Source organism: Lissotriton helveticus, chromosome 7 (genome assembly GCF_964261635.1).
Source record: "Lissotriton helveticus chromosome 7, aLisHel1.1, whole genome shotgun sequence".
NCBI lineage: Eukaryota > Metazoa > Chordata > Amphibia > Caudata > Salamandridae > Lissotriton > Lissotriton helveticus.
The window spans coordinates 1185929064-1186001152 of record NC_136068.1 but is presented as its reverse complement, the minus strand read 5'-3'; the positions used below and the strand labels follow the sequence as shown (position 1 = coordinate 1186001152).

Sequence of the window (72089 nt, the reverse complement as noted above, 5' to 3'; positions counted from 1 at the left end):
AAGGCAACCCCACCTCCCTTCTTTTTCTCCCTGTTTAGGTTGAGTATTTTATAATTATCAGGGAGAGCTGTAGCAATGTCCGGGGTACTGTGTTTGTCTAGCCATGTCTCGGTCAAGAAGGCTAGGTCAGGTTGATCGTTTTTGAGGATGTCCCAGATTTCTATGGCATGTTTGGGGAGGGACCTGACATTTAGCAAAAGACATTTTAAGGTCACGTTAGGGGTAGTTGGTTTGCTGGGGCCGTGCCAGGGATCGCTCAGCCAGTGACAATTCCGACAACTAACTGGTCCCATGGTGTTCGAAGGGCCCAGTTGTGCACACCTGCCGAAATGTGGTGTGCCAGTGGTATTTAGTAGCCTTAGTTCGCTGGCTGTGTATGTCGTGACGCTATTCCTCTGGGGGACGTGGTGGCCAGAGGAAGGACCAGGAGTTGTGGCCCCGTGCCCCGGACTGTCATGGACGGGCACAGACGGGCTTGCCTTTGGCGCGCCTTCGGCGCGCTGACGGCGCGCCCGCTGCGCCCGTCCGCTGCGCTTCCGGGGTAGTGGCTTCATTTGTACTAAAAATGGCGGGAGGGTGGGAGGGGCCGAGCAGTCATCTGCTCGCCCTTCTCGTGCCCTCACCCAAGATGGCGGGGGCCCCAGCAGCGTTCACTCAGCTGTGGGGGGAGAGCGGGGGAGCCTGGAGAGCCCTGCACCCCTGGGCTTCTGAGAGGCGGTGGCAGCGATCACACAGGTAATTTTATCACACAATAAAAATATTTTAGCTAACTCTAAAATCAGTCAGCGCAATATTCAGGAGATAAAAACACAGAATACAATTCTTAAAAAATGCACTCGCAATGTAGCGTTTTTAAAATACAAGCGGTCCCGGCTTTTCGCCTCAGGACAGTTCTCACCACTTCCAATCACACTAGCATTCAGTGGGGAAGTGTCAATTATGGCCTTTTGTACTAAAAATGGCGGGAGGGTGGGAGGGGCCGAGCAGTCGTCTGCTCGCCCTTCTCGTGCCCTCACCCAAGATGGCGGAGGCCCCAGCAGCGTTCACTCAGCTGTGGGGGGAGAGCGGGGGAGCCTGGAGAGCCCTGCACCCCTGGGCTTCTGAGAGGCGGTGGCAGCGATCACACAGGTAATTTTATCACACAATAAAAATATTTTAGCTAACTCTAAAATCAGTCAGCGCAATATTCAGGAGATAAAAACACAGAATACAATTCTTAAAAAATGCACTCGCAATGTAGCGTTTTTAAAATACAAGCGGTCCCGGCTTTTCGCCTCAGGACAGTTCTCACCACTTCCAATCACACTAGCATTCAGTGGGGAAGTGTCAATTATGGCCTTTTGTACTAAAAATGGCGGGAGGGTGGGAGGGGCCGAGCAGTCGTCTGCTCGCCCTTCTCGTGCCCTCACCCAAGATGGCGGGGGCCCCAGCAGCGTTCACTCAGCTGTGGGGGGAGAGCGGGGGAGCCTGGAGAGCCCTGCACCCCTGGGCTTCTGAGAGGCGGTGGCAGCGATCACACAGGTAATTTTATCACACAATAAAAATATTTTAGCTAACTCTAAAATCAGTCAGCGCAATATTCAGGAGATAAAAACACAGAATACAATTCTTAAAAAATGCACTCGCAATGTAGCGTTTTTAAAATACAAGCGGTCCCGGCTTTTCGCCTCAGGATGTTGTGACGTCTTCTCTTACCTTTGCTTCTGTCGTCTTTTGTCGTGTCTTGAAAGGCTGCGGTTTCACTGAGTCTGGCAGTCTGTCTGGCAAAAGAGAGCGTGCTCACGTCAGTGCCCGCATTATATGGGAGCCGCGGGGGCTGACCAAACCAAGCCCAGGGCCGTCATTGGTAGCGTTTTCGCGGTCTGCAAGAATGATGGCCCTGGGGGACATGTCATTGGGTAATGTATTGGTTTCCAGGCTAAATGATAGCATGCATGCTAGGTGGTGGCATGTGGGTAGTGTGGGCGGGCGTGCACCGCGCGTGTGCAAGTATGAGTGTGTGAACTAACAATTAACAACAGAGAGAGATGGGGGCGGTGTTATAATGTACGCAGAGGCAGGCCCAGAATCGGATCTGCAATGAGTCAGCACTTCTCCGAGGTTCCAGTGCATGAATACTATGCCTGGCTGCTAGTTTTACTTTGTGACTGCCTTGCTGCTATTTTTATCGTACTTGCTGCTATTCAGGGAAACCTGGGGAAATTAGTTCTTTAAATTTCGTCGTGTTTTTAGAATCACTTGCACTTTATTTGCTTTTTAAACTGTAGTTTGTACCTTACTCTCCTGGGTGCTACCTTCACTGCCTGTGCCCCGTTCCACCGCGGGTTCTCCCGTTTGAGTGGAAGGCACGTCGGCAGAGAGCTGGTCCCGTTCTCATTGGCCGGTGCTGGTCAGCTGGGGCGCTAGACTCGTGACCGGATACATTTAACCGGGATGATTAGAATCCTCCGGTTGATCCGAGGTTCCAGTGCATGAATACTAAGCCTGGCTGCTAGTTTTACTTTGTGACTGCCTTGCTGCTATTTGTATCGTACTTGCTGCTATTCAGGGAAACCTGGGGAAATTAGTTCTTTAAATTTCGTCGTGTTTTTAGAATCACTTGCACTTTATTTGCTTTTTAAACTGTAGTTTGTACCTTACTCTCCTGGGTGCTACCTTCACTGCCTGTGCCCCGTTCCACCGCGGGTTCTCCCGTTTGAGTGGAGGGCACGTCAGCAGAGAGCTGGTCCCGTTCTCATTGGCCGGTGCTGGTCAGCTCGGGCGCTAGACTCGTGACCGGATACATTTAACCGGGATGATTAGAATCCTCCGGTTGATCCGAGGTTCCAGTGCATGAATACTATGCCTGGCTGCTAGTTTTACTTTGTGACTGCCTTGCTGCTATTTTTATCGTACTTGCTGCTATTCAGGGAAACCTGGGGAAATTAGTTCTTTAAATTTCGTCGTGTTTTTAGAACCACTTGCACTTTATTTGCTTTTTAAACTGTAGTTTATACCTTACTCTTCTGGGTGCTACCTTCACTGCCTGTGCCCCGTTCAACCGCGGGTTCTCCCGTTTGAGTGGAGGGCACGTCGGCAGAGAGCTGGTCCCGTTCTCATTGGCCGGTGCTGGTCAGCTGGGGCGCTAGACTCGTGACCGGATACATTTAACCGGGATGAATATCTCCGCGTAGAGCGGACGCGCACAGCGGTCGTGCGCCGAAGTTGCGCCAAAGTTAAGCCCGTCTGCGCCCGTCCGCGCTGAGGACGGGCTGCAGGACGGGCTGCGCAGAAAAGATATTGCCACATTGGCGACTAGCCAGGTAACCTGGTCCTATGCTTATAATGATATTGTTAAACAGAACAAAGTGGCTAGTCAGGTTTGTTATATGATAAATTAGGACTCACACAGCCAATTTGTGCTGCGTGACCCAGACGTTTTGTATTACAAAGCAATTTTTTATTTTCATTTATAGTTGAGTTTCATTAATTCATCCATATGTCTTCAAAGGAAATTCCTGTCAAAACAGTCGAATCAATAACATACAATTGTGTGCGCAATATATACAGATGTACAAAAGTTCACAATGGATACTCAAAATTCACGACACCAAAATGCAACTTATTACATAGTTATAACATTCAAAACAAATTACAACATAAAGAACATTTAAACAACGAAAAATGCTACGCAAAATGAACCAGTCCTTTAACTTAAATACCAGTGGACAGGCAGATGGAATAAGACTACCTGCCTATCTCACAAGACCTGTGATAAAGTGTTTTTAAGGTTGCCAACAAGGGCCCACGACAGTGGTATTGGTTATTCCCTGGCTGCACCCTTCTTTCTTGACACAGGCTGGGGGTCAACGCGTTTCGAACTGTAGAAATTGAAGGTTCTCCTCAGGACGGGGACTGGGTATGATCTTCTCTGCACAGCGCGCACAAAGGCTGCAGGAGTGGAGATTAACTGCAAATCAGATGACGTTATCTGTACTGAGTTGTAAAGGCAGGTTAGGGAAGACTCATGGAACGAGACACCCGCGGAACAGTGCGCGGTTGGACAGTGGAGCGGCTCACCTTCTTTGATAGGGTTTAGATGCAGGTTGACGGAAGCACCCGGGAGGGGTCCGGGAGTAGCAGAGGGTAAGGTTCTTCTGTGAGAGACCGTCGCGCGTTTACCGGATTCAATCCATTCCACTGGCACAGACATCAAGCGTGTCATGCATCTAAACCCTATTAAAGAAGGTGAGCCGCTCCAACGTCATCTGATTTGCAGTTAATCTCCACTCCTGCAGCCTTTGTGTGCGCTGTGCAGAGAAGATCATACCCAGTCCCCGTCCTGAGGAGAACCTTCAATTTCTACGGTCGAAACGCGTTGACCCCCAGCCTGTGTCAAGAAAGAAGGGTGCAGCCAGGGAATAACCAATACCACTGTCGTGGGCCCTTGCTGGCAACCTTAAAACACTTTATCACAGGTCTTGTGAGATAGGCAGGTAGTCTTATTCCATCCTTAGTTCCGCCTGTCCACTGGTATTTAAGTTAAAGGACTGGTTCATTTTGCGTAGCATTTTTCTTTGTTTAAATGTTCTTTATGTTGTAATTTGTTTTGAATGTTATAACTATGTAATAAGTTGCATTTTGGTGTCGTGAATTTTGAGTATCCATTGTGAACTTTTGTACATCTGTATATATTGCGCACACAATTGTATGTTATTGATTCAACTGTTTTGACAGGAATTTCCTTTGAAGACATATGGATGAATTAATGAAACTCAACTATAAATGAAAATAAAAAATTGCTTTGTAATACAATACGTCTGGATCACGCAGCACAAATTGGCTGTGTGAGTCCTAATTTATCATATAACAAACCTGACTAGCCACTTTGTTCTGTTTAGCAATTGTTGTGGTCCAGGCTGGTCAGTTGTAGGACCCAATACCTTCTTTTGTGCACAGTATAATGATATTGTAGCATTAAAGCCCACCTTTCTACCCTGCCACTATAGTTTTACCCCGGAGGCTTTTCTTTGCTCACCTCTATGCTGCTGTTATACTGCTCATATAGAGCCCTCTCTTCCTGATCCCTCTGATAGGCAGACCTCGGGTAAAGTCTTTACTACGCCTACCGCCTATACGGAAGGGGGCTATCTCATCAATGCTAGATCATTGATTAAAAACAATATCACGTTCCACGATTTCGTTACAGCCAGGAACCCTTCGTAGGTTTTTGTTACTGAAACATGGGCGTCTGAAGCCTCTGCCCCTGACCTTCTGAACGCTATTCCCGAGGGCTATGCGTTAGACAGGTTGGATAGAGTGGGTCGCAGGGGCGTAGGTTTGGCAATCTTATAAAGTTTCATCCATTTGCCACATTAAAACTCTCTCTGCTCCTTCAGATCTCTTTCAGTCTGTTCACTTTTTCATATCCTCCTCGCCCTCAGTATCCTTTACTGGTCTTCTCATTAAAGACCTCCTGGTCCTAGATCCAGTTTTAGTCATAATTTACTCAAAATCCTAGAACCCTACTTTGGCAAACCCCACCTTACGGTTATGGGGGACCTAAATTTCCATCTAGATGACCTTGGCTCTAATGATACTCTTTCCTTGGTGGACACCCTGGCTGCATGTGGCCTGCGCCAGCTGGTAATTAGTCCCACCCATCTGGCTGGTCAAATTCTGGACGGGGTGTTTTCCAACGACCCTAGACTCTCTACGGGTCCTCCTATTCCCCTGGTCTGGTCAGACCATTTTGCAGTCCCCCTGGAACTTAAATCCTCCCTCTCTTCCCCACCGTCCCTCGGCCCCACCAACAAAGAACTTAGGCGGAATTATAGGGGTATCACAAATGACTCTCTTGCCCCCCTCATGGCACAAGTCACTATCTCTTCTGTGAAGGACGCCAGTGATGCCGCACTGGAACTTTCTAACTCTATCTCTAGAGCAATAGATCTCTTAGCCCCTGCCTCTTTTCGCTATTCAGCTAGGCGGAAACCTTCAGCCCCCTGGTTTATAGAGCCTCTTAGGCTCTTAAGGCAGAGTTGCAGGAAACAGGAGAGACTATGGCGAAAAACTTGGGATCCCACAGACAGAGAAAAACATAAGTCTTTGCTTGGAGAATATAAGGCCATGGTCATTAAAGAAAAGCAGGCCTATTTCTCTAAGCTAACTACGTCCCTCACCTCCTCTAGGGAGCTATTTAAGATCGTTGATTCTTTGTGTTCTCTACAAACTCCTGATCCCATCTTAGGTTCCCAAGAGCTGTGTGACAAGATCTCGCAGTTTTTCCATACTAAAATCGCCGATATATATTCCACTCTTGAAGTTCAGAGAGATCTAATGAGCTCTCATCCTGTTTCGGCTCAGCCTGCTTTAGAGTGCTGGGCAAAGGATCCCTCCAAGAGTCTGACTAACTTCCCTCTCCACACTCTCGATCATCTTGATTTGCTTTTGAATAGAACTAAATCAGGATCTCCACTGGACCCTTGCCCTTTGAGGGTCCTGAAAGAGTGTAGGGAAACGCTGCTGCCCCCTCTTCTTGAGGTGATGAATCGTGCCATGACTGAGGGCCTGTTTCCAGCAGCATGGAAAAAGGCTATAGTCAAGCCTCTACTTAAAAAGCCGACTCCGGATCCGGAAACCCTCAAAAATTTTCGACCAATATCTCTGCTGCCTGCCCCAGCTAAAATGCTTGAATTCCATCTTAATCAGCATTTGACTACCTTTCTTGATGCGTCTGGGTTCCTGGATCAATCTCAGCATGGGTTCCGGAAATTTCACAGCACCGAGTCGGCCCTTACGGTAGTGGTAGACAACATCCGATCAAAGGTCGACTGAGGCCAGACGACTTTTCTAGTCCTGCTCGATCTGACTGCAGCCTTTGATACCCTATCTCCCTCAACTTTAACAGCTCGTCTGAGGGAGATAGGGGTGAAGGGCCTAGCATTGAGCCTTCTGACCTCCTTCCTTAACCAGAGAGAGCAGAGGGTCAAGCTAGGAGAGTACCTCTCCCCTGCTACACCTGTGCAATGTGGGGTCCCACAGGGGTCGGCCTTGAGTCCGACCCTTTTTAACATCTATGTGGCCCCACTTGCCAGGCTAGTAAGATCGCATGGGATGGAGGTGGTGTCATACGCCGATGACACCCAGATCATGGTGTCCTTCTCCCACTCGGTGAGTACCTCTGCGTTCAGTTTCAGGAACTGCATGCAAGCAGTCTCTGAGTGGATGATCTTAAACTCACTGAAGCTGAACGGAGAGAAAACCAAGGTCCTGATCTTTGGTAAGGATCAAGACACATGGTCAAGCGACTGGTGGCCCCCTTCCCTTGGAGCCTGTCCTCTGCCTTCGAAATCCGCCCGAAATCTGGGCGTGATTATTGACACCTCGCTTGCCATGACACAGCAGATCAATAGAACTGTGTCCACCTGCTGGGGAGTCATTAAGATTCTTAGAAAAATCTCCCATTACCTCTCCCCCCAAGCCCGCAAACAGACTGTGGTTGCTTTAGTTGCATCACGATTGGATTACTGCAACGCGCTTTATGCAGACATCAATAAAGGCCTTATCCGACGTCTTCAAACCATCCAGAACGCGGCTGCTAGATTTGTCCTGGATGTTCCTAACATCTCCTCAGCCACTCTCGCCAGGAAGAGTCTGCATTGGCTCCCGATCCAGGCCAGGATCTCTTTTAAAATCCTGTGTCTGGTTTTCAGCGCTCTGTCTGGCGGCTGTGCTGAAGCTGTAAGTTCCCTTCTGGTTCCTTACACACCCAGTAGAAACTTACGCTCCGCCAGCAAGAACCTTCTATCCGTCCCTCGGACAAACAGAGTCAGAAGGGGTGGAAGGGCCTTTTCCTCTGTGGCCCCTAAACTGTGGAATGTCCTCCCCTCCGAGCTAAAAACACAATCTTCCATGGCGCTTTTTAAGAAATCATTAAAAACGCGGCTCTTCATCGAGGCCTACCCATAGACATGCTCTCGGACCTAGGATTTTGTTTTTTGATTATGTTTTTGGTTAGGCGCCTTGACGCCTGATGGGCTAAGTTGCACTATATACGTTTTTTTCATTCATTCATTCATTCATTCATTCTAATCATTCTCCTTAGCGCGCCCTGAGCTCTGATTTGTCACTGAAAGGTGATCGCACCATAGTTTGTACTGCTTATCATACTCAGCGTGTACCCGCGCATACGGTACGAATATGCTTTGCTATTACGCGTCGCATTAAAGCTTCGGTGTGACGTCATGTACGGCGTTCTGTCCGCGAAAGGGTGCAATGTTTCTACTTGGTTTAAAACATGTATGTTTTTAATGTACATACTAAGGGTAGACATTTGGGATAACTATGAATTTTTTTAATACTTGCAATAATCATATATTACTTTAAAAAAAATTACACAAATCGCGTACTCTTATTGAAAGAGCTGCGCAAGCGCATCATAAGCGTACGCAAAACCATGTGACCTAAAAAGTAGAGATTTGATTGGTTCATAACTTTTCCTATTGCGACTGTTGAAAGTTCCGTCCCATTATATTTATTCGACTTTGACTTTCAAAGAAGAAGCATTTGTTCTGAGAATCTTCTCAAATAGAAGGAAGATCACAATAATAAGAGCAATGGAGTCATCTTGCAGCAGTTCTTCAGAGGGAGATTTAATTCCTGAAGAACGTCCAAAGAAGAGGAAAGAAGCTCTAATTTGGAAGTTTTTCACTTTTCCAGAAGGTCAAAAAAAGGTTAATGCTCCAAAAGTAACCTGTAAAATTTGCGAAACAACTCTTTCAAGGGCTGATCCATGTAAAAAATACTCCTTTGGCACAGCAAATATGGTGCGACACGTGAAGAATTTGCACCCCAAGAACTTTGCTCGAGCTGCAAGACGGAGGTTGCACGAGAACCCACCTGCTGCTACACCAAGCACATCAACTGCGGCAGCAGGATTTTCAGCAAGCAGTCCACACCCACATATTGATTCTGACTTTGCTAAAGTTAAAATTCTATGAATTTATTGCGATAAACTTTTGTGTTATGGGGAACAGTCTATAGACTTGATGAAACGCAGGATGCAGGATCATTGCTGTCCTCGACATTAGTTGTTATTTTTTCATTCTTTTGTCCCGCTTGGAATTTGTTGAGAAAACACATAAAAAATTTAAAACAAAAAAAACCAGTTATTTTTAGAACTACTTTCACTGGTAAAAGAAAGAACTATATTTCTATGTTAGTGTGTAAAAGTTTGTCAGAATGAATATGTAGTTCATGAATGAATGAATGAATATGTTACTAGTGTATGGAGAATGTGAAAGTGCAGAACTATAAGGAACTGCTACAGCATAAATCTATAAGGTGTTTATCTATAGTATACGGTAGTATGTCCGAAGCACTTGAATGTAACATATGTACATAAATATGTTACAAATCTATGCTTCAATTTGCGCTGCTGGTGAAACTGCCTGGGTGAATTTGTATGTGTTAGGGGCGGATTTACAATCCCCTTGTGCCTCTTATACACAGCCGTTGCGTCACTTTTGTGACACAGCGGTGGTGCAAAAGATGTGCCATGGTGTGTGCTACTAACAATGTGATGTATATGGAGGGTGTATTACATTATAAAGCGCTACGCCAGAAGAGGCTTTGTTGTGCAGAAAGGGGTGCAACAACGCCTCCTAAAAGTGAGAGCTAGCAACCTTTGTGGCATTTTTGGGACACTTCTCACCCATCATACTGCTGATAGCGGCTCTTCACCGGACCTTCCTGCCGCGAGTCCTCCCGCCGCCGCTTGCTTGTCATCTGCGGCTGCCGAGTGGAGGACTCGCCTACCCAGGATCCCTAGCGGCGCTCTCTGACCCCGTCATCACCGCGACCGGAGGCGCCATAGAGACCTTGCAGCCTCTGAGGAGCGGGTGGTGCTAGCAACCTTTGTGGCATTTTTGGGACACTTCTCACCCATCATACTGCTGATAGCGGCTCTTCACCGGACCTTCCTGCCGCGAGTCCTCCCGCCGCCGCTTGATTGTCATCAGCGGCTGCCCAGTGGAGGACTCGCCTACCCAGGATCCCTAGCGGCGCTCTCTGACCCCGTCATCACCGCGACCAGAGGCGCCATAAAGACCTTGCAGCCTCTGAGGAGCGGGTGGTGCTAGCAACCTTTGTGGCATTTTTGGGACACTTCTCACCCATCATACTGCTGATAGCGGCTCTTCACCGGACCTTCCTGCCGCAAGTCCTCCCGCCGCCGCTTGCTTGTCATCTGCGGCTGCCGAGTGGAGGACTCGCCTAGCCAGGATCCCTAGCGGCGCTCTCTGACCCCGTCATCACCGCGACCGGAGGCGCCATAAAGACCTTGCAGCCCCCGTGCCGCGGGACACGCCGGGCTAAGCCCGGGCAAAGGGCGGGCCCTCTGTGGCCCTCAGAGGCACGTGGAGGCTGGGCTGGGCCGGGCCATTTCCCTTTTCTTCGCGCCCCCTGGAACCGTGATCAAGGTGACTTTTATTAACCCATACTTTATATATTTGATTCAGGACTTGGCAATTGCACAATAGCTCCAATTAAGGGGGGTACGGTATAGTATATTCATAGCTGTACCAAGGTAAAACAACATGAACAAGACCAAAAGTACACCAATGTCGACTAGATCTACCTCAAGGAAAAAGGCACAAGTCACCACACCACTACCAAGCCTTACCGCTATAGACAGAATGCTCCAAAAGACCATAGAAGTTGTGGTTAATGCGATAGAGAGCACGGAGAGGCGCCTTTCTTTACCCCCAAGTATGTGCCTATCTAATCAGTCAACCCAGGGCACTAATATGCACGCAAACACTTCTACTACTACAGCGTACTCACAGGATTCTATCCTTATGCAATCATTTGCAGGTTTCCCAGACAAAGATACCAATCAGATAATTCCACTAGACCAAACCCCACCATCTGATTTTGACTAGCATGCAGATAAATGTAGAACCCCCAAATCTCATCAATGTGTTAGACGGAGCAGAAGGGATGGATGTCTGCACCACTAATGAAGTTAGTATACTATCTGATAAAGTGACCCCCTCAAATAGGTGCTTGAGAGGGAAAGGGCACACAGGTAAATTGTTATCTAGAAGAATTGTGAGGGTTGTTAACAAACCCAGGGCAAAATCAAAAGATGTAAGGCACAAATTTAGATCCAGGCAGAGGAGAAATTCGAGCCACACACAGAGGATCACTTATAGGGCAGTATAACCTATTACATCAGCAGACCAAACACAGACAATAGCCACTCAGGGAATCACAGGACATGATATTATTGAACTAACTAATCTGGTGAGTGATAACACCATTTGTGTGGAGACCCTCATGTTAAGAATTAAACACCTAATGAGGTCTTTTATGCTCCCCATGTGTGAAAGGGTGAAAGCGATAGGGGTGAAATTAGAGAAAATAGAAGAAGTGCAATAGAAAAATAACGAAATCCTGATAAAATTTGCTTAATCCCACGAAACACAGACTCAACATAAACCTAACGATAAGCCAGCGAACCCATTAAAAAATAAAAATACCCAAGAACCTGTTTTAGTCACATGTAAATCGGCCAAACAGTTACAGCTACCGACACCATTAGATAAAGGGCATAAGGAACCATCTAAGGAGTCTCAAAAGAATACAGGTGGGAGTAGGGATGAGACTCCTCCTCCTAGGTCACAGCCTAGGGATGTAGGATCGGAAAATACAAATGGGAGGGACGAGAGCGAGTGGGCAGCAGAGGGTCTGAACAATAATGATAGCAATAGCCAGCTGGAGCAATCTAAAAGACCAAGGCCATTTAACAAGAATGTACGCATTGATTTGCCACTTGAATCCCACCCTTTTATTGTGGTCATGATAGGTGTACCAACTCTAGGAGAGGGGAAGACAGAAAATATTGCGAATTAAAAAATAAGGTTAGCCATTGGCTAACCAGATATAGGCCCATTCCCCCATCACTAAATGGCCAAATACTTCATGTCAGAAGACTACATTGGGTGGGTCAGAGGAAAAAGGACCTAGAAGGCGATTGCATCATTATAAATTTCAAAGACAGGCGTATAGTAAACTATATCAGCGGTTGGAGGGAAGGTGATTTAGAAAGTAGGATCCAAACAGTTGAACTTAGTTACTTCTATCCACCGCCCCTCATGGCCCAAAGAAATATGTTTTCAAACTATACAAAAGGAAGTAGGTATTACGATCATCATGATAACCAACACATGGCCCATGGTAATATGCATTCAAATTATACCCAAGAAAGTAGATACTATGATCATTATGATAACCAATATAGGGTTCCTATTTTCAATCGATTTGATGCCTTCCACTTCCAGGAAGGCCTTGAGGGAGTGGACTGACTTTGCGAAAAAAACGCGATACCAGCAAGATATAATTCCCCTGAATCACGAAGTAGGGTAGTAAACAGGGATCAGGCGCAGGTAGCTCTGGATCCTTTATCTGCCTCAAGTTATAGTTAAAAAATAATGACAGTTGACATTGCTAGGGTAATAGATGAGGCTGAGAATCATCCAGGGCAATTGGTGGTAGATAACGAACCACTGAATCATAAAGGTCTAGATAAAGTTTATCCCGTAGAAACCTGCGAACCTACTCAAGCGCAAACAACTGTGCAGAGTAATGACATTAAATCGAATATAGTCACAGGAGACAGTATTGAAGCCAGTCCTGTCGTTCCCCCAGGAAAAGATATAGGGGGACGAATTTCAGCCCCAGCAGAATTGACGGCCTCTAGTTTTAATGTAATCTCTTGGAATATCGCCGGGCTAGCGGGCAAAATTAGTGACCCGACCTGGTTAACTTTTATAAGATCCTTTCCGGTGGTATGCCTTCAAGAGACATGGCTGGTTGGGAACAATGTATTCGTAGAAGGGTATAAAAGTTTTTTTGTACCAGCCGTTCCGTCACGAAGCGGTAGAGCCAAAGGGGGATTGGCTGTGTACATCGATTTAGCACTAACATGCACAGTTAAAAGATATCCCTTTTGTAACACTGACATTCAAGTGCTGATGGTCGAGAGGGAAAGAATCATTAACCCTGATCAATTTTTATAATGCTGTAAACCAAAAAGGGGAGTGTAGGCTTGTGGACCTAGGCCATTTTCTTAGGAATAACCTGGAGAGCCTTTCACATCATATTCTTATTGCAGGGGACCTCAATGTACATCCCTGCGGGAACTCAGTGAATACTGTAACGGGTTTACTGGGTTGCCACAGACTGAGAGGCTTCCACTTTGATCACACTCGCCGAGGTAACTTGCTGAATGATCTCTTGAATGAATTTGACCTAACCTCGGCCATGTCTTTGATGGATGACCACACTCTTCATGATGTACCTACATATAAAAGCCAGACAGGGGGATCCTATATTGACCATATACTTCTTTCTGGTATCCTTGGTACTTCTATATTAGGTTTTAAAATTCAGGAGAACCAATTCAGCGATCACAATCCAGTTTGTATTCAACTCGGTGGTAAGATGCTAGAACCTCGTGGGAAGAGCTTAGATGGTCGGGTTCTAAAATGCACAGATGGTAAACGACGTTTAAAGTGGGCAATGGTAAATTCGGACCAATTGTACGAAACAATTAATAACACGTGTGGCACTGAATTGACACTTTGTGTGTCTTCGGTACCTGCAGCCCAGGAGATCCTGTCAGCTTTTGATGGTATTGTATCAAAAGTTGGGGCAATGTTAACTGTACCTTTTGTGGGGCAGGCTCGTAGTGGCCCAAAGCGGTTTGATCACTCTTGCTCTAAGGCAAGTCGTGATTTAAAGGCGGCCCTAAAAGCCAGGCCTAGAGACCCGTCACAAATTAGGGCATCATGCCTTTATTATAAAAAAGGCCTTAGTTAAACGTAAAACAGAAGTGAAGGCCTCTATTTGGGAAAACTTGTTAGACCCCCAAATTCTTGGAAATAGTGCGAAGTTTTGGGAAATTATAAACAAACCGCTATTTGAATCACCAGGCTATTCCTCTATGGGCACTAATATATCAGAAGAAGAGTGGGTCTCTCATTTTAGCTCTATTTTTAATAGTAAAATGCCACAACCAGAATTCAAAAAAGGTGTTTCAGAAGATAACCCTCTGTGCTTTTCTATTTGTGAGGTTGAAAAGGGAATTAAGGGCTTATCAAGTAATAAAGCTCCAGGGCCTGATGGTCTGCCCCCAGACCTTTTTAAATCATGTGTATCTTTGTGGGCGCCTGTTCTTACCGCTGTGCTCAACGCAGCCATTGTACATGGATGCCCTAGGTCATGGGGGTCTCCACGATAGTCCCAGTGTTTAAGAAAGGGGAGCGTAACAACACCTCCTGTTATAGACCAATATCTTTAATTGACTCCGTGGTTAAAGTAGCGGGGGAGTAATTCTGAATAGATTAACAGCCTGGGCGAAAGAGCATAACATAATCTCCCCGATTCAATACGGTTTCAGGCCCGGTCACTCCACCATCTCACAGTGTCTCAATTTGTACATGGTACTGGGAAAATACACTTTAGCACGTCAGGGTACAATTCACATGGCCTTTATGGACCTCTCATCAGCCTTTGATTGTGTCCATCGGGCTAAGCTTTGGGAGGCCATGGGCAACATGGGCGTGGAGCAAAATCTTGTTAATTTGCTGGCGGACCTACACCAGGACACGAGGGCCAATGTACGCTACTCCCAGGAGTTAAATGTAACAAGGGATTTCAGAGTGTATCGGGGAGTCAGACAGGGCTGTATTTTGGCCCCGTTTCTTTTTAATTTATATATTAATAATCTGGAGGAGAACCTTTTAAACACTGGTGCAGATTACCCCTATGTTGGGCGTAAAGGGTTACCTGTTTTACTTTATGCGGATGACGCCGTTTTGTTGGCAAGGACCGCAAAAGGGCTTCAATCGCTACTTGACACCGTTAATAGTTTTATGAAATCCCGAGATCTCGCCATTAACAACACAAAATCCTTTGTAATGAACGTAGGGAAAGGTTATAAGAAGACGTTCTTATTTCATGTTAATGGGGAGAAGATTCCCACCACAAAAACCTTTTCATACCTGGGTGTCCTGTTTGACAACCAGTTGAAATGGGACCCTGCAGTCCAGAGGAAAAGGGGGGAGATAACCCGGGCAAATGTGGCCATTTTTAACTTTGCTAGGAAAATAGGCAAACGCCCAATTGCTGCATTGTTAAAAATGTATCAGGCTAAGAGTGTGGCGATAGGTTGCTATGGAAGCGAGTTATGGGGGCATACGGCAGTCAACGATCTTGTGGTGGCAGAAAATAGTTTTCTGAAACAGCTGCTGGGGGTCCCAAGGGGAATGGCCAGCTTTATAGTGCATGAAGAACTAGGCATTCCCTTTTTAAGTGATACCATAGCACTACGGCCATTAACTTGCTGGTTAAAATGCTGGTTAAATAAAGATCTGCCACTTAATCAGCAACTTCTGAGAGAAGCACTATCCTGGGATAATATGCTTAAAATCCCGTGGTTAAAATATCTGAAAGATTGCTTCTCAGAACTGGGGCGCCCGGAGCTCTTTGTAAGTCCAGATTCTATCAGCAGAGCTGATGTTGAGTATGTGAGGAAAACCTTTTCCCTCTCACGGTATCTGCATCGTGAGGAGGTGGAACTGAATAAAAGTAGTGTCCGGAAATATGTTGTTCTGAAATCTACACCAAACATGGAACCTTATTTGTCCTGGCCGATGTCTGGCTTTGATCGCTTCCTGTTAATCAGGTTTCGTCTGGACCTCTTCCACCTATTGCTTGCTGTCCCAAAGGGTAACCACCGAGGTCAAGTGCTACCGTCCTGCGGCTGCGACAATGTGTCTCCGCAGGACTTGGTGCACTTTTTATTTGTTTGTCCTTTTTATGATATACCTCGGATGTTTTATCTAAAGCCTCTTCTTAAAAAATTGAACTTTACCCAGATTAGACCTGCACTTTGTTACTTACAGTTGCTAACTTCCGATTGCACTTTATTTGTAACTGGCTTTTTAAAACTAGCCCTAAGATTTAGAAATAGCATGGAGGGCTAATTGTCTAGAATTGTCGTTTTTAACATTGCACTGTACATGATCAATCGTGATTGATAATTCTGGATGTGGTTTTTAGATTGATTTAATTTTAACTGTGTTTTTATTGAACTGTGCTTTTATGGTTGTTTGTATGAATAACCGAATAAAGATTTTTTTAAATTTGACTGAGTGAAATGTATAACATTTCATTCAGTCACTTTTGAGCTTATGCTGCATCAAAAACCTTGCATATGCTTGAAGCAGGTGTAAGGATTGATACAGCATTGTGAGCATAGGGCCCCAAGAGCATTGGTGGAGCTGTGTTATACTTGCAACCGACGTCATGCAATTATTAATCCAAACATTCCTTTGCAATTTAGTTTTGCTATTATTTTATAATAAGAATATGAAATATAATCTAAAAAATAAAATAAATATAAATATGTATATTAAAAATATAAGAAATTAGTATAAAAAGAAAGACATAATGATTAATACATTTATAAATTATCATTTACAAAACCTTTGAAATTCACTGAAAAAACCATAGGTTTCACACGTTATAGTGAGGAATTAGCATTTAAAAAACCTTGTAAATTCATTGAAAAAACCATAGGTTTCACACACGTTATAGTTAGGAATTCGCATTTAAAAAACCTTAGAAATTCATTAAAAAACCATAGGTTTCACACGTTATAGTTAGCTGAACATTTCTCTCATACAAAACCTTTGAAATTCCTCCGTTATAGTTAGCTCAGCTAACTACAACTTGCGCGCCCGCAATGCACTGCTGATAACAACACATATTGCAGACCTCCTCTCACTGTAATATAACCTTTGATACACACGATCAAAATAAGAAACTAACATTTTCCAAAAAATGGAGATACCAATTCCAGTTAGAATAACCTATTCAGTAATTCCAAAATCTACATACACATCCACTCTTTCACCAACAATTCTATATAGTCACTCATACATGTACTCACTTATCATATGTACTCATACACCTATACATCCTGTTATACACCGACACTCATCTAGAGTTACTCACACATGCAAATAAACTATCAAATATCCATTTCCTTGCATGTACAGCTATACACCCACCACTACACTAACTTCTACAGATTTGTGCACATACTTACTCTCTTAAACAATCACTTATAGAAACTCATACTTATTTATACAGGAAGTCTTAGAATCTCTCGCTCTGACATATACTCACTTATATACATCAATACTCACATATACTAGTTTAAAACATTTGTAGTTACTCATAAAGATACTATTGAGACAGTCATTCACTCACTAACACGCCCATACACACACTCATCCACCCATACAGTCCTGCACACATGCTGTCTTCAAAACACACACACACAGCGAGTCAGTCATTCATGCATCTGTGCGCTAAGTAATACTCCCCACCGAACCATACAGACACTCATTTTGGTACTCAAAAAAGCTACTAATAACCCATATACACACTGATGTAGCTACTCACCAACCCATGCAACCACTTATATACAAAGTGAGACACTGATACAGATATTTAAATATCTAAAGATTACTCGATAATACACCTATTCACTTAAATATACTTAATAAGTCAGTTATACAATCAATTTTACAAAAGAAACCATCATTTAGATACTTATTTACCCATTTATTCTTCCATCGATGTTTAGATATACATATATAAAAAATATTTATTTTTCAGAAAGACACACATTCACTGGATGATGTCATCAGTGATGTCATCAGGGATGTCATTTGAGATGTCATCAGTGATGTCATGAGTGATGTCACTGACCATGTCATGAGTGATGTAATATGTGACGTCATCAGCAGTGCATTGCGGGCGCGCAAGTTATAGTTAGCTGAGCTAACTATAACAGAGGAATTTCAAAGGTTTTGTATGAGAGAAATGTTCAGCTAACTATAACGTGTGAAACCTATGGTTTTTTCAATTAATTTATAAGGTTTTTTAAATGCTAATTCCTAACTATAACGTGTATGAAACCTATGTTTTTTTCAATGAATTTGCAAGATTTTTTAAATGCTAATTCCTAACTATAACGTGTGTGAAACCTATGGTTTTTTCAGTGAATATATACATATATACATATATATATATATATATATATATATATATATATATATATATATATATATATATATGGTATATGCGTGGTAAAACGTATGGTATAGATGTGTGATAAGGAACATTTGGTAAACCACAATACTTTCCCAGATCAGCATAATACCCTAGATACAATGTGCTTGATTCCACTCAAACTGATTACATATTTGTACAACATAGGATGTTACCCCTATTTGGGGTGCTTCAATATAATAGAAACCCGCAGAACTTCTGTGTCAATATTACTTTCTAGTCCACCTCGAATTTGCTAATAAAAACTGTGAACAAGCAAACCAACAAATAAATATACCCACCTCCCTCTCCCTACCCACCTAGTCATGGGTAGCACTGTTCATTTCGGGGTTTGAGAGCCATCTATTCAATCCTGTGCTTCAACTATCCGTATTTTCCATTATTGTATCCTGGCCCTCTTGCATGGGCAACGGTCACATCCCTTCCTGGGTGGATTGGGAGAGAGTCTCTTCTGTCTCTGGGGGATCCTTCTCTTTAGACAGAACTGCAATTCTTAAGTGCCAGGCCTTCACGTTTCTCGTCTTTTCTCAACTTTTTCATCCGCTCTGACTCTGCAATGGCCCTCTCTATCATATCTTTAATCCATCTCCAATGTTGGGGTGGATCTGTACTCAGCCAGTGAATCGCAATCCGCCTCTTTGCTAACACGAGCGCGAGCTGCACGAACCTTCTGGTGAGTTTCTTATTTTTGGGCGAGGGCAATAATCCCAACACCACTGTTTTAATGGTGACAGATATGACCCATGTCGGGACAGTCCCATATCATGTGGACAAAGTGTGCGTCCGGTCCTCTACACCTGGGACACGTATCCGCTCTTTCTGGCTATATTTTATGCAGCATATGAGGCATGAGATATGCCTGGTGTACCACATTATATTGGATTAATTTAAAGCATGTGTTGAAACGTATTTATTTGACCCCTTCATGTACCTTCTGCCATTGCGTCTCTGTAAGTGACTCGCCCATTACATTATCCCATTTCGTCTGTAGTGTAAGGGGAGCTGTAGGGACATTCTCCCATAGAGCTCTGTAAATGTGTGAGACCAGTCTCCTCCCCCTGCTAGCGTGGTTATCCTCTGCAACACTGCCGTGCCCTGCGGCTCTTGTGGGAAAGATGGCCAGATCTCTCTGGCTACCACGGAGATTTTAGCATACTGCAGACATTGTCCCCTGCCCAGTTGAAAAATATAATTTGATTCCTCTCTGGGTATGAACCCCTCCGCAGTATAGAAGTCCCCCATTAAAAGGCAGCCACCCTCCTTCCACTTGGGAACGTTCATTACCTGCTCTATCCGCTTGAAGGGGGTCACCGCCCATAGCAGAGTCTCGGGAGCACATGGTGCTTTGTGGACTACTGTCCGTATCGCCATCTCCCATATTGATGCCACGTGACGTATAACATAAGGGAAAGATCTCGGTAACCTCTATCCCATCATAAAAAGTTCTGGAAGAGACAAGTCAAGATGCATGCCTGCCAATAAATGACTCTCCCAATTGTCCTGCTCATTGAACCAGTGCACCACATGTTGCAAATGCGCTGCCATATAAATAATAAAGGTTCAAACGAGGAACCTCCAGACCCCCCACCCCCCATCGTCTCTGCTGGGTGCTCAGTTTAATCCTTTTCCATTTGGATCACCATAATAACTCTGTGATCAGGCTATCGAGTTGTGAGAAGAACCGTTGTGGGATCAAATATAAGGAGTTCTGTAAGGTATACAAAAATCTCAGCAACACGACCATTTTAGTCAAGGCTACTCTCCCCATTAGGGATAACTGGAGTCCCTTCCAGAAGGCAACCGATCCCCTAATCCTGTCTATCATCTGCCCTATATTGTCCGCTAGGTATGCCGTGCTAGTGTGCGTCAATGTGATCCCCAGCTATTGAACTCCTTCCATTACCCATCTCATCCCCACATTAGGTAAGTCGTTCAGTTTTCCCTACTAGGGTCCCATGGGAAACAATTTGGATTTTCCATGGTTAAGACATAGGCCAGACCATATGCCAAACTCGTCCAGCTCATCTATAAGTACCGGACTGCCTCGTCTGGGCAGCGCAAGTACACCAGAGTGTCATCGGCATACATGGAAACCACGTGAAGCGTCTCCCCCAGTGGTATCCCCTAACCTTCCATTTTCGTTCTTAATATAATAGCCAGTGGCTCCATCGCGAAAGCGAACAGTAGCAGGGACAGGGGGCACCCCTGTCAAGTACCCCGCCTCAGGGCAAAACTCTCTGAAACATGTCCTCTCACACACACCCGTGCAGTTGGTCTACTATATATGGTCTGCATCCAATTTATAAACGGTTGTCCTACGCCCATTTTGATCAACACAGCCCACATATAGTCCCACTCGACCAAGTCAAAGGCTTGTTGGATATCTAGCAGCCCTGAGGCCCAATCAACATACTCCAGGCTTAAGTCATGCCACACGTGCGGCAAGTGTGCAGGTTATGTGTGGTATTACGTTTAGGAATAAACCAGCCGGATCTGGATGGATCACATGGATCGGGTAGGGTAATAACCGAGATGCCAGTATCCCACTCAAAATGTTTGCATCTACATTGAGAAGAGAGATTGGTCTATAAGAACTCAGCAAAAGATGTTCCCTATCCGCCTTGAGGAGCTTAGAGACAATTGCCTCCGACATGGTATTTGGTAGCGTTTCCTATCTAGGTCCTCGTTAAATACCTCCAGCAAATGATCAACCAATAAGGCCCTGATGAAATTGCCGTGAGTTCCCCCTGGCAATGAAACATGTCGGTTTTTAAGTGAGTAGACACACAGCACGGTATAAAGCAACATATCCAGTGTTGTCTAGCTCGGTCTTAGATTAGGAATGACGGCGTTTCAGTTTAGATCCCACCACTCCTTACAGGGTTGATATTGCCGCTTGCCCGGATAAGCCACGGGTGCACTGGCAACACATGATACCACACTTCGCACTGTGTCTTCTTTCTTTTTCCTACTTTATCACAATTTTTGTTATGGGTTGTCAGTTGCTGATGATGAGAACCTGAGGACGCAGGCGAGTACCAGTCTGCAGACTCCCATGGTGTTACTCCCGTGAGGCACTGCCAACCGTTTCTCACCTTTTTTCCTTTTCTACTTATGTTTGGTCATTTCACACTGGAGGGTGGGATAGACCATAGGAGGCAGAGCTCACAGACACAATTGTGTTTTTTATTAACTAGCAGGTGATCCAGGTCCCTCCTGAACAGATGGTATAAGGATAACCGCTGTTCCGTCACACAAAGTTGGGTGACTGTACATGTTTGGAGAGGTCACTGAGCAGCATTTTCACCTTCTGAACAGGTCCACTGTTGTTTATGGTGTTGAGGCCCAGTGTTATCCAATGAGGGATAGGGGGCCTCCGGTTGGTGGCTGCTGGCAAGCAGGCCACGGGGTTGTGGGAGCAAAGCTCCTGGACTTTACCTCAGAGCAAATGGGGAAACAAATGCGCATCAAAGGTACACCCTGAGCGGCACTAGGGCAGCCGGGTGCAGGGTGCTGTTTCGACGTTGGATGCCCTGTTGTTTCCAATGGAGAACATCTGGTTTGCAAAAGCACTGCAGGCAGGGAGACGGAGGAATTCTGGGTGCAACCACCACTTCGAGAGGTAAGTTGGGAAGTTAGGGGTTGGTTAGGAACCGTTGGTTTGGACACAGGCGGTCGTGGGGCGTCGGTTGCAGGGGTGCCTTTTGGGGTTGGATCTTCTTACCAGCTTCTGGTCGCGGTAAGGGGGGCCTTCTGGAGTTAGACTGTAGGCATCTGCTGGAGGCAGATCAGGGGTCACCAGGTCTCGGGTCAGGATCGCCGGGGTGACCTCTTCGTGGTGTTTGCCCACTGGAGCTCGGGCCGTGGACGGTGGGTGCAGAGTAGGGCGGAATCGTGGTGTTCCGCTGCTGCCAGAGGTTGCAGTTGAACAAATCCGGTGTTCACGGCAGAAGCAGTCTTTGGAAGTAAGGCAGGCAGGTTCTCTGGGGTTTTTGAGGTTGCTGGCTGCAGGACACACTGGGATTTATCAGGAGCAGGTTCGAGGGAGAGACAGGCCGGTAGGGCTGGGGTCAAGTCACTGAGTGTCTTCCTCTTGTTAGCTGCTGCACGGCTGTTCGGTCCTTCTCACTGTTCCCAATAAGGTGCTAGCATGCGCGCTCCTATATTACCGGTAGGGCGCACTGATGTGTGTGGAGCGCGCACACACAGCACATCCAGCGAGAACGTTCGCGCCGCTGCTTTTAAAAAGTGAGCGACATGAAAAACGGGTGTTTCCTGGCAGAGCGGCGGAATAGACTGACGTCAATAGAAGGTGAGGGAGCGGCAGGTAAGTCTTGGGCACTTGGTTTCTTCTTTTATATGTAGAGCCCGGCTGCGGTGCCTACTGTGTGCTTTTGTTTAAGTATTCATGTTAATTGCAGCGCTGTCACGAACTGCGATTAACATGAATACTTTAACAAAAGCACACAATCTTTAACAAATGCCCACAATCACCCCACAGCCCAGCTCTGTTAAGAAAGGAAATTCAGCAAGTCTACAAACACGGCGTGAAAAGCACACGTCATGTTTGTAGACTTGCTGAATTTCTCTTCTTAACAGAGCTGGGCTACGGGGTGATTGTCCGACTTTGTGAAAGTTTTCAGGTTTATTGCAGCTCCAGACGGGCACTGCGATTCACCTGAAATCTTAAACAAAGGCCCACAATCACCTCTCAGCTGTTCTCTATTAAAAAAAAGAAATGCCGCAACTCTACAAACACAGCATGTAAAGCACATGTCGTGTTTGTAGACTTGCTGAATTTCTCTTCTTAATAGAGCGCAGCTGTGGTGTGATTTACCCTTTTCTGAGCTTGGCATAGTGTGCCACCCGACTTGTATTTCCCTGTTTCCGTCATTGCATCCAGATATATGATACAACAAGTAACATCATACCCAGGGCTTTAAGCGGGATGAAAAAACTGGAGGGGTCTCGCAAAGGGGATGGCCAGTGTAATCAAGGGCGTGGCTTTAAGACACATAAACTAAAAATCTGTACTTAGCATAGTGTACCGCCTGACTTGTAGTTTGCTGTTTCTGTCATTGCAACCAGATATATGATACAAGTAGTAACATCATACCTACAAGTCAGGACTATAGGCTTTGTCAATGGTTGTTAGTTACATAAAATAAATAAGCAGCAACTATGGCTTGTATGTAATATTGAAAAGGCTTGAACTTAAAGCCCTGGTGACACCACAACAATGTTGCTGCGCCTGAGGGAATTTAATAGTTGGCTTGCTTCTAAATATTGTTCAAATTGTAGGGTGATTATTCTTTCGAGGTTTATTGGGGTTAGAGGAAGGAAGAAAGGGGAAATGTATGTGGTATTTCTCTATTGTTTTTAATGTAGGTGCTCTTTAAGGCAAGTCGGAAGAATAGACTAGATGAACCTTGACCCAGTTAGACACTGATGATGGTAACAGTAGTCTCGGCAGTGAAGGAGCAGAGTCTTTTTTAAGGTCTTAACTACTGTTCTATTATTGTCTTGAGAAACTGACATCTAGAAAGAGTGTGTTTTTTATGCATGATGAGCTGTGACCTGAACATTCTACGGGACTAGGTGATTTACCCATGCAGTGCTGGTGCAGGTTTTCACAGATCTCTTGTCAGCGTTGTAATATTGGTCTAAGCATGTTTTTTTTTCAAGGATTTGAAAGTTGCATAGCAGTTCAGTGATCACTTTTCTCACCTATAAAAGCCTCTAAGCGCACTGCCCACTCTAAGTCATCCCATTTCACTTCATCTGAAAGTTTTCTTGTTAATTGCAGCTCCAGACGGGCGCTGCGATTAACCTGAAAACTTTAACAAAGGCACACAATCACCCTGTAGCTGCGCTCTATTAAGAAAAAAAATCAGCAACTCTACAAACATGGCATGTAAAGCACACACGATGTTTGAAGACTTTCTGTATTTCTCTTCTTCATAGAGCTGGGCTGTGGGGTGATTGTGTAACTTTTTTTTACTTTTCTGGGCTTGGCATAGTGTGCCCCCGACTTGTATTTTCCTGTTTCCGTCATTGGATCCAGATATATGATACATCAAGTAACATCGTACCTACAACAAGTCGGACTGTTGGCTTTGTCAGTGGTTGTTTGTTGCTTAAGATAAATAAGCAGTGACTATGGCTTGTATATAATATTGAAAAAGCTTCCACTTAAAGCCTTGGTGACACCACAACAATGTTGCTGCCCCTGAGTTTCAAAAAGAGAAGGGAGGCAAGTGTTAGTTAAAATGAAAACTCCCGACAGATGGATCAGTCATTTTCACACTTGCAGCTGCCATTTGCTCAGACCTGCATCTTGGCAAGATTAAAAATCTTGGCAAGGCCTAACCAGGCTTCCACCCTTCTTAGTTCGTTCGGGTGAGAACGGTTACATAGAGCAAGCATTTAGAAATGACAAGAGGGTGAAAAAGGCTCCTTATAGAACCCCCCCAACGTCGATATGCAGAGATGCTACTTCTGAAGCATTTCCATACCACACTCGCTGTCTTCTCTGAAATATCTTTTGTCCTTTTTTTCTTGCACTCCCCAGCTGCTCTCACTATCTCCTTCTCTTCTTTTTCATCTTCCTCATATCAGTCCCGCTCCACGTTTACCCACTTTCCTCTTTTCCCCCATCCCATTCTTGTCCTCATTTCCCTCTCGCTGCCTGTTCTTTGCTTTCTCTCTTACCGGTTTTCAATTCTCCGTTCTCCAAAGCCTCTGGCTGCCTTTCTCTTTCCGTCCCTCTCTTACAAATTTCTTCGTTACTCCATTATTGTCCTGGCGTGTGTATCCAAACTGCAAATCTGCCTCAAGCCCTTTAACGTGAGTTCTATGTGTGGAAATGCACTGTCTTTTCAGTTTTATAAGCAAAAGTTTGGAGTGATATTTGGCACTGCGCACAAGCGGAGTCTGGTTCCTGGCGACATAGCCATGGCTGCAGTGCACAAAGACCCTACATTGCTGCACACAGAGGAAACAATTTGAGGGAACATTGGTCCTTCTTATTTTCTTCTTGTTTCTTATCTGGATCTGAGGAAGCAAGGTTCAGGGTTGCCCTAAATACTAGATTTAGGGGTGTTACGGGTAGGTAAAAGGCAGGGACCAATGGGTCCCTTCCTTTGGGTGGGTACACCCCCTATTATGCCACCCTCCAATGGGAGGGGGCATGTGCCTGTCCCTGGTTGGCTGAGTCCCTCCATCTTTAAGAGGGGTGGAGTTGGTAGAGGTGGGCAAACCTCTTTTCCTCACTTGTTTTTTCCGCGGGTTCTCCCGTCCAAAGTGGGGGTCCGAACCAGTGGGGACCAGTTGCTATAAGCAACAATTGGCGAGGGGAAGCTCACAAAGGAGTCAAGCCTTTGAAGCTTCCCCTACATGAACTCTGCCCATCCTGGGGGAGGAGGCTTGGCACCTCGTCCCAGGATGTGCATTGTTTCAGGCCCCAGAGAGCGCCAGGCCTACCGGCCCAGGGGTCCAGAAACATGTCTGGTGGTGGTAGCTGAAAGCAGCCACTCAGCCTGGACACGAGTGGTGGGTTTGATTTCAAGGGGCATCTCTAAGATGCCCTCTGTGTGGATTTTTCATTAAATACCACACTGGCACTTGTTTAATGTGCCTAGAAGTTTGATACCAAGCTTCTCAGTTTTCAGTGAAGCCATTATGGTGCTGTGGAGCTCATAATGACAAACCCCCAGCACCATATACTCTTAATGGCAGCACTGCACTTACAATGTCTAAGAATGGACTTAGACACTGTATGGGGTACAGGGCTCATGCAACTGTACCCTCACCACTGGTATATGGCACCCAGCTAGAGGGATGACTGACCTATTCACTTTGTTCTGCACCAAGACACGCAGTCTGCAAAGGCAGTTTGTGTAAGTGTGAGGGTACGGGACCTCGAAGGGTGGCACAATAAGTGCTGCAGCCCTTGGAGGCCTTTCTAGTCACAGTGCCCTGGGTACCCATGCTACCATTTACCAGGGGCTGACCTGTGGCCAGAGATGCAAATTGGGTTTAGGCTACAATGCCGTTTTAGGGAAAGAACATAGGCCCTAGGTACCTGATTAGCAGGAGCCCAGGGCACACTCAGTCAAATACATCGGCAATTCAGCAAAAAGGGCGGGCAACCAGGCAGAAAGAGGACACTTTTTCACAGGTGGAATAAATCTTTTTAGCCCCTCCATTAACGTTTTAGTCTCTAAAATACTAAACAGTGACATATGTTGTCTGTTTTGCATATAAGCAGCCATGGCTGCCAAGTGTAACCTGATAGATGTATAAGCTAGTCCTGCTTGCTATAGATGGAAGAGATAACCAATGAAATCTTGCACTGTTGGCGATAGAGGTTTGATTTGATTTGATTATTTAGACAGTAACGTATACATCTTTTATACTTTGCTGCATAGCATGCTCTTGCAGTTGGTCTATATGCTTATTTGAGAATATCCATACGTTTATGTAGTAGATTGCAGTGTCTAAATTCTAGGATCTCAGGAGCCAGATAGTTGGATTGAGCTTTTTGGGATTTGGGTGCATTACCCTCCCTTGATCTCAAGTTAGAAGATGTGGCCAAAGAGGTAACTTCTTGTGTGGCACTATTGATAGTTGCAGTTGGGTTGTGAACCATGCTTGACGTGCTCATGTTGGGGCTATTAGGCTACTTCTGTTAGCTTTTGTACCTCATATGGAATTAGTGGGAGAAGGGGGAAAAACATAAGAAAATATCCCTGACCAGTTCATTCATAGGACATGGTCTTTGTATTGGGGGTGAGAAAACCTGGAGGTGGAGCTTTCGCATTTTGCATTGTGGGGGTTGCAAATAGGTCTATCTCAGAGGTTCCCCACCGTTTGAAGGAGTGTACGAGGGTTATATCAATTTCCCACTTGTTGATGTGTTCTATTGAGATTTCTGCGCAGTTGCTGTCCACCCCAGATGGGTATTCTGCTAGGAGGTAGATTTTGTGATATATTGCTCAGTGCTAAAATCGCTCTGCTGGGACAGCCAGCTGCAATGTGTGCCCCCCTACCCCTGTTTTTTTAACATAGTGGATTGCAGTTGTATTGTATGTACGTATCACGACTACTTTTGTTGTGAAGATGACTGAAACGCTTTCAGAGCTAGTTGAATTGTTAGAATCTCCAGATGATTTATGTGGAGGAAAGCCTAATTATATTACATGAGTGGACACAACTGCATGAGCAGATATGCTCCTGTGATGACGAAGTTGATTCTTAGCTTGCTTGTTTACTTGAAACGTCTATCTTAAGTATATGTAATGGACACTGGTGATTAAGAGTTCCCCAGCTACATGATGGCTTCACGGAAACCAAAAGGTGTTTAGTATCAAACACCTCCTATTAATAAACACACACCATTTCCAGTGAATCCCTCTGAACCCTACTAGTCTTCTAGTGTGCTGGTTGATTGGTACAGTCCAGCCTACCACCACACATGCTTCAGACCCTCGAGGAGGTGAGAGCCACACTCTGAGGTCAGGAGCAATGCCGCTCTGGCAGGAGGTGTTTACATCATCTCCAGCAGGATGGCTAGTAAATCAGCATACCAAGTAAAGGGCATGGCTAGTAAATAGGCATACCAAGGCCTCTGCCACCTTTGATATGCAGCCCTGGCATTCCCAGGCCTGAGAGATGCCACCCCCTGCCCTGAAGTCCATTTGGAACCAGGACAGGTGGAAACTTAATTATGCAATGAGGCATGGAGCACCCCTAAGTCAGATACACCCCTAAGGTGAGCTGCATGATATCCCTCACTCTAGGAAAATGTCACCATCTTAGTGACAGAAGGATTAGGAACACTGGGACAAAGTTATGCCCACTTCCCACAGGAAGTGGCCATATAAGGGGCATAGTGGCCCCAAAGTTAAGCAGGCCATTGGCTACTACTCTACAGTCCCCATACACCCTTATATTGAATATTTAGGTGGCCCCCTTACACCAGAACTTGAGATTCACCAGACTATAGAAGAAAGGTACACTGAAGAGCCGATCAATGAGAGAACTGATGATTGCTGTGGACTTCCGGCGCCAAACCCTGCCTGCCCGCTCCAGACTCAACAATTGCAAAGACCCAACTCATCCTGCAGCTGTGCATCCTCCAAAAGCCTCTGAGGGTTGCCAGTACTTTGAAAACCAGCCAGACTCTGCCTTGGAGTGGAGGGGCCAGACCGCGACATCCAGTTCAAATAAGCTGCTGACCACTGGGTCCACAGACACAGTAGCAGCCCTGGAAGAGGACAGTGTACTCAGGGGTCAGATCAGTCTCCCTACAAGTTTGGACAACAAGAATTCAACGAGCCTGCACCAATACCCAGTGTACTCGACCCCTGGTCGCAACCAATTCTTGTTTAGAGTTCAATCCGAACTCCAACGACCTGAATACCGACCAGCCAATGAGGGATATCAGCTCCACAGAGTCCAGCTAAGAGAGTGTCCCAGCTGTCCCGTTTTGAACCCCTTTACTAGTCCAGACCAAGAACTTCGACCGCATAAGACGCACAAGGGCCAGTCGACCAAAACCATCTGCATCTGAGCTTCCTGGCCAAGGTCCACAAACACAGACTACTCCCCCTTGCTGCCAGGTCCATCATGAACTAGCACCTCTGCACCTGGACACACCAGTAAGTAATATTTTATTTGTATATGATTAATTAAAATCTTTGCAAAATTGTAAAACCTCCAATAATCGTTACTTAAACATAACAAAATTGGAATGCATAAAATTACAGTATTGTTGAAAACAGTTTTATGATTATCCTCGAGGGATTTAAAAAGTTCATCCGGCATGGTTAAGGCTCTTTCTTATTAGGTCAAAGAACTTCACAACTTGGCAGTTCAATTTGATGTCGCTAGTAGAGAAGCACAGTTTGACTGCCTGCCTACAGGTCCGAACGGCATGTAGATTGAAGAATGGACGTAGGAGATTGTACCTTAAGTCCTTTAAGCTAGGACAGATGCAAATCACATGAACTATGTCCTCCTTGCCAGTTTTGCACATGCAACACTGTTGTTAAGGGTTGTTTCTCTCCCAAGGCGGAAGATGTGGGAGTATAGAAACTACCCCGAGGCGTAATTTTAAGAATTGTTCTTTAAAATGTTATTTTCATGCCGATGTTGAGATACGCTTGTGACCGCAATTTTTCATAATCACCCACCGTTAGCCATCCATGTGTTCTATTTGCTAGGTCCTTCTTGTCCTCTATCGCTGAAACGATACTTGCCGACACACCAGGACAGGTAAAACTAAACTGCTGGTGGAACTTGAGACTGTGGACCCCCTCGCACATCGTGGGTCCCTCACACTACACAACCCAAAAAAGAGCCCATGAAATGAAAGAAACTTTTATAAAGCGCATGGCTACCCTAAGGCATCCCAGCGCTGTTTGCAGACGCGGACCAAGATGGCACCTTTACTGCGCAGTGACTTTGAACAGCCAGGTTTTGACTAGTTTCCAAAATGACCGATTATTAGGTTCCTGTCGAATGGAGGTGGGGGTTCCACAGCCATGCTGCATTATAGGAGAAATAGCGTCCACCGCTTCTTGCTCTCTTTGTTGGTACTGTGGCGTGCAACATGTTAGCTGAGTGGAGGATTCTCTTAGGGAGGTACGGATGATCATAGATTGAATGATCACGGGTCCCTTTCCCCTGAAGGACTTATGGGTAATACACAGTCCTTTGAATTTGATTCGCTCCACTATCGGCAGCCAGTGTAGAGTTCTCAAAGTGGGTTTAGATGATTGCAGATAAGGGAGATCTAGGAGCAAACAGGCTGTGCAAATCTGAATGATCTGTAGTCTGGTTGCAGTGGCCTTAGGAGCTCCTAGATAAAGGGCATTCCCATAGTACATGCATGAGAGAATCAGAGCCTGGACCATTATCCTTCTTGGGAGTAAAGTAAGAACTTTCCGAAGCATCCTCATAATGCAATAGCATGTTGCAGACAGTTTAGCTGTTTGGTATCCAAAGGTCAGGGAGCGATCCAGCCACATGCAAAGACTTTTAATCAGATTCTTAGGTGGAGGGGCAGGGCCAAAACAGTTTGGCCACCGTAACCCTAAATTGACTGTTGGAGAGTTCCCTATCAGCATGAGCTCAGTCTGGTCACCGTTCAATTTTAAACATGAGAGTTCCATCCATTCAGCAACCTCCTCTAAGCACAGGCCTAAACTCGCTGAGGAGTTTTCTGGGTGGTTTAAGGCCATGACCAGTTGTGTATCATCGGCATAAGTCACAATTTTGATGCCAAATGGCTGGACTATCTCAGCCAGCGGCCTCATGTATATATTAAATGACATGGGGCCTTTCCTCTTATTTCTGGCAAGGCATGTCTGCTTACCATGACCACACAGGGTGTGTGGACACTGCTGGCTGAAGCTTAAATTTGTTAATCCTGGTGCTAGCAGCTGCTAGGGTTATGGGTCACCTTTTAGCCATGTGGGAGATAGTAAGCAGTGCGCTTTGGTGCCGCATAGATCAGGCGTCAGAAGATATATGATTAGTCCTCCTGGGGCCACCCTGGCAGACAATGGTTGCAGCCTGGTGAAAATAGGAAGAGCACTGACTTGAGCCCTCATTAAAAGACTCCTCTGCAACCACCATAGACCTGCACTGCAGGCACCATGAAATCTGTGCACTCTCCTGAGCCCCAGACCCAGTCAAGAGAAGTCTCTTCAGCTCCTGTCTAGCGTGAAGCCATAAGCAGAGTATCAGCATGGACTACTGCCACAGAGGGATGACTGATGCCTGCAGTTAGCAGTGTCCTTGAATGATGCCAGTCGACTTGCACAAGGCTCCTTCTGAGAGAGCCTCTGCCCGCCGTAAGCACAAGCCAGCAGAGCAGCACAGCGAGCACCGGGAGTAAGACAAAGTTACAGTAAGCCTACAAATAATCATCTAGGTGCACTTTGTGGGGAACCAAATATGGATGGGAGATGTTCAGGAAATAAGTCTTAGGACAGGTAATTTGAAATCCCTTGACCATGAAGTGCAGCCTACATGTGTAATCCTTTCTGATTTACACTTGGCCTGAGAACAAATATAGAATGGTCTACTGTTGCACAGAAAGGGAATATTTATCTATAAAACATTGTATAGTTAGGAACAGCTAGCACACAGACCAAAAAAAATCAATCATACCACTTGTATAGCGCGCTACTCACCCGGGACGGTCTCAAGGCGCTTGGGGGAGGGGGTCCGCTACTGCTCGAACAGTCAGGTCTTGAGTGGTCTCCTGAAGGCGAGATGGTCCTGGGTCAGCCGAAGGTGGATGGGGAGGGAGTTCTATGTCTTGGCCGCCAGGTAGGAGAAGGATCTGCCTCCGGCGGTTGCTCTTCGGATACGTGGTATGGCGGCGAGGCTAGTAAACCGTAGCTGGCGGGTAGGCGTGTAGGTGGTCAGGCGGTCGTTGAGGTACTTCGGGCCCAGGTCGTGGAGAGACTTGTGCGTGGGTGAGGAGCCTGAACGTGATCCTCTTGTTGACGGGGAGCCAGTGCAGGTCCTTCAGGTGGCCGGAGATGTGGCTGCGTCGGGGGATGTCCAGGATGAGTCGGCGGAGGCGTTCTGGATGCGCTGGAGTCTTTTTTGTAGCTTGCCTGTGGTTCCGGCGTAGAGGGCGTTTCCTTAGTCCAGTCGGCTGGTGACGAGGGCCTGGGTGACAGTCTTCCTGGTTTCGGTCGGGATCCATCGGAAGATCTTGCAAAGGGTGTGAAAGCATGATGAGGAGACGGCGTTGACTTGTCTGGTCATCGAGAGGGAGGAGTCCAGGATGAAGCCTAGGTTGCGTGCGTAGTCTGTTGGCTTGGGAGCGGTGCCCAAGGCTGGGGCCACCAGGAGTCGTCAAATCTGTCAAATGTGTTAATGAGAATATTTGTCCAATTTGAGCCCTACAGGCCCGTCTGCAGCTTCCAGAGATCCTGCGCCAAAAGTCACCATGTCCTGTAGCCAGCGACCTCCAGAACCCCTGGAAGGATGGACTGCCTTCAACGAAGACCGGATATCCTGTGAACAGCAGCTCCGTTCTAAAGAATCACCACAGAAGGACTCCGAGCCTCCTGAGGACAAAGAAACCAGACACCTGGAACCTCCACTGCACCAGACGCCTATGGCAGAGTCAGTGGCCCACCGGACCCAGCGAGATCCCCCAGCACACCAGTGTGAGTACACCATGGGTTGACCCCTCCAGGACTCCCAGACATCGCCTGCAGCACCTGAACGGAGACTCCCCCAATAGCGAGTGGTCCGGTAAGGTGAAATCTGATCAAGACACCCCTGCGTCCTAGAGAAGAGGACCTGAGGTGCACCTACGCCCCAGAGCCCTCCAACTTACCTGCCCAGCTGTTGGTTCCTATTGGAAGACTTCCTGGACTGAACCTTGCGCCCCAAACCGGCAACTCCCATTGAAAACAGGGCACCGAACACCAAAAACAGCACCCAGCTACCCCTGCGCTGCTGTGGGTGCACTTTGTGTGCTAAATCAGATCCCCATTTGCCCTGAGCTTAAGTCAAAGAGCTTAGCTCCCACAACCTTGTGGCCTGCTCGTGAGCAGTCACCAACCGGAGGCCCTCTTATTCCCCCACTGGTTAGAAGGGGGAGCCAACCTCTATGCACTACCCACTCTGCATTGGACTGCAGAAAGCATTTGTTCTTAATCCCCTTCTATGGCACAGATTGTCTGCACCTTAGTCCGTTTCATGTGTCAAGTGTGCTGCCAGCAAAAAGAGAAATCAAACTGGTCACCATGGATGGCTTTAAATGGGATGAAAAATTGGGAGTCTCTAAAAGGGGTGCAGCAAAATAGAAGTTGAACTGTTACTAGGAGTAGTGGTCTGTGTCACAATCACTTTTAAGGACTGCATTTACTTTCATCTTGTTTTTCATGGCTATATACGCATTACATAGACTTTTGCCCCTACTCCATCTTGTCGGATTTCACCCCACAATCAATTCACAAGTAGAGGCTGGGTCTTACGCAGACTGAATTAGAGCAACCCAATTTTAGCTTCAAGGATTCCAAGCAAAGGTTCTCAGTGTCACAGTCTGAGCCCAGTACCTGTTTGAACTCTACTTTGATAGCCGGAGTCAAACAGTTCTCAAATTATTTAAAATCAGACACTTTGCCCTATTTGGTTTTCATCAGTATGATGAGAAAAATACTCACTTAAGCTTCTAGCGTCATGATAGACCAGCAGGTCTCAATGCAACCGAGTAGTGGTATAGCTGGCCTGTCCAGGAGTAAGGGGACACTGATAATGTTGCTAGATAGATTTAGTGATAAGATAATGTGGAATTCAAAGTCCACAGACTGAACACCCGTGGACGTCCTGGATTCTGTGAAGGAGAGCCTGGGAAGGAGAGCTCAGGCGTTGAAGGGGAAGATACTCTGGGGTAGCAAGGTGAGAATGTATAGCAGAAGAAAAACAGATGTCATGCCAAAACCCCATACTCCTACTGGGCCATGATCACCCTGATGATGCAGAGCATCAAGGAGAGGGCTCACACTTTTGCAGGTAAGACTACAACGACTCTGTTAGTTACTTAGGACTTGATCGTCATTAGGAGTGCTTTAGAGGATGTTTTCTAATCATATGCAGTAACATACCACCTACCTCAACCCCTTCTTGGTCCATAAAGGTTGCATTAACCCTTTGCCTGGCGACAATGACCTTTACAGTCATTGTCGCCAGGCCACCACTATACCTTCAGCAACATCTTATTAATTGTCCTATCCTTTTCTAAACCTGGGGTGCAGGTGCCACTAGATTAAACACCATGTCATGACGAAGTGTATAGTCATTACAAAATGGTCTCAAAACCTTATTAAAATGTAGGTGTATGTATGAGCTGCACCATTTTCTGCTATAGTTATGAACATAAGTGGAGAGCCGATTGCTATAGATTTACATAGCGGAGTACTCGCATTAGTTATAGGATCCTTGGTGCACAAAGATGTCTGCAGCGCACATCTTACACTGCTGCACAGTCAAATAAGGGTTCTGTTAAGATACACCCCCCCCGTTTAAAAACTGTACCTACTCTTCCCTGATCCAGCGATCTTCCTCAACCTATCCAGGCAATAGTTGTACCACTTCAAAAGAAAACCAGTGAGGACACAAGACATAAACGTTTTATTTCACTACTACAAAAAAAATATTAGAACGTTGCTTGTAACCTCTGCTCTTTTCTAGAGGAATCCGGTTTCTTCACCCCCTGCCAAGGAGGCTTCCGCCCGGCTCTCCACGTAAGCAGTCGTCCTCTTGGTAGTGGACAACATGCGGGAGGGAGGAAGTGGACATTGGTTTAACTCAAGCTCTAGTTCTACTTGACCTCTGAGCTGCTCTTGGATAGTGGACCATAATCTCTTGGTGGACAGTATCAGGGTTGAAGGAGACTGCAATCAAATGGATCTCTTCCTTTCTATTAAAAAAAAAAAAGGAATCACAATCGGTCTGATTAACTCCCTTTAGTACATCTAATGGGAAATAAGCAGGGCACCCCAAGGTTCCTCAGTTTCCACACTTGCATGCTCAAAAAAAACAACCAAAAAATGAAGTTAAAATATATAATTATGCAGACTATGTGCAACTTCTTTTTTAAACTGACACCTCGGTATCAAAGTTCGTCCACGACGCAATGTTGTTCATCCAGGACTGGATGAATAGCAACCACTTAAACTGAACTTTTGATAAAAACAGATGGTCATCAAAAATAAGCTAGTCCCTTGAAGGCCCTCTGTGATAGGTGCTCCTCGCCCACGAAAGTCTTGTGGTCCTTCTAGACTAGAAACTCTGAAACCTCAACTTGGATCGGTGATTTCTTCCAGTTTAGTACTAGTACAACCCTACAGAATTAGGATGATTCCTTACTGCAGAGGCACCAATTCGTGTCATTTGCCTTGGTTATATCAAGAATAGATGCCTATTGTCTCTACCTGGGCCTCCCCATTTGCCTTACTCACAGGTTCCAAATGGTCCAGATTATCAGCACAACTTTTTCCAACTTCCCAGACACGGTCACATCTCCCCAGTGATCAGAAAACTCCACTGGTTCCGGTTGCAGTCATCTACTTTTAAAAAAAGGGCTGCATTATATTTAAATCCCTCAACATGAAAAGCCCAGCCTTCATAAAAACTCGAATCCAAAAAGCACACTCCTAAATGAAATCCAAGCTGTACCCTTTTGTACTATCAATCCTTCACTAAAAACACAGGACATGTGGATCCATAGTTTATTGCCCCAGCATCTGGAACTCAGTCTCTAGAAGTTAGGAGTACCACCCCCCCCCCAGCTCCCTCAACTTCAGGAATTTGGGACAAAACATAACTAGTAAGAACTTCTTTAAAAATGATTCTGCTGAGGGAATATATTCACAGGTGGATAGTTGCTGAAGCAAGGATGGTTTAAGAAAGAGAAAAAGTGGGTTTCACCCATTTGTATTTCTTTAGTTTAGTTACATTAATCTATGCATTTGGATAATGATTTTTAAATCAAAATGTGTTCAACTAGTTTTTAAATCAGCAAATTCTAAAAACAGATTGATAGTCCAATTGCAAATCCAAAGTAAATGTTATACATTAGGCCCAGTACAGTTCCAGACTCATTAACTGCAGTATAAAGTATTTCTTTCAATATCGGTAGGATCTGGAGTATTAGTACTTGAAGCTGCATTAGGAATAGTACTGCCATATAGCCATTTTCCTTTATACCCTTTCTATGCAGGTATGCATCTATGAGGGGAAAATGAATCAAGTATTAAGTTCTCTTCCAGCATTTTGCTAGAATAGAGAACTAGTGAAAGACAAGTAATGCAAGCACCAATGACTACTAAGTGGTAGCAGGTGGCTTGGTGACTAGCAGGGAAAGAGACAAAGGGTACTCCCCCCCCCCCCCCTCTTCTCACCATAATAAAGGAGAAGCAAGCAGAAAAAGACAGGAGCCTGGATCGAAGAGACAACCTATTCAGCAGAAAGACAACATGTGCCCTCCTTTATTAGGTCTTGCCTGGCGTACGCAGCGCATGCGCTGCTCTCGCTAGAGAGGACCTTTTGAAATAGATTCTCCCAGTGGGCTCATGCATGGACAAAGATGGCTGCTCTCGCCATCTGTCCAATGCAGACAGCATGCATATGTCCGTGGGACAGTGGACAGTCCCAGGCCATTTTGTTGTAGCTCAGGTCAACCCGTTGCACACGCGCCTTTAAGCGCGCCGCCATACGCATGCTTGCTGCAACCCTGTGTAATCTGAAAGTCATGTGAAAATACTGAGAGACAGCACACACATCAAAACTCTGAAAAATAAAAGTAAAACAAGAGCTACATTAAAAAAAAGTCAATAGCATGTCTGGGAAAGGGTTCTCAGTAAGGGACCGTGGTAGCTTTGCTAAGGATCAGGTCATAGTGTACAGAGGACTGATTGGGCATTACTACTGTTTTCAAAACAGAGTTTGTATATAAAGACAAGATTTTTATTTCACAGCTGTTTCCATGTATTTAATGCTGAAATGTCGCCTTTGAAGTGGTAGCATACAAGACTGATGAAACATTTTAAAAAATTCTCCCGTTGGTGCAGTCCGGTCGCTCTATGGCAACCGGACTGCACCAGCAGCCTGAGCCAGAGTTTCTCTTCACTTACCACTATGAACTAGGAGCGGTTAGAAGCAGGTAAAACTGCCAGCATGTGATTGACAACTGCATTGTGTTGGTATTATACTATGGTCATTCGAGCCAGCTGCCTAGGGAGACTTTTTAAAGGGTGGCAGATTGTATCTAAAACCTTCACATGCACTAGTTTGTTAAATGATGGGTGTTTGAAATGTCACCACCAATGGCGCTAAAATTCCTGCGCCGCTCCACACCTCATTTACTCCTAAGCGCTCTGAGCAGACTTTGACCTAAACAACTTTGCGCTTCGTGCCAGCAAACTGATGTGGGGTGCTGGCATGCATGCAGGACAGTGAAGTCCCCCACTCTTTTCCTAGCGATTGGATGCCGATCAAATGAGCATTGTGCATCCAGCGTGGACTCAGAATGTCGAGCCAGGGTCCTCCTGGCCCGCTTTAGAACACCACTGGAGACGTGGCACTGTGGGAGCCCTTTTCTTTTAGAGCTGCTGTCCTGAAGCACTGACACATGTCCCTCAGAGACCGAGGCGTGGTTTCTTCTTCAGAGCCTGTCTCTACCCCACCCCACCCCACCCCCCCCCCCCTTACTACTCTCTCCTCGCGCGCATATATATACCTGCATCTATATAAATGCATACATAGATGAGCAGGTTATGTACATGAAAGTTTGAAAAACACTAGTAAAAGCAAAGCTAAAAAGCCACCTAATTACAAACAGAATTGCTTTAACTTAAAGGAAACCTATTGGATTTTCAATGCTTGTTAGCTAGGGCCAGTACTAGCAGGAATACCCAGAGAAGTGATTCAATGGTGACGTAAACACCGATATCTTCCACACCGCACATAGATCTCAATGGAGAAAAACGTTCCTCTCTCTACTCACCGTATCCAAGTCCAGGAAATCCGCTCATGGCCAAACACTCTCCATCACACCATCCCTACTCTTCCCAGGCAGAACCTCCATCACTATCTATAACAACGGGATTGTCCTAATCCAATCCATAGACAGGAACCTGGAACTACTGGACAACCTGTTCTCCACTTTCGCACAGCACCTTTCCAATCCACGGACCCCACTCAGTCCGGTCACCCTTGACCTCGCAGCCCCCAACCATTACGATGCCAACACAACTCAGTCCCTAAACGACACGCACCTCTGCTCCACCACCGGCACCGCCGTCATCCACCCACCTACTGCAACCACTTCACACTCCTCAATCACAGACTCAGATCTTCCCCGACATACACCAGCAGCACCCCCTCCCGTCCCACCAACACCATGACCTCCATTCATTCCACCCCCATTCCTCTCTCTCCTGTCAACACAGCCCCCAATCACAACGCCTCTAACCTACCTCAGCCCCATAAGAACACGCACCTCTCCCCTACCACCGGCACCTTAGTCATACACCCACCTGCGGTTGATACCTCACACCCCTCAATCACAGACACAGTCATGTAACCCACACACACCAACCGTCCCCCCTCCCCCCTTTCACCAGCCTACATTCCCATTCTCCTCACCCATGACACCACAGCTCCCATTCACAATACGCCCAGCCAAGTTCAGCACCAGACCGACACGCACACAGACTTACCCCTCCCCTTACTCCTCCCCACTCTCAGCCCCCATTTCCACTCATTAACCATCCACACTGAGCACACCTATCAATTCAACTTCGACTCCTCAAAAAAGCACACAATCACACTCCCCCTCCCATTCTCACCCCCTATTACCCTACAGGCGTCCCCATCACCACCACTAATACCCCCCTCCATACTATGGCATCCTCCCACAACCTTCCAATACCCACTACCAACACAAATACCACACTAGACTACGTTATGGCCTCCCTCCTCCAGCTCAAAGAAGACATTCACATCATCAAACAACTACTCTGCACGCATTCCAGTCACTCCTCACCCACCACTCTCCTCAAGCTCAAACAAGACATTCACATCAAACAATTACTAGGCACACATCCCAGACACCCCGCAACCGCCTTCACCAGCTCCACCCGTCCTAACAGGACCACCTCTAGGTTTGTCTGACTCGCGCACTCAACGCCCCCCTGCACTGGACAAATCCCCTTAGACCCCCCCACGCAAAACAGAATTTCTATCACTAGTAACTTGAGAAAAGTCCCCCTCTCTCTTGAACACCCTTCCACCCTCGACACACCCAGTCTCAAATGCACCCTCCTCAACTGCAGATCGGCATCTAGGCACTGCAATCGCTGATCTCATCTTATCACTGGACCTGGACCTAATCATTATGACTGAAACCTGGCTAACTGAATCTTCTACACCCATATTGGACATACTGGTTCCCCCCCCCCCCCCCCCCCCCCCCAACTACCACATCACCAGACTAGACAGGGTTGGTCAAAAAGGTGGGGGGAATCGCATGTATACCTCACTGTCTTGAAAGTAATCTCTCCTTCCCTACCCTCCCCAACCTCTTGTGAATACATCTGCCTCGATATAATCAGTGAGGGCAAACCGATTTGCTCTCTTCACGGCATCTACCACCCACCAGGGGACAACGCTATTTTCTCGCAACAAATCATGGATTTGATCACAACCAATTCAGGGCGACAACTCACACAAATATACCTTGGTGACTTCAACCTTCACTGGAACGATCATAGTGACGCGGTGGTAAATAGTCTTAAAAACTTCTGACGCCCTTGACCTCACCCAAATTTGCAACAGCCCGACCCATGAGAATGGCTCCATAATCGACCTTATCTCGAGTCTATCCAACCCTGTAACTGGTCAGACCACATTGTCACGTTCTTCGTCAACGAAAAAGTCAAATTTAACCCGGTTCAATCATTAAAGCCCAAAGTCTGGAAAAGAGACCTGAAAAAACTCAACCCAAACTTTCTACCCCCCAACAGCTGCAACATATTACTTCCTCCCAATGGCGTTACGGACGTACAATCCTTGACGGATCACTATCTCAACGCTATGACCTCTATAGTTAACGAAGCTGCACCTATGCAGCTAAAAAGAGCATCCACAAAAATGTCCAATCCTTGTGACGGGAGTCAACGATGATAGACGGGCCATGCGAATGGCAGAGCGCACCTGGAGATCAGCTCCCTCCGCACTGCATTTAAAAACGCTGAAGAAAAAGAGAAATGCCTACTTCAGAAAAATAAAACGCTCAAAATCAGATTTCTTCAGCCGTCAGCTTGACCAAGCCAAAAATCGTCCAAGAAAGCTGTTTGAGCTAATCAGAACACAATCCAAGGAACAACCCAAACCACTCAGCACTCTGGGCGAAGCACCCTCCTGTGAAGACTTCGCTTCTTTCTTTATACAAAAAACAGACAACTTAAAGAGCGATCTCCTCATTGATGCAAGTCTCTACCCCAAACACCTCTGCACAGCACCCACTGAACCAAAAAACAATGCTACATGGTCATCCTTTGCCACCTACTCGGAAGAAGAAATTGGTAAATTGCTCAGCACTGTGAAACCAGCCAACCACCCTTCCTGCCAATGCTGTTAAAGACCTTACCCAGTCGCTCCTCCCACTCTGGACTAAAATTATCAACAGCTCTCTTCATCAAGGGACCATCCCCAAATCCCTCAAAGTTGGACAAGTCACACTACTACTAAAGAAACCTACAGCCGACCCCTCTGATCTAAATAACTACCGACCCATTACCAATATTCCGACCCTTGCCAAACTACTGGAAAAAATGTGCACAACTCAATTGACTAGACATTAATCAGTTTGATCTACTCAACCCTCTTCAATCAGGCTTCAGAGCGGACCACAGTACAGAAACTGCTATGATCCACATAATTGATGACGCCCTCCAAATCATGGATCAAAACGAAACCTGCCTCCTTGATCTCTTCTGCATTCGACACCGTCAAACACGAGAACTTACTCGAGCTCTTAAACACAAGAATGGGGTTATCTGGAACCGTGCTCAAGTGGTTCACGTCCTTTCTACACAACAGAACGCAGAAATTCAAGGGTAACAACTTGATGTCTTCTCCTATACCGTATCGCTAGGCGTCCCACAAGGATCCTCCCTATCCCCAACTTTGTTTAACTTAGTTATGGAACCTCTCACCACCTTGCTACAAGCATCCAATGTTCAATTCCACATGTACGCCGATGACACCCAACTCTATCTCAAAGTACAATCACCCAAAGACATTATGCTCCTGAATGCGACGATCAGAAGCACTCAATCATGGTTGGCCGCTAATCATCTCAAACTGAATGCTCTTAAAACAGAGTTCCTCTTGATCTCACCTCCTGCGAAGACCACTACCACTCAAATCTGGCTTAAACACCTAACCGCACTCAATGTTTATCCCACCATCGTGGACTCAGCAAAATCTCTAGGCATAACACTTGACACCAACCTCAACATGCAGGAACACATCAACAAAGCAACTAAAGGGGCGAACTACCAGATCAATACCTTAAGGAAACTCAAACCCTTCCTTCCAGCCAAGGACTTCCAAACTGCGGTACAAGCTCTAGTTATCCCCCCCGATTAGATTACGGCAGCATCGCCCTCTGCGGTCTCCCACTAACTACCACGGCACCCATAAGAGCTTCTTTAAACACCGCAGCGAGACTCATCACCGGATCAAAAAAACTCACATTTCCCCTGACCTGAGAGCCCTGAACTGGCTGCCTTTTGAAGCCAGAATACATCTGAAAATCACCTGCATCACGCACAAGGCTGTCCACCTGAGTTCACCCGTATATCTCGCCCAGAAGCGGACGATCTCCGGAGGCTCTAGAAAGACCAGAGGCACAAACAATCTCCTGCTAAAGCCCCAAAGATTCCACAAGGAAAAAAACATATAAACGCTCCTTCTCAGGAATGGCACCCAGGATCTGGAACTCACTCCCCCCTGAAATCAGGCTTATCTCCTCTACCATACTTTAAGAAAGAAGTAAGCTATCCTCATGGCTAAATACACTTGAATTATTGGGGATGATTTTACAGACGTGCACCATTCAGTTATAGACTGTTCTGTTATCCTTTTTTTTGTATGACTCGTATTATGATATGCCTGATTGTTTACGCTATCAATTGTGTACCTGTTACATTAGTGATGTATCTGGCTGACTATGTTCCCACATGTACCTTCCCCACCCCAATTGTTATTAGTCACACGCTGTTTCCTTTCGTCTGTAAAGCGCTCTGATATCTGTAAAGCTCTTGTTCGCGCTATATAAAACTTTCAAAATAAATAAATAAATTCAATACCCAGACATGTGCAGGTCTTATGTTCACTGTACCCTCTTTGCCGCAGTTATGGTATTGTAGTAACAGCAGGCGGTGGCGAGAATGTGGACTTAGTTTACTGGACACAGTGCTGGTCAGGCTGACACCATTACCTTAAATATCTGAATGAAAAGTTTGGCTTCAAACTGCAATTTCAATGAATGAACGGTTGTGTGTCTAGAATGAATCTTGATTTGCCCTTGCTCTGCCAAGGGATAGCAGTAGCAGAACTCCAAAACCTGGCCACCACTTATAGGCTTCTTAGAACAAGATATGCCACACCTCAAAGTTAACCATTTAAGAAAGGGATGGGTTTAGTTAGGACATTGGCCGACGAGGCTACTCCGATACCCACCCCCCATGATACGTGCCATGGCATAAGATTAATACCCTGCCAAAAAACACCAAACACTGATTGGAAGATGAACTTTAAAAGAAACTTTATTTACAGTAAAACGGCGTAGACAGTATATTACAAATTTCACATTGTGCATTTACACCTTTCAGAACGGTTCAAGTATGTTGGAGCTGAAGAAAGTGCTAGATGTTCACATTGAAAATGACAAACCAGAAGACACACAGAAACAGACCGACGGAAGGAAGGACAGCTAGAAGTTGAAAGTCCCAGCATTGCTTTCTTCTATCTGGAAAGCGTAGCCATCAGTGGTAACTTCTGGAGCAACACTTGCATCTTCTTCATCCTAAGGGGACAGAACAAAGATCAACTCAAATCATGGCATTCACGGAGTTGCTTTTGTTTTTTTTTTTTTAAACCAATTTTGAGCTTAAGGAGCTGTGCATACAATCAGAACAATGCCCAGAGTATCAACACACTGAGGTTATACTCCTGTGGGATGCAATGTAAGCAAATCTGTACAGCAATAGAAAAATAAGAATTCCAACCATGAAAAGCAAGATGCTTTTAAAATGTAGTCTGAGTGTCTGGTGGTGTTAGTGGTGTAATATACGTGACCATGAGGAGCCTTCCCTGGCATGGAGTTATAGCTACCATTTCATAAGCCATTAGTTTCCCCATTTAGAGGAAAGCAAACCTGTGCTCCACACAGGACAGCTGAGGGTCAACATGGCACAGCCTACTGAATGCTTACTTCAGTCAACACATCTCGCATGTGGTTCACAAATCATGTAAGGCGAAGATTGAACTGTACCACAAAAACCAGGCCCCTGAATTGCAAAAACCACCACTTAAGCACCTTCGAGGGCAGTATCAACGTAGGTAGTAAGGAGGACACTGCCTGCAGCCAGAGACGTTGAACATGCTGGGAGGCAGAGGCTCAGTCCAGCAAACCGTTAGTGCTGACCTTAAGCAAAGAAACCGATCCGGTTTTTCTGTAAAGTGGGGAAGGCTGCCTTCCCTACTTTCACTCAGGAAGCCCAATGATAGGCCTGTAAAGCCATAGGATATTTCAACGCTATCATGAATGGGGCCAGGTAGTCTATGTTCTTTATAGGCACAACTAGGCACCCATAAGCCATTGTATGCTGCTTCTCTACAAGGATAGACAGTAAGGGACAGCACAATGAGAAAATTGAGGATGATGTATGGGCTTGGGAGGCAATGATCAAAGGACCTATGGGAGACAAGGACCTATGGGAGACAACCACCTGGGGCTCCACCCCCCCCGAACACTGGTACCAAGAATAACCCATAGAGAACAGAGTTTGACTAACACACCCAGACACGACAGATGAAATGGAGCCGGACCAGGAATCAATCTAGACTGGAGGTAGACTTCAGGCACACATGGGAGGGGGTAGGCAGGAGAGTTACATGGTTAGGCTGACATGGGGGAATTCTCTGAGACGGTCTTGTGATTATACATGGTAAGAATAACCAAAAGAGGGGGGGGGGGGGACAGGATGCCCCCACACACTGCGAATACAAGTACATACTATGGCACTTACCTCTGCAGAGAAATATTTTTCGATCAGGTTTGAGGATGCTTTGTAGACCATCTCATTCTCATGAGTCTGCAGCGCCTCAATTTTGTCCAATCCACCACACTCCTCAATCATAATGCATAGTTTCTCAATCTCGTCAAGTTTCTCAGCAGCCTGAAAGGAAATTAAACTGGTTAATTACTAGGTAACCTACCATTAAGGGGACCAATTCCCAGAACACTCCAACCCCATCTCCACACTCCAAAGAGGAAACCTAACTCCGCCCAAAAGACCATTAATACTTGAATATATTTTAGTATTAAATGCAGATTTAGACCACGCTGTAATGAAACCAGAAGTCCGTCAAAAAAAGTGCTTACCAAGAAGATGTTGGTGATGGCGTCCAGGATAACTTGGACAATCTTGCTGTCCTTGGCAGACAAGAGATTGATCAAGGGTTCCAGAACTCCAGCTTGAACAAGGTGCACCACCTGGTCGATGCTTCCACCACTTGTGTAGTTAGTTACAGCCCACACAGCTTCTTTCTGAGTTTTGAAGTCACCCTGTAGTAGGAGAATTGTATATTAAACAGACCTGCAACTACAGTTCCAATCGGCCACTTACAATTTAATTCAAGAGTTTTGGAATGCTTGCATTTCTGGCAAAAAAAGTGGCTACTCTACCACTGTTGCTCCTCTACACTAACTTTACCCATCGTGCTCATAATGTTGGCTCAACGAAAAATGTAAGCCCTACAAATCAGAAATAAATATATAGGCCAGAGGTTAAACCATCCATCTACACTGCAGCAAATCAACCCAACATTCATGAGAGCACAACCTGGAAGGCACCCAACGCAGCCGTCAACAAAAAAGTACCACAAAAATGTGGAAGTGTCTGGAACCATTCCACCTCCAGAAACTAGATTACTGCAAGTTTCTTGGCATAATCAAATGAATATGCCAATTAAAAAAATAAAGCTTGAACACCACCCTACTTGTATCACCGTTTGAGCCCTCACCCTTTCTAATGTCAACAGATGGCCAGCCACACATGGGCATTCGCTCATGGTAACACACCTTCATTAAAATGGCCACAAGATAGGGAATGATCTCATGATCCACAACTTGTTGAATCTGGTCCTGACGTCCAGCGGTGATGTTGGATAGAGTCCAGGCAGCCTCTTTCTGGATATTATTTTTGTGATGGCTGAGCAGACTTGGGAATACTGCCAGGGCTCCGGATTCAAGCACCACTTGAGTCTGTTCATCTGTGCCGGTGACTATATTTCCAATGGCTCTTAGGGAAGGAGTCTTTGGGGAAGAAGAAAAATTCACAGCATAAGTATCGGTTCCTTTGTAGCATCCTCTGGTGCTTAGCAAGACATTAGATCTGCATCATCAGTTTGCGACAGGAGGATGTGTATACACAAGATCCAGGTGCACTTTTGTTGCACAAGGTGCGTAGATCTGCACACTTGCACGCAAGACCCAGCTGGCCTGCATAGTAAATATTTTGAATTTACTTCCCTTATAATATCTAACAGCAGCGAGGGTTGTGAACTGATAGCTTTCATACACCAGTTTCAATATATACACACACACACACACTAGATGGAAGGCATGCCCACAACGCAAATAAGCTCAGCAAGCTAGCGTACACTGCAGCAAAGACTCACCAGAATAGCAAGTTCCCCACATCCCAGGAGCTGGACGAGCCGAGGCACCAGTCCAGTGGCAACAACTACTTCAATTCGTTCGTTGGGCCCATCGGTGAGGTAGGAGACGGCCCAGCAGGTGTCTGCCAGGACCTCCTTGTCATCGTGGTGTAGCAGGCGAACAAGAGCAGGCAAGATCTGCTGGACAGCCTCGAGCGGTGGTGCTGGGTTCTTATTGCGACACAGGTTCGACAGCGTCCAGGTGAGATTCCGTAAATATCCAGACTGCATAAAAAAAAACAACGTGTTAGAACACTGGAAGCTATTGTAAAGCAGTGTGCTATAAACTCAGGTGACTATCTAAATGCAACACTAGTATGCCTATGACGGGAGACTAAACCCACTGTAATAGAACACACTAACCATTGGTTACACTGACCCATTTAGGGTTGATAAAAGCGCAACAGTTTAATTTCTATAAAATCAAACCACTCAAATGAACCCAGCTATATAAATCTTACAAAGTACGGATTGGCCAGAGGGCACAGTTTTGCAGAATGGTAGGCTTGGAAACTAGGTGAGATAAGCAGTAGGGAACCTAGGTATAGGCTACTGCAACAACAGAGCATCTGCAGAACACCTTTCAACAGGTAAACTCAAATACAGGTGTGGAAAAATTTGATTTAAAGCGTAAACAGAGGACAATCCTTCAAGTTGTATGATGGGAGGGGCAAGAGGAATGTGAAGGAAATGCCCTGCTGTTTGAGCAGTGTAGCTGGGGACAGGATTGGCAAGCACCAAAACAGAATTTCAGTTTGGTATGAAATAAGATGGTACCTACAATATTGCCAGATATTTAAACAATTGCAAGTGGTGGAGGAATGGGAGGAGATTTAAAACGTGCTATACATGTTTGTTTGAAACTTTACCATTATACCCTTAGAGTTACCAAGCAGGAGAAAACCTTACCGCAAACGTGGACAGATCCGGCACAGCTAGCAAGGCAAGCAGAGGATCAATCGCACCGTATTTAATAACCAAGTCCCTGTATGACGAGCCATCACCTAGAACAGAGCGGAAACAGATCAATGCCCAGTCTCGCTAGAACACTCACGATTCTGCAGCTATTGAAATGGACTACTGGAAGCACCACAGCAGGTTCTGCTTCACGTCTGAACCACTAGACGGTCATAAATTAAGTTTTCTTTATAATAATAAATTTTAAAAAAACAGTTGCACAGCCTTGGAACCACACCGCAACCCACAGCACACCCAGCAGCCACTCTGGTACTTCAGCAATGAAGTGAAGTCAGACGCCCCATTATATTTATATGACGTTTACTACTTTGGATGAGGTGTTGAATTGCTTTTCGGCAAGCTACTCCAGACCCAAAAAGTATTAGTATAGTGAAATTTGAGCGGTGGACAAGCGGGTCTGTTAGTTGGATTAAAAAAGGATAATTAGGAGTGGATAGAAAAGGAAGAGTCTACAAAGTGTTTATTCGGAGATCATAGTAGTAAGATTAGGTTTGGGACGAGTATAAGGAGTTGGAAAGAAATCTCCAGAAATGGATTAGGGAGATCATAGTAGTAAGAGGAGTTTGGGATGAGTCAAAGGAGGGATAGCGGATGGAACAATTTAGAAAGGTTGTTTGGGAGATCCAAGGAGGGAAGATCCTAGAAGGGGTTATTTTGGAGATCATAATAGTAGAATGAGGTTGGGGCGAGTCAGAATGGAGGCAGAGTACATACTGAGAGAGGTATCTCAGCATTGGACAGTGTTTTTCCCCAATAGTAGGGGTAAAGTGATAGATACATAAATACATTATACAAGCAGATGTATATCCTTCACTTCCAGTATACCCACCTTACTGGCACCGCCCCACAGAACCTTCCCCTGAACACCACCCTGCTGCCATCAATGTAGCCCTCACAGAAAACATTTTGGCCGCTGGGAAAGCGTTTGAGTGTAATTATGCTCTGTACAATAGAGGCAGAGTGTACGCACTACGGTGGTAGGGAAAGTAAGAACTAAACAGAATGGGAAGGTAAACATTCCGGAGAGGGCACAGGGTTTAGAGGCGCATGGGAAAAGGAGAGGTACTGAGGAAAGAAGATTTGATTGGGAGATGGGCAAGAAATAAGACGACCCCATCCAGCTCTTGAATTATTCATGGAGATTAATAAAACTGGGTGGGGACTTTATTCCCCAGGCTAGAGCTCAAATACCCCCCCAAACCAGAACATGAAGCAAGTGCCACATACCTGCAATATTTCCCAGAGCCCACACTGCTTGCTCGCTGATGTGCGCGTGTGGCGATGCCAAGAGGGCAATGAATGCAGGGATAGCGCCACCCTCCACCACAGCCCTGGTCTGGTCCGAAGTGCCGGAGGCAATGTTGGTGAGAGCCCAGGACGCCTCGAACTGAATGGGGCTACAGTCCATACGGCCCAAAAACGCCACAAACTTTGGAATCAAACCAGCCCGGATAATGCTGTCGATGGGAGGCTGTTTCTCTCGGGAAAGGAGTTTCCTGTGAACAGAATATACATTCAGAAGATGGCAATGGGTTCAAGTGAAACCCTGAGCACCAAGACATCCACAGTAAGCAGTCTGTTGGGCGATCGCTACCACACACTTGGATCCAACAGTTATGCGGAGGACAGTAGGCATTTCAATTGTTGGGTCAACAAAAGGAGAATGAAATGCCACAAGCAATTTTAAAGCACAAAGTGCTGGAATAGAGCACTGAACGTATTGTACATTACACAACCACATTCAAAACGCTATCTGCTGTATACACGAAATGTCTGTGGCAGCTGTAATCAGGACACGCAAGGTGGAGCGACAAGGATATTGGCCATGGGGTCCTTACAGAAGATCTGAATGGGAGGGGACTAGGAGCACTTTATACATTCACAGGGTGGTTGTTTCAGGCACATGGCTGCAATGTTGACAAGTTACAGGAGCATTCCATCCTCGCAAGGGAGGGCTCCTACCCAAGGAAGCTTCTGGGAGCCAGTCACCTTTAGATATACGGACACTGACCAAGAGTGGGGAGACTTCAGTTAAAAACCCTGAATGTATGAATACAATTTATGCAGAGAATAAAGGCCTGTGTGTTGCTTTACTCGATCAAGCTCCCTTCACTGTGCACACAATACCAGATCAAAAAGGACACAGGCAAAGCAGACTGAGCTGCCAAATATCAAAACAGTTTGAGATCAGAGACTTCTATGGAGTGCAGCGAGTTCCACTGCAGGGACTTCCCCACCGGATTAGATCATGGTCAGTTAGGGAGGGGGAGGGGTATGGTCTATTCACGCTCCAAAGCCAACATCCAAATACAACGTAGTCTCCTGGTTCTACAGTTCACAACTAAGCCTAGTAAACAACTAGCATGCAGGGGATTCAGATGGAAGATCACCCTACCCAGGGAAATGCTATTATTGCGGGCACTGCACAGTTCTATAATTCAATGTTCATTTCCAGTAGATTTAGAAAAAGGTTAATACTAGGATTCGATATTAAGCCTTGTAGTGGTCTGGCCACGCAGTGAGTTGCACACATTGCTAGGGTCTGGGCATGGTGTGTATTCCTAGTACTTGCTACCTTATTGTACCCATTCCTAAACCCCTTCAACATACATGCATGCATGGAAAAGGCCAGAAATATTTGGAGACCTTCTGTGACCTGCTGGTACAGGTGGATACTGGGCAGTATCCGTGGTGGATACAGCTTACCATTGCGTTTCAGGTACTAGGACCATTTAATTCTATTTGGATGACAATCATTGTGTAAACTTGTAGCACCTAAAAAAGGTGCCAATACTGAGCTGTAAGGACTCAATCCAGGAAGTAATACATGGGTTGGAACTTAAGAGACGACCCAAGCAGACCTAGGAAACTAAATATTTGGCAGAGTGATGCTAAAAAAATTAAAACTTGAGGGCGTCATGGAATTTCACTCCAGCAGTGTGCTCTGCGAGGTTTAATCACCCTGTTCTCCAGCAATTCTTTTCAAATGTGCTCTTGCATAGTGATTAGGGAAAGTCAGCAACCCTAGTTTATCACCGTCCAGATAATCACCTGAATGACATTTTACAAGTGAAACGCATTTCAGAACACAGTAACAAACTTGTCAAAGATAAACAAGAGCCCCAACGCCTGCACTTTACCTTGCCGCTTGAGTAGCTTGAAGTTGGATATCCAAGTTAGGACCATTTATTCCTTTCACGATTTCATCAACCGACCATGGAACTGCCACCTAAGAACAGAGAGCAGTGTTAAACCTCCAAAACAAGCCACTAGTAGACATTCCGAAAGAGTGGTGTTCAAAGCTTCTTAAATTAGTGTTGGCCCTCCCCACTAACCGATGAAACGTAATAAACTTCATAGAAGGTAAAATATGGTCAAAAGCACCAGAAACAAGCCAATCCTAATGGCAAGGATACAACAGCTTGCATTAAGCAAATACACATATTATTCATGTCCACTATTTCGTAGCCCTTCGGGCCAGACTGCAGATCTGATGGAGTCAAGATGCTCAAAAGTGTGCCTCCAAATAGGTAGATGTTGTGCCCTTCGAGGACAAAAGTGGCCCTCTCCTGATGCCCCAGTAGTCCACTCCGCCCAACTATACCTCATGTTCAAGACTTGATTGTCAAAATACTGGTTCATTCCTAGGATGGTTACATTGAAGCAGTCAATTTCAGCCTCCAACTGTAGAAGCTGTACAGCTAACCTGTGCAAGTACTACCTGCTACATTAGAAACAAGCAGAGTTTAAACTTGTGCTACCTATTCAAAAGCAAGAGGAATAATGCAGCCCTACGCTATTGAATAGGGAGGAGTATTGTATCGAGCTAGGGCAGGTAATGGAATGTATCCGTGGAGCAAATGGGTTCAAAGTTGCCTGTGTAACTTTAACCTATGGAATAGGTATCTGGAAAGTTAAATGGACAAGTTGATGGGTTATTTACATTGAGTAGGAGGCTATTGACAATGTGGTGCCACTGAGGATGGAGAAAGAAGTTTAATGATGCATAGTAATTTAACAGATGAGTGGGTGATGGGCCGTGGCTGTTAGTAAAACAGTTATTGACGAGTGATCAACCTTGTGATAAGCTGTGTGGTGGTGGGGGAACCATGGGGAGGGGGGAGAGAACATTTCTGCTGGCTGGGAAAGGAATGTGCATTACTAGCTCTGGTCTGCATGGTTGACTTACCAGATAGACCTTGAAGAAACATAGCTGTTTGTCAATTATTTTCCTAAATGGCTGAAGGTACATGTGGTATGTAATGTGAACATGGGCACTGAGGGTGCAAGGAAGGTATTCCTGTAGAGTTAATGGACAAGTGTGCTCAGTTTTTATCGAAACAGAGGAGTTATCCAGTGAAATCAAATATACCAGGGTAGCTTGCATCATTGAGGCAAAAGGCCTGGGGATCTCTTTAATAGGGTGCAAGCTACATTGTTCTAGTACACGTTACAATTAGAGCAGTTTCTGACAAGTCACCATTAAAGTTGCTAAGAGGACAAAGACCCATGCCAAATTGGTACCATTGTTAATTCGACTTCAGACCAGGTAAGGTGCATGGTGGAGATATGGACATTAATGAGGTTTCAAAAAAGAATGGAGTCTTGGATAAGTAGCAAGTTGGTGGTAAGAGGAGAGCTTCAAGTGGGTAACGAAATCTGAAACCAGGCGGACAGCGTGATGATCAATGGAAGTCAACTGGCAGGTGCACCCAAGGTTTGAAAGCGCTGGAGGTGATTTTGCGCAGGATCCCTGCTTGGGACCAAGCTGGTGTTTGGTTACTGTTTAGCCAAGACATGTTATGTTCAAGGATTTCTAAAGTGCCTGGTTACTCAGAGGAGTGTCCCCGCACTGGAGATATAGCACCGTATCCATAGTCCGGTAGAGTCAGGGTTGTCTGAAGGGCCCGACTGGTCTACTTTCTTTGCCTGAAAAGCCATGTATTGCAAATAACTTGGACATTTCTGATTCAGTACATGGAACTTCTATGCTTAGTCTACATTAGGTTTCATGCATAGTCGTGTGTATGGGATTTGACCGAGAATGATGGTAATGAGCTAGGCAATGGAACGTGCGATACCCATGGGTGCAAGTGGAATGTAGAACACATGATGCATATGGTAGAACGTGGAATGGCGTGTTTGAAAGGGAAAGTTAGAAGGGCAGACAGTTTTTGCTTTTATAACTAAAAACAACCAGAATGATCGTATTAGATATCCATCTTTACTACAGACAGTGACAGTTATGGAGTATTCCCAAATCTGACACAGGACCATCGATGTTCTTATGGTCTCAAATTGAAGATTAAACTATCACATCCGGTTCCTGCCTGAAAGAAATGGCATCCTCCCCTCAAGATCACACTAGAGCACAATGAGGCCTGGCTCCATGCTCCTCACCTGTCCGTTCTGGTTCTTCTCCTGCAGGGGCGAGAGGGGCTCATCGGGGAAGCTGCTTACATTCCTCCTCTTCAGCATCTGATCGTCTTTTTTGGCCTTCCTGATCTCCACGTTCACTTCAATCCTTCTCCGCCTCATTTCCTACAGGGAGTAGAATGCACAGTCACGGATTTTAACAGAGCTCGCGCATCACCGTTTAATACATCCCCGACTGTGTCAATTTGGCTGACCTCATAATGTACTTACCGAAGTATCCTTGCCCTTGTTCTTAAAGCGGTTCAGGCGCACGGCGCTGGAGTTCTCGTTGGTAGTAGACATGTTTGGAGTAGAGGGTGTCAAAACTGAAACAGACCTGGAATACAAGAGGCGAGTTAACAGTGGACGCACCCATGCCAGGTACTGCCAGTCCGATAGCAAACCTCAAGCAACCGGTAATATGCAGTCAGTAATTAGCGATCCAAAACCGCAGCCCAAACAGCTTATTCCGCGGCACACGTTTCAGATAAGGAGAAAACTTAGGTTTTTATTGAGAGGGGTCACTGGAGCACCGCCTCACAGCAAGAAGCACGGGCTCTCGTTTGCTCTCTGTAACGATTCGTCCGAAGTGCTGCTGGTCACACGGGCTAGGAACTACACTTTAAAGTTTTAAATGGCCAAGACACGGCCAGCATGGGGCACATTCTGTCGGAGCCAACTCCAGTACTTCGGTATATCCGACAATCACAACGAACATACGAACTCGCATACACCCAGTTACATTCAGGAATAGGAGGCTGCTCTTAAAACAAACTCCAAATGTCCCCCTACGAACACTTACGCTAGATTGCGGCTTCAGTACGGAATTAAAAATACTATGAACTAACATAACCGGCTTTACTATATACTTGGCAAGCATATAAGAGCCTCACAGAAACGAAACAGAAAAACCAACTGTTAAAGGGGACTTAAGTCAAGAACTTTTATTTAAAAACCAAAAACATATCATATTTAAAGAGCCAAAGGTGCAATTAAAGTGAACATCGACAATAAACATAAATTATTAACTGTAACCCTACCGTGTGCAAGAAAATAAACTATTTGCCTCCCATGAAGCCACTATTGCAATAGCAAGTACCTGTGCGTGTGTCTCCTTCAGCAGTCCAGAAGCAGCTCTGCCCAGCCAGCTTCCCGTGCGATTTAAATCACCCGCCACACCTTCCTACTATTGGCCAGTTCGAGAGAAAGCAAGGCTGCCATTGGTTCTTTTGAAACATGACCAGGATGCGGCAAGACAGACTCGCCCCGTAAGACTTACCCGCCCCCTTTGCTTGCCTACGTGACGTAGCGTCAAACGTCGTAAAAGAAGACCAATGGGAGGGGGGTCAATATCTTGGAGGGTAAAAAAAAAACACTAGACAGGCAGCTTTGTAAACGCGGCGGCCACCTTCTAATGGTGAATTCTGAACACTTTACGAAACGGCCGACGACAGGAAACTAAATATTTCCCTTACTTTCATAGAATAAATAACGCGCTTGTCTTTTCTAAAGACGGCTTACATAATAGTTCTTGCGTCGAATTAAATCGGGATTTTTAATGGCAATTACGTTGTGATGATTCGCGACAGAATGATTCGTGATTCCAAATATAAACCATTTCAACAGAAGGACTAGCGTGGTTTTCAATTGCTAAACTGACAAATTTCAAATAAAGCTACCCCATTTTCATTACAATTATTTGAAAATTATGGAATAACTGGCCCTCGATGTCTAGTCATCCGTTCCGTGATATTAGACCACAACGCATAGCAGCATGTACCCGGAAGTACGGCATTTTCAAATTCAATGCCAATTCCATTAGTCTTAGATAACAAGCTGTGGTGTCCAGTAACTCAAAGAATGAGCATGCTATGCCGAACAAACGATGTTTGGGCCAAGGGGACAGGCAAATTATTATAATGATTTACATTTGTCCAAATTCAAATAATATTTGTGCTGGCATTGGCTGCGAAATGACCCCTTTCTCCCCCCACCAAAAAAACAATCATATGTGACACAGTCAATTCAGGATTTTAATGCCCCAGCAATGTGAGTTATGGGACTCGCAATTTTATAACAAGACCGGAGACTCATTACATCTGCTTAGATCTATTTAAACAGCTAAGATAAACAACTACAAAGCCCATGAAAACCCGAGACAGGAACTACCATATGTCGTCACAATGCTAACAACCAATCAGCTATCAGATACCATAGCACCCTCTTGATTAGGAGGCGCAGCAAGTTCTCTTTTCTTGGTGCTCCCCAGGCCCACTTCTGCACAATCTGGGTCAAAGCACCCAATCAATTGGGTTGTTTTCTGCGGAAACCCTGAGCTAATCGGTAAAAGAAATCCAGAGAACTCTATCTTCGTCTTGAGTTTCCAACCTAATCTTTAAAGGAGAGTGCTACTGACCCAATAATACAACAATCTCAAACTTCTTTACCAGATATTGTGCCAATGCAGTTTCGACCTTTGTGTGGATCGGGGACACATGTGCTTTGTTTTTTGTCGAGGTCATCATCAGGGCGTAAAATTCAATCTGGACAATAATATGAACAATAAATGGGAATTCGGATAATGGTCTTATTATAGGAACCATTTATTTTTCAAGAAACATGCTTTCATATACATCTATGGCAGACATACTGTCTTTATGGTGCCATGCCTATTTTGAAAATGCCAACAAATTGGCCCTAAAACTGAGAGACAATATCCTTATCGACTTTTGAAATAAATCCATGAAAAGATCATGATATATACCCAGAGAGATTCTATTAGAACCTAAGATGAGAAAACCAACAGATAGACTAGTGTGTGTAGACACATTTAATCCAGTTATAACAAATGTCAAAAAGGTAGGACAGAAAATTTGACAAGCCATCTCCTTTCTGAAACCCCTCAAAGAGATTCCACTGTTTGCCCTGAAGAGGAATAAAAACCTCAGAGACAAACTGGTTAATTCTAATACAGAGACACAACGCATACAGAGAACTGTGCAAACCCTTATAGGTTTGCCACCCATAGTGGGACATCATAAATGTGGCACACGTGTGGCCCGTGCACCCACTTTAGAAGGTTCTACATTTACATATAAAAACATCACAATACAACACAAAGAGTTAAACTGTAAATCCAAAAATGTAATCTACAGTGTACTATGCCCATGTGGGAAAGCCAGTGTAGGTAAAACAAATCAAGAGGTTCGACAACGTATTTGCCAACATAAATCACGCATACGTTGCCGTGACATGTCAGCTCCATTGGTCCAACACTTCATTGAAGTGGAGCACAATGCTGAAGATCTAAAAAGAACTGGGTTAAGACAAATAGTCTCTTAAGTATGGCGACGATTCACAGTTGATACGACAGGAGGCGCTCCTAATATTGAAATTAGGAACCGTTGTGACAGGCCTGAACGAACTATAAGAGATATCGATTGTGTTTTAAAGTATAGAGGTTTTGGAATACTTCAGAAAATCTATGACATTGTTGTAACCATTTTATGTAGAAGTGATTTTACGCAAAATATGATTTATGTGCTCTATATCCTAAAAAGTTTTTGGGTAATACACCCTTGTCATCTACACCAGCAAATATTAAGGGTTTCTTCAGCTTCTACAACAAGGTCCCAAGTGATGGAAGTCTATATCTGTAAATATATACAAAATAAATGCTCTCCTCCGAGCCCTGAAACATTGCGTAAATGCAGTTTTTGTTTCCGTAGTGATTCAATAATTAGGATGACACACGCAGTTTAAAGTATGTAGTACTAATAACTAGTCACTATTTTTTAAGACTTTGACTATAACGATCTCACACCTGGGAACTGCGGAGATGGGCACAGCGTAAAATATCTATAAACTACATTGGCCAGGAGGCAAAACGACGCAATAGATAACAATTAGAATGTAATATATGCAGTACTGCACGAGCCCCCCCCCCAAAAAAAAAAGAATTGTTTACCACGCTTGGTCCTTTTATTCTTTTGGCGCAATAGGAGATCTACTGATTTAAAAGAATGCATCTTGAATGTGAACCGCTGTAGAACTCGTGGTGAGCCATTATATAGCCTATTTAATACCATTTTTACAGCATGGGATAGGCAAAAAGTTAACAATATAATTCACCCCAAGGTCTTCTTTCCCTTTCACCGTTCCCTAATTATGCACGTAACACTCGGGCAAGAGCAATGGACCTTAAGGCAATATCTAAATAAAATCATTATAAATTAACCACCATTGCACATGCATGGAAAGATCTTTGCTGCACTGGTAGTAGTTAATGAATACTGGACACTGTACATTATATAATGCATGGCACTCTTGTAAAAATAAATAGGGATGGCACAATAAAGGACAGTATGTCTGCCATAGATGTATATGAAAGCATGTTTCTTTAAAAATAAATGGTTCTTATAAGACCATTATCCAAATTCTCATTTATTCTTCATATTATTGTCCAGATTGAATTTTACGCCCCGATGATGACTTCGACATAAAAGCGCATGTATCCCCGATCCACACAGAGGTCGAAACGCATTGGCATATCTGGGGAAGAAATTTGACATCCTTCTCTACACATAAGTGATACCACTTGTGGATATAAAACAGTGATATAAGTGACTAATAATACAAAATTGGTCATAAAAGAGAAGGAATCCGAAAGATGTTCTTACATCCCCAGAGGGAGGAGACATTAGACATAGTGAGATTAAAACAACTTGGATTGTACATCCTCACAAGTTTCACAAGAATTTTGGATTGTGTCTAATACTTTGTCTTGAGCTGTCATGATTTTTCTTTTTTGTATATGTTTCTAATTAATTGTGTCTTGATTTATTGGATTTGATGTTGCACATATATTGCAGATGAAGAGACCAAGTTAAAAGGAAAAATGAATTTCGTGAAAAAAAAAAAAAAAAAAATTATGAGATGAACTCTTAAGCGCACTAGGTTCAAGAGGATGTGTGTTCAAAGATTGTATGTGGATTGATGGCCTTGTGGGGTATATAATTGTTGGACTATATTGCATAGATCCCTCCCCACAAATAGGCCTTATTGGATCATACCCCCTTTTTTGTACCAATTATAAAACAAGCATTGGCGATGCCAACAGGTCTCAATTATGCGAGAGCTCTTGGTTCTGTCAATGGTTTTAAGCCATACTATACAACAGCATGGCTGAAAGTGAAGAAAAACTAGCTCTCTTTCATGTATGAAACTCATGTTTGCACGAGCTGTGGAAATTAGAACAAGCATTTGCAATGCAATAGGTCTCACATTAGTGAAAATGTGAGCTATTGGTGTTGCAAAAGGTTTTTTTTGTTTAAAATTATGACAGCAGTAGCATAATAAGAAAATAAATTCCTCTAAGGAAGGAAAGGGTGCAGTATAGGCTGGGACACCTAGAAACAGCCAGTGGCACTGCACCCTTTCCTTAAGACCTAATATAGGAATTCCATTACCCAGTGGCTTAAGGAACAAGCACAAGCATTTCTACCTTCATTGGTGGAATTTATTTTCTTATCGCAAGGGCTACAAAAACCTAATTAAAAAATGCTTGCAAATGCTAGGCTAGGTATCTCTGTGCTAGCTGCATTTCCACTTCAATATTTTTCACTTTCATCCAAGGGAGCTAAACACAGGTCGAATGTTAAACCCTTTGCGCCATTAGCCACATATGTTGCGGGTTTAAAATAGCATCTGTGCCCAGGGCTTTCAGTGGGCCGGGTCTGACCTGGTAGAATTTTAGAACAGACACCAAAATGGGTCCATATGGGGCCTTATATTCATGTCCTTAACTATACTGGAAAAACACTGACTATTTCCGAACATTGAATAATAAATGTTCCAGTAATCCTTGTCAATGAGTCAGTTTATGTTTATATTTCACATTTTAACGGAATCTAGCATTCTATTGGTGTTAGGTTATTCCTTTAGGAGTTGTCAAAAATAAGTCCCTTCTAGTGTACACCGTTCTAAATTGTAAGTTGATTTGTATTTCTTTGGGAATGCCATGGAAGGTGTCTTTACCAAAAGCGAAGAACCAATAAAATGGCAAAATTCTGGATATTCAAAGACATTGGCAACAGATCTTCAAATAGCGTATCACCCTTGTAAACTTAAACTAGACTCGTGAGCATAGCTTTAAGTGGGCCGGGTCCTGCCAGTGCTCAGCACCAGCAGCTCTAAAAAGCAGGTGCAGAGAAAGGTTCCTATCGGGCTCTCCATCTTTGCCCTACTCTCAGGGTGGAAAAAAATTCTTAACTGTGGAGCAGTACCACTCTTCACTGCCGTTGAGGTAACTTCCGATAGAATCTTTATAGTTCTTTCACAGTCTCATCATTTCAAAACTAAAGCATTTTTGTGGTATGCGCTCTAGTCTATGAGCGTGTGCGTGATGACGCGTCACGCCATAGACTAGAGCAGGAGGCGCACGCATGCGCAGGAGACAGCGGGGAAAGGCGCGAACGGCGAAAAGCGGCAGTTGGCGACCGGAGCGGTCACTGTTAGACGCTCGGCGCCCTAAGCTCTGTAGGATATTTACAAATGAATAAAACGTTGGTTATACACCTTCCACTGCCTCAGCTTGTACTTAAAGGGGGAAAAGGAGAACATTACAGTGGCGACGAGGCTGGGATCTGAACACCACCAGGTGCAGAGGACGACAACCATACCCCCCTGCAAACCCCTCGCACGAGCCAGCAAGGCAGGATACCTACAGGAAGAGCTAAGGGCGTGGCAGCAGCGTAACAGCAGGATACAGACCCAAACACCGACTTAACAGTCAGGTCAGTGCTGCCCAAGACACCAGGGGCCCTCAGCCAGCACCCTGGCAACCAAGGGAGACACCCCCAAGCTAGAGGACGGGGGGAAGACCGAGCAAACCGCGCAAAGTGCGAGGGACAATACCCCAGGTAGCCCAAGGGGCCGAGGCGACACGGCAGAGAGTGCAGGGGCATCCGGTGAGCCTACCCAACGAAGGGCCCAGGAGGGAGACCCTAGAGAGGACGTCAGAATGGCGAATCAAGCTTCTGCTCTGATGGCACCCGTCCCTTTCCTACCCAGGCCGGGAGAACCCCAACTAAAATGGGAGGACTGGAAAGAATACTTTCTCAACTACATAGAGGCCCTCGGAGATGAGAGTGAAGGGGAATACACGCCGGAAAGGAAAAAGAGACTGTTGCTCCACAACTTAGGCCCAGAAGGGGTAAGGGTGTTCAAGAATCTAGTACCCAAGGAGAGAGGTGCAGCGGAGACAGATGTCTTTAGGAATGCACTGGACGACCTGGACAGCCACTACCGCCCGGCGGTTTGTGTCTCCATAGACCGCTATAATTTTCAACAAAGAAAGCAAGAGGCGGGAGAATCTATTGATGACTACGTGGCGGCACTCCGACGCCTAGCTATCACATGCCGGTATGGGGCCCTGCAGGATGAATACATTAAAGACCAAATCGTGATGCACACCACCAGCAGAGCGGTCCAGGACAAGTTATGGGCGATGGACGAGACGTCCCTTAAAGAAGTGGTGGCGATGGTCAAGAAGGCAGAAATGTCTAAGCGAGGTGCCGACGCGGCAAAAAGGGAAAGTGGGCCGAGGCAGATGATCAACAAGATTGACGAAGCGCCACAGTCCAGCAAGCCCAAAAGCAATTACGGAGACCAAAGGAAGGACACGAGAGGAAATGGAAAACAGACGGCCCGCTCCAGTCCTGGTAACAAATTTGCGTGTTACAGATGCGGCAGTGCAGCGCACACGGCGCAGGACAGACGTTGTCCCGCGTTCCGCGCCCGGTGCTCGTTCTGCGGGCTGACCGGCCATTTTGAAAAGGTGTGCCGGAAGAAGGGGTCGAAGTCCACCGTCAAGTGCATCGACTCGGCCACAGCGAACTTGAGTGAGGAAGAAGACCCAGAAGAAGATGATCTGGTTCTGTGCATAGAGGATCAGGTACTGGATGTAGCAGGGAAGCGAAGTGATAAGCCCCGCACGGACATGCTCATTGGGGGTGTGAAGGTACATGTGGCCGTCGATTCAGGGTCCCCCTGGACCATCGTGCAAAGATCGATATGGGAAGAGGACTTCGCACCGGTAGTGGGGCCCGATTTAATGCCGCCGGACATCAGACCCATCTCGTACACAGAGAATTCCATCCCCCTGGTGGGGTGCCGGGACTTCGTGTTTGAATTCAGAGGAAGGTCGGCCACGTGCACTCTATACGTGGCGGAGAAGGGCCCATCGGTGTTGGGATGGAGAGACGCAGGAGATCTTGGCATCATACTCAATCCAGGAGGGAAGGAGCAGATACTGTTAACAGATGAATGGCCCCTCTCGAAGGATGAGGACTGGAAAGCGGCATACCCCAAGGTCTTTGAGGGCACGGTCGGCAAACTGGACAAATTTGTACATAAAATAGTCCTTAAGGAGGGGGCAGTACCAGTTGTCCATAAGGTCCGAAACATACCCATATCCACGAGTGAAGCGGTGCAACAGGAATTGCTGAAGTTGGAAGAACAAGGCATCATCGAGCCAGTGGACAGTGCAGAATGGCTATCGCCTTTGGTGGTGGTCAAGAAACCTAATGGGAAGGTCCGGCTCTGTGTGGACCTCAGAGAGCTCAACAAAAACCTCATTGTGGAGAGATTCCCGCTCCCCAGGATCGAGGAGATGCTGGCGAGAACGAAAGGCATAACTCACTTCTCCACAATAGACCTCACGTCAGCATATTACCAAATAGAACTGCATCCTTCAAGTAGGAAGTACACATCTTTCATAACACCCTTTGGCTGCTACCAATTCAGGAGAATGCCCTTTGGCTTGGCTTCCGCCGCGGCCGTTTTTCAGAAACTAATGCACAGACTGTTTAAGGACATCTCGGGGGTGCAGTATTTTCAAGATGACATTTTAGTGATGGGCTCCGACAAAGGAGAGCACGACAAGAAACTGCATCGAGTCCTAGGAGTGTTGCAAGGGAAGGGCTTGACAGCGGAATGGAGCAAATGTAGAATTGGGACTCACTCAGTGACCTACTTAGGACATGAAATTGGTACACACGGCATCTCGCCGAAAGAACAGAATGTGAAGGCGATAAGGGATGCCAAAGCCCCAGCAACCAAAGAGGAAGTGCGGTCATTCCTTGGAATGGCCGAGTATTACAGCAAGTTTGTCAGACACTTTGCCACTCGGACCTACAGGATGAGACAACTGATCAGAAACAATGCAAAATTCGAATGGGACGCAGAGGCTCAATCCGAATTTGAGACAGTAAAGGACTGCATCAGCCAAGCCATCCCACTGCAAGGGTACGTCCCCACCGGCAAGACCATAGTGACGACAGATGCAAGCGACAAGGGATTAGGGGCGGTGTTGGCGCAGGAAAGAGAAGATGGATCCAAGGAAACGATCAGTTTTGCGTCCCGTGCACTCTCTCCGACGGAACAACGGTACAGCGTAATCGAAAAAGAGATGCTGGCGGTCACGTGGGCCCTAAACAGGTTTCGGCAGTTCATATGGGGCACGAGATTCAAGCTTCAAACGGATCACAAGCCGCTTATCAAGGTGTTGACATCCTCGGGCCATGACACAGCGACCCCAAGAATCGCCAAAATGACGTTGAAGCTGTTGGACTACACCTACGACGTAGAATATCTTCCAGGCACGCAAAACAAGGTGGCTGATTTTCTCAGCCGGGCTGCTGCGATGGAGGAAGCGCCGGAGGAGGCCCCGGACAAAGAGGAGATGGTGGCCAGCATGGAGGATCATGAGATGTCGATTAGTGCGCAGGAATGGAAGGCGGCCTACGAGCTTGATGAGGAGAAGGTGGAAGTAAGGAGACACCTCACATCGGGCTGGCCGGACAAAAAGAAGCTCACGGAGGGAGTGCGACGATTCTATGAGATGAGAGAGGAATTGTCACTGAGCGATTCGGGAATATTCTTGTACAGAGGAGAACGTGTTGTGCCCCCAGTGACACTGATACCCAGGCTATTGAAGTTGCTGCACGAGGGACATTTGGGCATAGTGAAAACCAAGGCGTTGGTCAAGCAGATGTATTGGTGGCCAGGAATGGATGCCCACATAGAGAGACAAGTGCGGGAGTGTGGGCAGTGTCAAGGAGCGGACAAAGTGCTCCGCCCACTCAGACCTGCATTGGGGAAGTTTGACACCCCGCAAGGCCCCTGGGAGGATGTGGCTATAGACATTCTGGGACCAGTCCTAGACAGCAGAGGGGTGAACAAATACATATGTGTGATAATGGACAAGTATTCCAAATGGCCTGAAGTGGACATACAGGAGTCAATGGACACGGACACTATTTTGCGATTCCTAACATCGGTGTTCCTACGTGAGGGCATACCCAAGTCCATTCTCAGTGACAATGGACCTCAATTTGTGTCAGACAAGTGGGGTCGATATATGAAAAGGAATGGGATTGAGGTGAAACACACGGCCGTTTATCACCCGGCATGCAACGGCCAGGTCGAAAGGTTCAATAGGGTGCTCATGGGCTCCATTCAGGCAGCCATATCCCAAGGAAAGGACTGGGAAGCGGAAGTAATGAGCATGCTATGGGCCTACAGGATCACGCCCTCAGTGGTGGGGTACAGTCCGTTCCAAGTGCTAAGGGGACGGCATCCCTTCACCCGGGACAACGTTGCATGGAGGGAGAAGACCATCACCAGCAAGTGGTCCCCAGCGGTGGTGCAACACAATTTGGAGAAGGCCCAGAAGATCTACGCAGCACACTATGATAAGCGACGCAACACAAAGGAAACAGTGCTGGAAGAGGGGGAATGGGTCAGGGTTAAACTCCCTACCCTACAAAAGAAAGGAGAAAGCAAGTTCAGCCGGCCCCTACAAGTTCAGGAGGTACGAGGAAGGGCGGCTCTTCTCAGTGACGGCAAGGTCTGGTCGCAAGACCGCATGGCCAGAGTCAATAAAATAATAGTTTGGCCCAAGTCCGAAGAGGACGAGAGACGGATGGACTTACAGGAAGAAAGACCCCAAGGGGGGCACAGCACAGGAGACTGCGGGGAAAGTGTAGGTGAGGACACTGAGATGGATGGCCTGGGAGCAAGGCCTACCGATGGAGATGGCGCACCGGTGAATGCAGAGCAGAGAGCTGATGGGAGAGGAAATGAGAGGTCCCAAGGAGAGACAGAAGAGAGAGAGAACATGCCGGTAAGACACACCCGCAGCGGAAGGGCAGTCACTGCGCCCTCTCGCTATAGAGACTTTGTGATGGATGGACACTAGCTTTTGGTGCCACCTCCCGAGGTGCCCCAACATAGACTCATACGCCTGCTTGGGGACTCTTAACCTAAGGGGGGAAATTTGTTTGTTGTTTATATTAAAGGGGGGAGATATGTGGTATGCGCTCTAGTCTATGAGCGTGTGCGTGATGACGCGTCACGCCATAGACTAGAGCAGGAGGCGCACGCATGCGCAGGAGACAGCGGGGAAAGGCGCGAACGGCGAAAAGCGGCAGTTGGCGACCGGAGCGGTCACTGTTAGACGCTCGGCGCCCTAAGCTCTGTAGGATATTTACAAATGAATAAAACGTTGGTTATACACCTTCCACTGCCTCAGCTTGTACTTAAAGGGGGAAAAGGAGAACATTACAATTTTCAATATTCTATTAAACGAAGCCATAGTTGTTGATTATTTATCTTATGCAGCTAACAACCACTGACAAAGCCAATAGTCCTGGCTTGTAGGTATAATGTTACTTGCTGTATTATATATGTGGATGCAACGACTGAAATTAACAGTCGGGTGGCACACAATGCTAAGCAGAGGTTTTTAGGTTAGGTGATGTCAGCCATGCCTCTAATTATATAAGCCACGCCCTGTTGAGGAGACCTCCCCACCCCCAGTGTATTCATCCTTAAAGCCCTATTCGTTGTGACGTGGTGCCATTACTCTAAATACCATGTTTTCCATTGGTCTATGGAATGGCATGACTTCATATGAATAATGTAACTAACCTTCTGTGCTCGGATACTCTGACCTTTGAGTTTTAGGGCTGACAGGTTAAAAAAAAAAAAAAGACGACGACTGCCAGTTTCAAAATCACACAAGGTTTGTTTAGAGACTTCCTCATGATAAAGCAAATCAACGCAAATCTTAGGAACATGCCCATATCAGCAAGGATCCTAAAAGAACGGTGTGATTTCTGCTCTTTGCAATGTATGGCTAACATTTGGCAAGTGGACAAGCATAGTATAGTGATTTGGAAGTAGAGTAATGGATGCGAACAGAGTAGTACTTAAATGTTGTTTTAAGTACGAGGCTGGTACAACTCCTAGATCGGTAAAACGCTCAAGGAAAATACCTGTTCGAAAATAACTATTTTATTTTGAAAACACCAATGTCCTGTGCCTTAAACACAGCGGCGCGGTATTCGTGGACAGTAACTTACAGCTGGGACTGAAGTTTAAGCGGGCACGAGTCCGGAGCAAAAGAGAGAGCGCCCAAAATACATCCTTTATTTCAAGCACCCTCGGGTTTATAAAGGGCGGAGCTTCTGGGAAGACAACACTAGCATGAAAAGACCCCGGCTGAAGCTTGGGAAAAGAGACCGCCATTACAGAATAGTAGGCGTTCGGTTTCCCAATAACTGAGATCGGCATTAAAACAGTAATTCCTTATGGCATGCTTCTTACAAACCTGGCATTTTTAATGTGAACTATTTACAGTTCATAAACACAATAACAAATAATGAGAAACTAATTCCAGCCTGGTCGTATCACTGATTAATTCGATACGTGATTTCATTCGAAAACGTCCCATTTTCAGGAGCTGTCTGTTCGACTACGGAAACGACGATTTCTTAGATTAACGTGTGCAGCAGTTTTATTTCTAATGTCCTTATGTATAGAGTAACATTTGATGTACCTCGTATGAACGATATGCGAATAACTTCCAATAATAGGTCTAAGGCATGATGTGTGATGGTCATTTTAATACTAACTTGTTTTTCATAGCACTTAAAATAATCTCCATTAATTATTGTACGTTCAGAGAGCCCTTGCCGGAAATCTGATCTGTTCTTGTTCATTGAGGACCACGAGGTTTGTGGCGCTGCGAGCCGGGAAGCAAGCAGCTGCTCTGGCCGGGTTAGTATTAGATATATTTCACTGTAGCTGTTTGTATTCACATGCAGAAACCTCGTGCCAAGAAACCGAGGCTCGAAACACATTTTTAGAAGAGGCTTTACAAACAATATAGACGGGCATGCGTCAGTTAGCATAATAGGAATGATGCCGCATGCGTACTAGATACAAGGCGTCAGCGTGCCTATCATCTACGCATTGACCCAGTGGCCTAATGGATAAGGCATCAGCCTCCGGAGCTGGGGATTGTGGGTTCGAGTCCCATCTGGGTCGTATGTCTCACATGTTTTGGATCATATAAGGTATATTTACAAATCTGCAGGCTGTGTATTCCCTTTCGTATTTGCGCTGGTATGCGGAAGAAATAAGGATAAAAAGCTAAAGATGAAAGTTATCTTTTTTTATTTGGTGTAGATGTTGGGAAACACATTTCGTGAATCTTGCTTTTACATAAAATAAATTAACTATTTGTAAACGCATTCCAAATGCAGAAAGCAACGTGTTTGTGTGTGCGGAGTTAGTTGCCTGGAGTAGTGACACGGCTTCAAGCTTACATTCAAAGCAGAGCTGCTTCCTTTGTGATTCATAAGAATATGAAGATTTGTATACAATATACGCATTATTACTTAAACCAAAACGAAAATGTACATCTACTTGTCTATAGACCATCACCTAGTCTATATTTAAAGCTCTTTCCACGTATTTATAAATATTTAATCATTTGTTTACCCTGTGATAACTGACGTGTATACCGGTGATTTTCAGATAAATATAAGCAAGATGAATAATGGAATTTATTAGGATGCCAAGCGCCAATAATGTAATTTATATTTGTTATTTGACCTATTGATATTGTAAATGACAATGCCTTTTATATTATAAAAGGCATTGCCATTTACAATCTCAATAGCTCAACATCTCGCAATTGCGAGACCTATTGCATTGTAAATGCTTGCTATTCCACTGACAGAGAAAACTACAGACCCCAGTAATGCTACTGAGATGCATGCATCAAGCAACAGGAAAAGCATGAAGTGGGATCAGGCGCTGTTTGAATCCATTTTCAACCTAATAAATTACAGGAAAACCAATGTAACGTTGTGGGCTCTAGACCCACGTACTTTGTATATAGTGCCATCTTGTCATGCTCTCCTTCCTTTTAACCAGACCTCTTGATGTGACATGCACTTCACATGGACCTCCCTGTTCACATCCTACCCCAAGGACTGATTCTCTACTAATCTTTCTCCTTACCAGGCCTCTCGCTGTGACCTTTTTTTTCCCACGGACCTCCCTTGTCATGCCCTGTACTCTCTGTAGGACCTGACTCTTCTTCTCATGGACCTCTCACAGGCCTTCTTTCGTCTCATGGACCGGGCGTTCTTGGCAAGGTCGGTCACTCTATGTGACGTGCTCAACGGGCCAAAGGGGGCCATTCTGTGCCGGGGTGGCCGACTGGTGCAGCCTCTTCCGTTTATCATTGTTTCTTCCTTCTCGGAGCGCTCTCTCTTTCCCGGGCTCCTCTTTGTGTGTTAATTTTCCAGATCTAGGCTTCGGCACACCTCTGATTTCGCACTCTCGGTCCTTCTTAATGGGCACGCTCTTCTGGCTTGCGATGGTGTCCGTTCACCACTGGGGGCGTGTGACACAATTTCCTCACTTGCGGTGGCATCAGACAGCAATTGGGGGCACGCGTGTACCACATGCTCTCCTTGCTCCTTTCGTGATGCTTGCATTACTACCTTCAGCCCCATTGCCTTAGTTTTCGCTTGACTCTTCGCAGTTCGCTTGGCTGGGGCAACTTTGGACTTCTTGTGGTGGTCAGCAGACTCTTGCTGCATGGGGTTTCTTTGCTGGAATATACAGTATCTCCTCCTGGCCATGACAGGCGCCTACCAACGGCGTGTGGCACTCTGTTGGTCGGTCTCTTGATGAGGTGCCCAGGAGCAGTGTGTAGTCTCTGTACTAGGCATTGCGTAGAATGGCGCTCTGTGCTGGTTTACTTCTCTCCTTTTGCCCCAGCGCCATGTTCCAGGTGATTACAGCCTCCCCGCCGGGGGCTGCCAGATGTGGGCGTCATCATTCAGGACTGTAACACCCCAAGTCCCGGTGCAGGAGGGGGCGCTGTAACACTCACTATGGCACCCGTAGGGATATGCAGGGGTAGGGGCCCCGCGTGGTCTTAGCAGCAGAGCAAACACAAGGAACGTTTACACAGATACTCGGTCCGTGCCGTCAGCCACATGCGCTGACGTCACCCGTTATTAAATACTCCCTGGTCCGCGCCCGGCCCAGGGAGGTGCATGCAAACATTGTATTGTAGCGGCCGGGTGGCTCACCACATCCCATCCAACCTGGCAATTTGAAACAGACAAATTCACACAGTAATACGGCCAGTCATTTTGAAACGTTTGGGTAGCCACACCCACGTCTTGCATCCGGCTCTCCATTTAACAACCCTCGCTCCGATGAGCCATACCACAGAAAGTCCCGCAGCCTGGTGTTCGGCACTGGGTTGTTGGGGAAATCATACCGATGGTGTTGGTTCCTCCCTTCTCCGCACTCAGCCCCCTCGTGAGAGTTGTTACTTTGGGGCACAGCTTCACTTGGCTCGGCCATCGCGTTAGATGTTTTTGGGGCCTCTCCTATTGCCTGGCTTCCGCCCCCGGCACTTCTGCTTCCTCCTCTCTCCACATTTCCACCTCGGGTTCTGTCGCCTTCTCACTTGGCCTGGGGACCTTCTTGAACAAAGAGACTTTGCGGGTTATACGTTGGTGCCCTTTCTCAACCACTACTAGAGTCCCTTGTACCTTCACCACTATCCCTGTGTCAGGCTCAAAAGACGTGCGGAACTTAGATCCCGGGTGTCGATCTTTCCCCACCACATAATCCCGACCTGAATGTCAGACAGTCGAGCCCCTCTTTTCTGGCTGGCCCTGTCATTGTTGTTGTTGCGGCGGCCTGGGATTGTTCCACATCTATAACTGCCGGGGTCTATGATTCACTGCTGGGTATTCCATCCCTCAATGCTCTTTTTAGCAGGAGGTCATGAGGAGCACATTTCATGGTGCAATGAGGGGTTTGACGGTAGGCTCTCAGGAACTGATATAGACAGTTTTTTCAAATTGACACCCTGGGCTACCCCGATCCGTAGTGCCTTGTTCAGTGTTCGAATAAACCTTTCCACATCCCCATTACCTCCTCGTCCTGTCTTCCCGTCCCATTCTTTACAAATGAGCAGCTAGTCTGCTCCACAGAAATCTACCACCTAGCTGAGCTTTTTGCATCTCCCCCAATATGGCGTCACCCTCAGGCGATCATAAAGGGGGAAGAGCATCACAGCAACATCCTGTTCTTTTTTTCTGCACGCAATGTCTTCGTGCCTGGCTGAGCGGATTGGGTGAGTTTTCCCTTCCCTTTTTTTGTTTTATTTATGTTCGGTGGCCTGCTGTAGCGGCTGCCCTTTTTTTTGTATTATGAATTGCCCCGTATGCTGCCTGTTCCTCTGTGTTGTCGCGGTTCGCTTTAGCCGCCATTTTTCACTATTTTCGCTCACCTGCTTCAGGCCTGCTTTAGCAGCCGTTTTCCTTTTTCCGAGCCCGCGGTGTCCTGCTTTAGCGGGCGGGGCTTACGGCGGTGGTTTCTGGCAGCGCATGTGGTCCGTCTTGTTTCGGGCTGCCTGGGGCAATTATGGGACGGGCGGCTGCCTTTTGTAACGCCCGCTCTTTTTTTCAGGTCCCGCGTGAGCTCGGGCCCTTAGTACTTCCACTTTTGATTGAGTGCTATTTGTGTCCCTCCTGAGGCGGAAGCCGGGAGGTTGTGCTGCTGTGTTATTTTAACTTTACTAGGAACTTTTAAAAACTGAAAAATCGGCGTTTTTTAAACTTCGCTGCTACAACTCCCCATCAGCTTGAATTAATAAGCTCTCTCTGCTGACCCCATTCCCCCTCTTCCTTATTTCCCTGGGCCACTCCCAGCCGAGTATCGACGCTGTGGAGTTGGTCCCAGGTTCAGACAAGCGGCGGCCATATTGGGTGTGTGTCCAATCCCCCGCGCTCTAGTCGCTCATAAAAGGGGACGGTCATGCATCCACGCAGCGGATGCGGGCAGCGGACGCGCCAGACCTGTGCCGGAGTCGTGCCAGAGTCCTGCCCGTCTGCGCCCGTCCGCGCTAAGGAGGCGCTGGAGGCCACTTCCCCCTGTGTTTATTCTTCTCGTGTACTTAGGGATCTGGAGTGTGTATCTGTCGCACTACCCCCACGGACATTAGATACTATCTCGGCCCTTGGTATTGCACGGTATGTACCTCCCTCCCCCTGTTGCACCAAACAGCTATCCGACCCCAGTGTGATTGAAACACGTATACGGGTTCTATACTTAAATACACGCTCACTGGTCAAGCATCAGATTGATCTCTTCCTCCTCCTCACCGACGAAAGACCTGATATTCTCTTACTTACCGAGACCTGGCTGAATGTGTGATGTATTCCTATAGGTTCTGTATCGATTCCCCTATTCCCGGCCCTGTTCTGGTTAATACTTAACTAGCAGCCGACCCACGGTGCAAAAAACCGTTATCTGATTAAGCCACACCACGGCACAGAAACGTGTTATCTGATTAGGTAATAACGCATGCCATCTAATTAGACAAGCACTATTCCTCCAGCCCCTGATAAGGCATACGGAGTTCTCAAAACAAATCAAACCTATGACAACCTGGGAAAATCCCTGCGGCCATTGTTTTGATTTCACCGAGAACTTCAGCAAAAGAATGTGCGAACAAGCCCGTTCGTATGACATCCTTATTGACGTATCCATGTCCATCCTTACGTCAATCTCGACACCTTACAGGTATAAATATTACCGACATTGCCTTAAGCAAACACACGCGGTGGTGACGAGATCGGAGCAGCGAGACGCGCTGAGGAGCCCAGCAGAGAGCGAAGCCCACACGCGCTGCCCCGCCTTCCTGACGCGCTGAGAACGAGAAGCTGTTTTTCTCCTGCCGAGAAATCCAGCTCCGGCGCTTCCAAGCAGCCCTCGCAGGCAGCTGGAATATCAAGACCAGAGACGAGAGATACCAGCCCTCAACCATTCTAGATCTCAGGTACAGAACTGAACAACCCCTTGCAGAGAATTCTTGAGTCAGTCACTTGGCAAAACAAACTTAACTTAAACTGCTACTTATCTACTCCCGCCCACGTATTAGGCTTAGGTCAGGTACACTGGGGTAGGCGTGGTTAGAAGCACCAGTTGAGTACGATTAGTCAAATGTATATATGTATGTATCTATTTTATCAATTTTAACTATCGTATGGCTAAGAAACCATGTCAATGCTTCTGCAGTATTATTTTATACTTCTGCTTTTATTGTATGCACTTTACTTAACCATAAGTATCGCAATAATATCGATTCATTTCTCTTGTACGAGAAAAGAGACTGATCAATAAATAACATCTTTTATTGAATACGCCCGTCTCTTCCTTTTCTCTACAAACTGGTGAAACTAAGAATGCACGTACTGACTGAGTAAAATAAGTTGTATTTTGTTTTCACACGACTCTAGAGATACACTCTTGATTGGGGGAGAGCAAAGTTGTCATGTTCTATGGTTGTCAGAAACTAAATCCCTTCTTGTCTATCCAGGGAAGTTAAACTCCTCCTTGTCTATTCGAGAAAGTTTCTAGTGAACTCTGAGCTAGCTGGCAAAACCAAAAACTTTAAGTCTAATATCGTCAGTAGAAGACCTAGTTAACCTCTGCCCTAGATCTATACTATTGAAGATATTATTCCAATGCGCAGAGCCTATTGGGATAATAGGAACTACACTACAAATGATGATTCTCTCCCCGACATCTTAGCTGCTCTGCCCACCGATTACTACCTGCTCAATACGAACCGACCTTCTGGCTGTGCCGGTGGCGGGGTGGCAGCTGTCATCCGCAAGGAGCTTACATTTACCTCCACGTCCTCTTTCACTCTCACTGACGTGGACAATCTCATCATCAAGCTAGAGACCGGAGAGGGTGCTCTTACCATTATCATCCTTTATCGTCCTCCCTACCCTATGCCTTCGTTCCCTGCTGCCCTCAGTGAACAGCTAGCCAATCTACTTATTTCATCTGCTCGAGTCGCCATTTTCGGCGACTTCAACTATTGGTATAATGACAAGGAAGCTGGCCCTCATGCGGCTGAGCTATTTGAAGTCCTCACCAGCTTCAACATGAACCAACACGTTACTTCCCCCACTCACACTGGGGTCATATTTTAGATCACATCTGGACTCCTAACCTCATTCTCTCCTATCCTGTGATCACCCCTTGTATCTGGTCCGACCATTATTTGATCGATACAGCAATCACAGTCAGAGGTTGTATTAAGGTCCCTCCCATGGCCGGCGGGACTGCCCGAAAATGGAGTACTCTTGACTCTCAGGCATTCCTTTCATTCTTGGCTGAGACTCGTCCTTCACTATCAAAAACTGCGACTGTCCATACTCTGGAGGAAGATCTCACTGGCTGGATCATCAAAGCCAGTGATCGCTTTGCCCCTCCCTCCAGCTTTCCCCGTTCTCGGCACAGTAAGTCCCACAAATGGTTCAACTCCACCCTGAAAGCTCAGCAACTCGAACTGCGCCAAACGGAGCGTAGGTGGGGACGCATTTATATGCCCATCAACAGAGAGCTATATATCGCTGCGAGGAAAAAATATATAGATGCTATTATTGCAGCAAAAGCTCTTCACATCTCGGAAAGGATCCTCACTGCTCATAACAAACCTCAGGAGATCTTTTCAATCATGAGGGAGCTTACGTCTGATGCAAGGACTCTTCCTT

The 72089-nt window shown here is 45.8% G+C and overlaps 1 protein-coding gene and 1 non-coding gene across 3 annotated transcripts; one reads left to right on the top strand and one right to left on the bottom strand.

Moving 5' to 3' along the window:
• Window positions 1-42545: 42545 nt before the first annotated feature.
• Window positions 42546-64601, bottom strand: KPNA2 (karyopherin subunit alpha 2). Of its 2 annotated transcripts, none has more exons than XM_078654334.1 (11): window positions 64560-64601; window positions 52366-52471; window positions 52120-52260; window positions 49860-49948; window positions 47947-48215; window positions 46651-46745; window positions 45703-45966; window positions 45104-45337; window positions 44405-44587; window positions 44049-44198; window positions 42546-42823 (listed from the first exon to the last, which is right to left on the bottom strand). In XM_078654334.1, the coding sequence occupies exons 2-11, from the start codon at window positions 52435-52437 to the stop codon at window positions 42731-42733; spliced, it is 1590 nt and encodes a 529-aa protein (XP_078510460.1). In that variant the 5' UTR covers window positions 52438-52471; window positions 64560-64601; the 3' UTR covers window positions 42546-42730. The 2 variants fall into 2 exon arrangements, with proteins under 2 accessions (XP_078510460.1, XP_078510459.1); XM_078654333.1 differs by lacking the exon at window positions 64560-64601 and adding an exon at window positions 53234-53344.
• An 852-nt stretch (window positions 64602-65453) lies between these two features.
• On the top strand, window positions 65454-65526 carry TRNAR-CCG (transfer RNA arginine (anticodon CCG)). The gene has a single exon. It is a non-coding gene; the product is annotated as a tRNA-Arg (tRNA).
• Window positions 65527-72089: the final 6563 nt, after the last annotated feature.

Bases quoted from the DNA above. Each gene is read 5' to 3' on its own strand.
- KPNA2 (XM_078654334.1), bottom strand. From the start codon at position 52,437: ATGTCTACTACCAACGAGAACTCCAGCGCCGTGCGCCTGAACCGCTTT. The intron at 52,261-52,365 runs GTAAGTACATTA...TACTCCCTGTAG, and splicing joins ACAAGGGCAAGGATACTTCG to GAAATGAGGCGGAGAAGGAT. The intron at 42,824-44,048 runs GTAAGTGCCATA...CTGTCCCCTTAG, and splicing joins AAAAATATTTCTCTGCAGAG to GATGAAGAAGATGCAAGTGT.